The sequence below is a fragment of the Oculina patagonica genome, chromosome 10 (assembly GCF_052425735.1).
Source record: "Oculina patagonica isolate OP01 chromosome 10, crgOcupat, whole genome shotgun sequence".
Taxonomy (NCBI): domain Eukaryota; kingdom Metazoa; phylum Cnidaria; class Anthozoa; order Scleractinia; family Oculinidae; genus Oculina; species Oculina patagonica.
The window spans coordinates 13380148-13452236 of record NC_135767.1 but is presented as its reverse complement, the minus strand read 5'-3'; the positions used below and the strand labels follow the sequence as shown (position 1 = coordinate 13452236).

Sequence of the window (72089 nt, the reverse complement as noted above, 5' to 3'; positions counted from 1 at the left end):
TTGTCTTCCACGCTCTACTAAAATATATATTCTTTGAGTAGTAGAATTGTTTGCTAAACGGACAATAAATTGCACCTCATTTAAGATAAACGGCATGCAATGCATGCAGAGGCGATGACGTTTCCCAAGGGGGTCTTAACTAATTTTCAGGAAATTTGTTAAAAAATTACCGTATACTAAATAAAAGTAGGTGACAACTTCTGTGTCGAATGATTGTTCAACAAAAAATTGCGTTATCTCATAGTGTGACATTCGATATACGATATTCAATAAGTACTTCTCGCGAGCGACACGCAAGGTCAAGCGCTTCCATTGTTTTAGAAAATGTAGAGATGTGATCATGTCTGTCCACTGAATTCAATAAAACGCACAAATACTTGTATCAGTCTTTTCTAACTTTCCAGGAGTATTTTACTTCGTGTTTTTCGCGGCGACTTCTTGTTAACTCATTCGGTTCTATTGAGTCCTATTGATCGGTCGATCGCAACAGAAAGTGGCACAAATTCCGCCCACTGCCTCTGGCATATTAGGCTTGACTGACGTCATGGCCTAATAAATGGGTATAATATTGACAACTAGTCTTGACAACTGTCATGTAACAGTAACTGTCCTTTTTACTGTTTCTGTTACTGTAACTTTTCATTTTATTACATTATTATATACCAAATATAGCATTAAAGGAAAAAATATTAAACTCCAAGTTCCTTCCTAATTTTCCATGTTTCCTACTCTTCCAGCCGATTCCAATTAAAATCAGTTATTATCTTGTTACGTGACAGCAGGTTATTAAATGTTTGTCTTGGTTTCCACGTTGTTGACCTCAAAAATTTAACATTAACATACCCAACCGGAACACTGAGTTAGAAAGTCCTACACTGTGAGCCTAGTTCCCTGTTCAAGTTGTTAACTCGGCCTGTCGCCTTTCTCTGGTATTCTAATTCGTGTGGAATATTGTGGTAGTCTGCCGGAGTAACAGACATGAATTCTTCTAACGCTAGCCAAGGTAAGATCGAGTTCCAATATTTGCTGAAGGAGCAGATTGCATGCCATGGTTTCGGTTCTCTCTCTATCACCAAATGGTTTATTATTAACACGCTTGCACGCGATCTCGCCGTACAAACGCGCGCCTGAAACTGTTTTACAGATGAAACCTGTGATGTTTGACTCTTTAATTTAAGTTTTGTCTCTTCTTTCCATAAATAAATGATCGTGTTAATTATTATTCGAGCATGATCTTGAGAACGTATTAATCTAAAATTAGTTTTGTGTACCAACGATATCGTACAAACTTTAACCCGAACTGACTAGAAAATTACAGTGAAACCCAGAGACCACTTTGTTCTTTTCTACTCTTGTTAAGTGTTGTCTCTTCCACCGTGGAATAAAGCCTTTCATTTATATAATTAACATCACGATCTTGAGAACATAACGTAAACTTATGCCTTGTTAAGGTCGTTAAGTGGCCCATTGCTGCTGTGACAGCACAATTTCACGTTTTATAATCCTCTTAAATTACTAAATTGGTTTGCTTCAAAACGTTGTTCATCGACGAATTCCGATTTGTACGGCTGTCGTCACAATTTAAACGAGCCTCGGTGCGAACAAATCAGTTTGAGAAATAGAAAATGGGCGCTTCTCCTGACGCAAATAGAAGTCAAGAGCGGGCGGTGCTGACAGATTCTCGGATTGCGGAATTTTGCGATAACAGCCGGATTTGCGGATTCCGAAAATACAGTGGATCACGGATCACTGGCGGAATTCTGACTGCCTTTACTAAAGTTCGGATTGTATAATCTAAACGAAGTTCGTATCAAGGATCTTTGCAGCCTTGATCATCACGCCGGTAGTCCATACTAAGATCATTACTAACACGCTAATGCATAGCAAATTCAATTAAATGCTGCCTTTTGGCTGGTAAGTGCGGCTTACAAAGATCAAGCAAAGATCAAGCTGAAAGGAGGACTATACACTTTTGCCTCAAGAGCCCCTGGGTAATGTACCCAGAAGTTGTGCATGGTCCATGATTTTGAGTTAAAGCAGGTTCACGTGCTATATCGACGGTTAAGTATAATTTTAAATGACGTGACACAAGTTGAAGTGGAATGTTAACCCAAGAGGGCGCGGCATGATTATGAAAACAAATTGTCTGCTATAATTACTAGGCCACGTCAAGTTAGGCATATATGTTTACACCAACATATCTCATACCAATATAATCTCTTAAGCGCTTCGCACCACCTTCTTTTATAGAGGACTTACTGTAATTCTACTCCATTTTTATTCAAGTTTACCTTTTTTAAATCTTAAAAGCCCTAATACCCACATACAAATTCTGCTGAATGGTTCTCATACATTTTCTTATAGTTTAAATTGGAAGAATCGTAGCAATTTCTGCTTGGTGACCTTTTTACTAATTCTCATAACCTTTACTCGTGATTAAGTATTGTTATTGGTATTGTGGGCAAGAATATGATGTTGGTCACTCTTGGGACTTACAAATATTTTATGTAAATTTTTCAGTGCCCCAATAAGATTGCAAAACACCGTTATCTTCAGTACTACGTCTTACTACATACCAAGGCTCGTCTAATTGTTACGTTCGCAGTACAAATTGGAATGGGGCGTTGATAAAAAAACATTCCAAGGGCTAAACAAGGGCCCCAGGGCAATTAATGAATTGAACGCGAGTTTTCAACGTTTTCACCGTCAAAATTGCCTGACGATGCGACGAGGACAATTTGAAAATGCAAGTTGAATTAATCCTTAATTGCACGAGCCAGGATACATTGCAATTACTTGTTTATCACATAAAGGGCAAACTTAAGGTCGCGCAGGACCCTTGCTCATTAATATATTCATTAGCCAAATTTCTTGTTGGAGTGCTATCTTGTAAAGCTTTGATTCACTACATTTTGAATATCGATTCTTCTAAAATTTAATAAGGATACTCAGGGATGATGGAATTACATCATGATTGTCCTTTTACTGAGAGATGACCGTTGTTTGTGATGTTACAAGCCCTTAAAAGCTTTACTGAAGATAATGCGATTTTGTTTTTCAGCTAGCACAGCGCACCAAATTAAATGATTATATAGCCTAGTGATAAATCGTAACCTCTTTTGTGTTCCCACTAGAACGAAATTTTCGATTTCAAAAACTGCTGCAAGTTAATGGCTTCTAAGAGAGTAAAAATGTGAAATCTAAACTTTGAAACATGCTATCTTCATTTTGAGAAGGAAATTTAAAAATTCGCTCTAGCCAGAGCACAATAGAGTACACCAAGTTTATGTTCCTCGCGAATCAACTCTTGAAATTCTACATCGGCGGAGAAAACTTGGACACAAAATTGAAGGTTTTGAGGCTTCCGAAGACCTTCCGAGTCAATGTTTACAACAACGTGTGATATATTCAAAGCTGTGAATCTAATTATGATAATTCCCTATGTTCCAGCGCACGTGGCACAAAGCTGTGAACAATTACTAGTAATTACTTGTACAAAAGAGTTTAAAAACAAACATCCTCATGAATATTTCGTTTGTCGGCTTCAGTCGTCTGGCAGTTCGTGCATACTCTTTAAATAAATACATACTAATGATTGCAAGGGTCCTGCGCGACCTTAAACGAGGTCCACCGCTTGGCAAGAGGTAAACGAAGTTAAGGTTAAACGCTTGATAAGTATAGGTAATTACATGATTTCGAGTGCAATTTGGAATAAATAAGCACAAGTAAATTTTTCAAAGTGTAACAAAATTGCACGTAGGGCGAGTGCAATTTGTAATATTTGAAATATTTACTAGTGCTAATTTATCCCAAAATGCACAAGAAAAATCATGTGATTACTTATTAATAATATTCATGAAAAAAAAAAAAATGCGAAAAAAAAAAAAAACAAGCGCAAATCTCGCACAAAAAATATTTATTCAAACTCTGCAAAGATAATCACGCGCTCATTCAAAACAAGGTCAAAGCTCAAACAACGTACACGCCGGGTTTCTAAATGTTTTAAAAGTTTTTTAGCCGAAAAAACACTTAGCTAAACAGTTCAACGAATTACACGGGAAAAAAAGTGTCCGTAACTGGAGCTGGCCGCTTACGAGAATGGTGCAATCACTCATAATAGTCCCTTCACAGATCGTCTTTATTTTACGAGGGTAGCACGTAACAGTCTTGCGACTAACAAACCTGTGGCCTTCAGATTCCCGATCGAATTGGAATTTAGTATTTTTTATTTTTGTGGAGGGAGGAAAACCGGAGAACCCGGAGAAAAACCTTCGGAGCAAGAACGAGAACCAAAACAAACTAAACCGACATATGGCACCGGGCCGGAATTGAACCCGGGTCACATTGGTGGGAGGCGAGCGCTCTCACTACTGCGCCATCCTTGCTCCACCGGAGCATCCTTACTCATAATACCATTCATTAGAGTTTTCATGGTCATCTTGGCTAGCGGCAAAGCGCGCGGGCGCGTGGGCCGCACGACGGAATCGTGCCAGATGGCGGAGATGATCATACTTCGCACGCTTTTTGCGGCTTGCCAAAGCTACACAACCGGTATGTCAGTCTACAGTGCTTAGCTGAAGAAACGGTTTGGAGAATAAATCTAAGCGTTTTAGGAGGAAAAATCTTTTTTTTTTTTCTTTTATGTTTACTCGTTTTGAAGGGACATGAGCATAAAGCTTTTGAAATGAAGCTAAACTAACTATCAATCAAGTCGGCTGAGGTAAAGGAAAAGACGAAAATGAAAGGTAACCAAATTTACCGAATTTCATTATTGCCTAATTTTATAACAAAAGTATTTTTTTTGTTTTCAGGACGAAATTTCGAGAAGTTCTGTTTCGAACTTTGCCGCTTCTATTGTACATGTAAGCTTTAAAAATTATAGTTCTGGCCCTGAAGAAAACTAGCTCTGCTAGTTAAAATTTTGCCCCCCTGCCGTGTTGCCGTAAACGGATTTTCTTTGGTCGTTAGTTAGCCTGTGAACAGGCTTCCCGGTATACAGCAGTGCACTCGGACGGTGTGGAATTCCTTGCCGTGATGTTCTTTATTCGCGAGTTTATTTTACGTTCCTGTCAGTTAGAGCTTTTAGTTAGTTAGAGACTTAGAAATTGTAATTTTCTTACAGTAGATTGAATAGATTATAATAGTGTATTACAGCAAGGCGCCCAAAAGTGTGACCTATTCACATTCTTTCGTGCAGATTTAATCCAATCAGAAGTCAAATGCAAGCTATCTACGGCTTTTGATTGAATTAAATCTGCACGAAAGAATGTGAATAAATTAAAAGTGATCACACTTTTGGGCGCCTTGCTGTAAAGTAAAGTTTTTCGAAGTGTTGAACGACGACAAAACATAAAAGCTTGACCAAAATACATGTTAGCTTAACTTTATTTACGCTAAACTTATTCTGAGAATTACATTATAAACTCAAGTGAAAAATAAATAAATAAGGGGGCTCCGCTTTAAAGCCTGGTTTTACCGGCTAGCGACGCAAGCACAAGTAATAATAATAATAATAATAATAATAATAATAATAATAATAATAATAATAATAATAATAATAATAATAACGGCTTTATTGGAAGAGCTTCCACAGAGTGGCTCTTCGTCTTCCAAATAAACTAAATTTACAAATAGTTATTAAAATATATAAAAGATTATTATTTACAATATTTACAATAAAAAATAAAAACTATGAAATCTGAAACTTCTCATAAAATTCCACGAATACTATAAAAATGGATACTATAAAAAGTGCAAGCATAACAGCTCTTATTTCATACTGATAAAGGCTCCGACGCAAGCGCAAGCACAAGCTAAAGCACAAGCACAAGGATCACAATTTTTCCTTTTCTTGCGCTTGCGCTTGTGCTTGCGTTCGTGTGAAAACGAAACATCGCATAAGCACAAGAAAATTGTTTACGTCTGGCCGTGTCTAGCCAATCAAAGCACTTGTTCCAGCACTTGAACAAAATCGCAGAGGCCACGGCCGATTTTAATAAAATCAAACCGAGTAGGGAAAGAAATGGAGATGAATATTTTCTTTAAAAATATCTATAACCTCAAATGCTTCTTTTTTTCGCGTTTTTTGTAGTCGCTTTCGCTTTTTTCGTCACAAGAGTAGAGGAGACAACAACACTCGACGGCTGAGAGTGTTTGCCGAGAGAACGAAGTCGAGAACGAAGCCTACAAACTTGTGGTATTCTTATGCTAATATGCTTGTGCTTATGTCGACGTTGGTTTTCACATGGCGCAAACTACTTATGCTTGCGCTTGTGTTTGTGCTTGTGCTTGCGTCGCTAATGAAAACCAGGCTCTAGGCTGGCCTAAATCTATATATTACCACTTGCCCATTTACCACTTGGGAAGTCTGAGGTAGACCGGATGGAGTGAAGTTTGAGAGAAGAAGGGTGGGATGTGGTAATGGGGAGGTGGGGAAGGGAAGCGCGCTTGGATAGCGCACTTCAAAATTTAACCCCCGGACGTCTGCATCTGCATCTGCATCTGTATCTGCACCTTCAAGAAGGCGGGGTAGTTGCTTCCCACCCCCACCCGAGGTTTTCTAGCAGTTTTAATCAAAGATCTCTTCGAGATATCGACTTTTTTTGCATGAAGTTAGTATGAGTAGAAGGTTTACCCTGGGCATTGTTGTTCGAACATATCATGGAAGAATTCAAACGTCTTTCAGTTCAAGCATTTTTTTTTATTTTCGCGGAGTAAATGCTGTATTTGTCAGTCGCGACGGCTGGGTGCTTTGCGACTCATATACTTTGGCTTGGTTAAAAAAGGTAAACTTTGACGTTTGCCTAAATAACATGTTTAATCGAAATAGTTCTTTCCTTTCGAGTTAGACAGATTTCTACTCGGCTTAATGCAGAAAAATAACGCCTGATCGCAGGTTAGGTTACGCACGACAGAGTTAGCTTTTGTCTCGTCACGCAATCTTAACCCGCCACATTGAGAAGTAAATTTTCGTTTGGATATTACCAAAAGCCGCTTCTCCTCGCGTTATTCTTTACCTTACGGCTACACATGCCATTTCTAACGACTACATTTCCAGCAAAACAGTTGCTGTTTATTTTTCTAATGGCGATGCATTAACTTCTGAACAGAAGAAACGTTTAACGTTTACTGTTTCCACCGGAAGTAATTTCACAACAGGCTACAAAAACACTTATAAATATCACTTAACACATTTAATGATGTTGCAATTAGCGAAGCGCACTAACGACGTCACAGAATTTGACCCCCGGTGTGAGTCAGATAAAATTCGGACAAACAAACCGCTCTCTGTAAGAGCAATGTATGGTTGGCGGCCACTTTGGAGGCATATTTAGCGATGGTTTCACAAAACCATGGCCAGATTGGCTCGGAATTCGGAAAGCCTTACCTGTGTAACGTAGAAAGCTCAAACCGTGGTTTGAAACAAAAGGTTTGTCAAACAGAGCGATTATTCAATAAATGTGTAAAATATTTTACTCTCAGTTATTGAATGGATTATAAAGGCCCGATTTGCTGCCGGGATTTGCTGAAAGAAAACATTTATTTTTATGAGAAATGCAAAACGTTTGCACTGTTCTTAGTGGCACATTTTGCAACACAACAGAGCTAACCTCAGATTTATGCCACCACAAAATTACACAAAGAAACGCTCGTCCGATCGGTCCCCTTGCTTGACCCGAATATTTAAAGAGGTCAATTTCGTTACACAATTGTCGCGGCAAATACTATTTAATATACACTGATCGAGCTCGGCAGCTGTAGCTGCAGTCTGTAATAGTAATGGGATAAATAACAGCTTTATTAAAATCAAACCCGCCGTCAATTCCATTAGAAAGGCGTTTGAATAGCATAATATTTTCGCCCTCTATCTATCATGTGTCGAAACAGATCGGATGGCCGGCGATCAGTGCCGTCAAATTCGGCAAGAATTCTGAATTTCTTGCAACCGACGATCTTTCTGGGGCCTAAATGAAGCAAACATACAAGTGCTATCCTTCGCAATTATATAATTCGATAGTAATTCGCTATCCGCCGCTTAAATTTCTCGGCAGCCTGAATAATTTTGCAGTGGGAATCAAGGTGTCATTGCCGGATCTTCGACTAATAAATTCAATTTTGGGCCAATTTTTTGGATACCTTCAATCTGTTTTTCAATTACTAAAGCAAAAATGTTTGGAATCTATCATTCTTCGAGCCTTTCGAGAATCTCGGCCTCAAATTGTGCCTTTCTCGCCCTTTTTTTCTTGTGAAGGATGCGTCCCCTCCATACAAAGCCTTTGCCGAAACTAAAATTGTTGTCCGACTCACGCGGAGGGGGGGGGGGGGGGGGGGGGGGTATCATGTGGCGAAATCTATTTTTAGTAATAGTGCGCTTCGCTAGATGATGTTGCAATTCTAAATTGTGCAACTCAGCAGAAATAATCCATTGTCACGAAATGAGTTCCCTTTGGTTAACTATTAGCAACGTTTTAGTGTGTGAAAGACTTGTACGAGTACAAATTTGCGTTGTTAATCGTTTTAGGTTAAATTAATATTAGCGCCTAAAGACTTGTACTAGTAAAAATTGCGTTCTTAATCGTTTTAAACTTCGCTGCCTTCGAGCGCTGAACCCCTTACATTCTTAATTGGTTATGTGACGTAAGATTTGGGCTACTCACGTTTTTGATTCTTATATAACGTTTGTAAATTGACAAGTCACGTTTTTTCTACAAGAACGGAAGTGCTGAGGCACAACTATAGAGTGACACTTTACAAGTCACGCGCTTTGATCACCCACAGCGGAAAGTATTCCCTTGAGAAATTAAAGCAGTCCCTTGAGAGTTAGCAAGAATGCGATCCCTTCCGGTTCAGATTTTAGCCCATGTAAACGCTATTCTCCTACTTTTTGCTTGTAAACAAGCAAAAAAGTCGAAAAAAGGGGATTTACTTTTTGATGCTCACAATTTCAATAGTTGTCCAATTATCTCTCACAGAAACTTTGTGAGAGATAAAGAAGAAAAAAGGAAAATCCAAGATGGCGGATCTAAGACGTTATATGACGTCATATGATGTTTCAACTGTCAAAATTGAGTCATCTTGTTCAAATATTCATCAAAAAAACTTATATGGCAATAAGTATTTCAATTTAAAGCAATTACGTCATTATGATGTCTTAAAGTTCACCATCATGGTTGTCTTTCAAGTGGAATGTATTATTTTTGTCTCTTTTAATAGATGATTTCTTCGTAGAAACATATCAGACCCCCCATAGCAGGCAATTTAACAAATTGACGTCATTTTTATGCGTCTCTTGTTGTTGATTAACTGCGTCATAACATTATCAAATTGTTGTATATCTACAACACAAATTGCGTCATCTTGTACAAATAATCATCAACAACTTTACATGGCAATTAGCATTGCCATTTTTAGCAATGATATGTCTCAAAAGATAAAAATGAAACATTAGGCAGTCATTTTAACTAGTTTAATTTGCTTTAACAGGAGAACTCCCTCCAGGCCACAGTTCTCTTCAATTAACGGTCTTCATTGTGTTATACTGCATAACAATGCTCATGGCCCTAATTGGAAATGTACTGTTAATCTTCATTGTCTCAAGGAAGGCTGACACAAGGACACTAACTGGATTTCTGTTTGTCAACATGGCCGTCGCCGATCTTCTCGTAACATTTACCGTCATGCCCGTTTCAACAGCTTGGCATTACACTAGCGGTTTGAAGTGGCTGCCGATGGGAATTCTAAGTGACGTGACATGCACACTTGTGCATTACATTTTCTATGTCACTCTTGCAGCATCTATCTTAAGTCTCACGTTCATGTCAGTGGATCGGTATTTGGGCGTGGCTTTTCCTCTCCGTCGTTTTCCAAGATTTCGCCGAGCGAACGTCCTCACCGTTGTTATTTGGTTAAGCTCGATGGCTTTTGCTATCCCTGCCGCTGTTTTATGGAAAGTTGATAAGATCGAGCAATGGGGTGTTGTATGCCAAGCTGATTTTACGATGCTTGGAAAATTCGGAATGATGGAGTTCTACATGTATCTTTTCCTACTGATGTACTTGATTCCACTCATTATGATGTCATCGCTGTATGCCCTAACTGGCCGTGCGCTTTGGCTCCGAAATGTTCCTGGACGTCAACTTTCAAATGAAGGCGAACAACGGAACAAAATTACAAAGCGAAAAATTGTACGTAATCTCGCCATAATCACAGCTGTCTTTGCGTTTTGTTGGCTTCCAACACAATGCTACCATCTAATTTTGGCATTTCGCCCTGATATCCACGACACTACTCCTCTATATGTGATGTCCCTTTGCTTTTGGTTGGGGCACGCTAACAGTGCTATTAATCCATGGCTTTACATGATGTTAAGCGACAATTTCCGCAAGTCCCTTTGTGATATGGTGCATAGAAGGAATTCAAGATTTGTGCCGAGACACACTAGAGCCCATGACCAGTCTTCAACAAAGTATCACTCGGTTGTACAAAACAGTTTCGTAGGAGCAAATCATAGTAACATCAAACAAAGAAATGGCTTACTAAACCAAGAGGAAGTTTGTCGAGAAACTGTATTGTAAAAACAACAAAGAGTACAAAATAAGTGTAGCTGTGCTTATGAGCCTGCGCATGCCTAAGAGAACATCTCTCCTGACAGGTTAACTCCCAAAAATGTTAAATTACTATAATAAGAGTGGCAGCCACATCAGTTGTACCTGGTTTTCATTCGGGTCCTCTAATTGGACGAATTGGAATTTGGAAATGTTGGTTTTTCAGAAGGGAGGAAAACCGGAGAACCCAGAGAAAAGCCCTTGGAGCAAGGACGAGAACCAACAACAAACTCAACCCACATATGACACTGGGTCCTGGAATCAACCCCGCGTCACATTGGTGGGAGGTGAGCGCTCTCACCACTGCGCCATCCCGTTGAAGCAGATAGGCTGTTGAAGGATCAGCCGTATTTTGTCTTTGATAACTACTATGACCGGTATTAATCATGGCATTTACTGGAATGTAACGTGAACAATGGAGTTTTGCTTTCAGAGAAGGTAGCAAAAATTTAAACAAGACGTTAATATGTTAAAGGGACCCTGTCACAGATTTTAGCCAAACTTAGGCATAGGAAATCACTTGACGTTTTTAAAAAAGAACTTAAAACATTGCTTTTTAGAGAGACCTTTTTATATTAATCATATTTTATTTTTTAATCCAAAGTAAATTGTAAATTACTTAATGAATATTTTACTTTTTAAAATTATCAAGTCTTACAGAGGCCTTTTTATATTAATCATATTTTATTTTTTTTAAATTCAAAGTAAAGTGTAATTTATTTAATTAATATTTTACTTTTTAACATTGTCAAGCGCCCTTGAACGTATGGAAAGGGCGCTATACAAATGATGATGATGATGATTATTATTATTATTATTATTATTATTATTAGGAAATGACCATCAAATTCCTTTAAATATATAATATAACCTCTTAAAACAGTGAAAAAATATTTAAATAACACACCAAATGCATAAGAAAAAACGGATTGCGATATGGATTTTTTTTAAATAAATAGTATGGTCCGGCGGAAAAGTTTTCAAAGTTAATATTATCTGCTTGTTACTTTGAATGCACCTCCATTCAGTTAAATTTAAAATGGGTAAAATATTGACAACTGTCATGTAACCGAAACTGCACTATTTTTATTGTCACTGTAACGTTTTATTATTATATATTATATTATATACCAAATAAACCATTAAATTATTAAAAAAAAAATTCAAACTCCAAGTTTCTTATTCTTAATTTTCTTTGGTTCCTACTCTTCCACCGGACTCCAACTAAACCTACTAATTATTATCTTGTTACGTGACAGCAGGTTGTCCAATGTTTATTTTGGTTTCCACGTTTTTGACCCCATAAAAATTAACATAACCGTTCATAACACAACCGAAACACGTTCGTGGGTGGGTTAGTGAGTCCTATACAGTTTTCGTTCTCTGTTACAGTTGCCAACTCGGTTTGTCGCCCGTATTTGATATTCTTTTTCGTGTGGAATAGTGTGGTACTCTGCCGGAGTAACAACCATGAATTCTTCGAACCATAGCCAAGGTAAGATCGAGTTCCAATATCTTCTGTTTGAACAGATTACATGCCATGATACGATATTTTCGGTTCTCTTTCACCCATCAAATCGTTTATTATTGACACGCTTGCACGCGATCTTGCCGCACAGCGCGCCCAAAACTGTTGTACAGATGGAACTGTTCTGTTTGAATTGAATTGTTTTGTCTCTGCTTCTACCCTGAAATGAACCCTTTTTGTTACTGATCACGTGAGAGTGATCTTGAGAACAATTAATGTTAATTATATTTACCAACGAAATCTCCAAACTTTCACCCAAACTGACTAGCAAACGCCACTTTGTTCTGTTTGACTCTTGTTAAGTGTTGCCTCTTTCACCGTGGAATAAAGCCTTTCACCTAACATCACGATCTTGAGAACATAACGTAAACTTATGCCTCGTTAAGTGGCCCATTGTTGCTGTGCATAATTTTACAGTGTAATAGGTTGACAGCACAATTTCACGTTCTATAATCCTCTTAAATAACTACATTGTTTTGCTTCAAAACGTTGACCATCGACGAATTCCGACTTGTACGGCTGTCGTCATAATTTAAACGAGCCTTAATGCGAACAAATCAGTTTGAGAAATAGAAAATGGGCGCTTCTCCTGCGGTGATGACAGGTTCTCGGACTGCGGAATTTTGTGATAACAGATTTGCGGATTCCGAAAATACAGTGGATCACGGATCAGTGGCGGAATTCTGACTCTCCCCTCGGATTGTATAATCTAAACGAAGTTCGTATCAAGGATCTTTGCAGCCTTTCTCAGCATACCCGTAGTCCATTCTCAGATCATTACTTACATGCCTAACACACAGAAAATTAAATTAAATGCTGCCTTGTGTCTGGTAAGTGCTTACAAAGGTTAAGCTTAAAGTAGGACTTAACACATGAAACTGCGATAGCTAACCCAAGAACCCCTGTTTAATGTACCCGGAAGTTTCCATGGTCCATGATTTTGAGATAAGTAGGTTCACTATATCGACGGTTAAATATAAGACATAAGACATAATAAGACATAATTTATTTATACACGAAGAGCTTAGGAGCCGTAGCTCGTTAAAACGCTCTCGTGAAATGAAAAAGGTTTAAAAATGACAAATAAAAGACGGTTAAAAAGGTAAAAAGCATATATGTACAAAATTGTGATTATGACATGAATAAATAGACTCTGTTTAATTGAAGCCGGACTTGGAATGCGAGTACCTGGTGGGCCAATTTTTGGTAAGCAGAACTGGCGATGCGGGTTTTTAATTTTTATACATTAAATGACGTGACACAAGTTGAAGTGGAATGTTAACTGGGCAAAATTACTGAACGATGATTGGTTAAAACAGAGGGCATTTTTTTTTTCTTATCACGAGGGCACTTTTCGTCATCAACAGGGCATAATTACTTGACACCGATTGGCTGAGCAGGCGTGGTCTGCACTGAGTTATTTCCCCGCTTGAAACAAGTTATAGAAAAAAGGTTCAGCAACACAGTGCTTTTGGGTTTAATATAGATGGGGTTAATTTATCAAATGTGAAAGAAAATCAGCATGCAGCTAAACAATGGAATGCGTTACCTGACTTTATTAGAACAAGTGACTTTACAGAGTTTAAAAGGAACATTCATAGAATGACTTTTGTGTAGACACATTTACTATTATTTTCACATGCTACATTTAGACTTTTTTATTGTTATTACTTTTATTATAATTCTCGAAGATATTAGCTACAATATAAATATTACAGCAAACCTACTCTAAAATTCGAGAGGAAATAAAGTCTATGTATGTATGTATGCAGAAATTAGTGGTGCCTTGGTGGAATAATCGTTTATCGCAGCCCGAAAGAACTTTTAGTCTGAACGGTTGGCGTTGCACGAAGAGCAGACATTCATGGCGGCTGAGACTGAAAGATAATTTCTTTGTTTTGCTTTGCTTCGCCTTATGAGAAACAGAGGCCACCTATACCGTCCCTTATCCGCTTGGAAAGTGTATAAATTTGGTTGGTACTTAGAGTTTTCGCTGTGGGAAGGAGAATGAAAGGTTCAAGAAGTATTTAAAGCTCGTTCGGACACTTTGTTTATGACTCATAGCGATACAGCATTTCCACGTGGTAGCGAGCCTTGCAAACAAAGTTTTTATCGATGAAGGGACAACTATGAGTGAATTGCACGTGCTGTGTTATGCTCACTTTAACTCTAGGATTTTCTTTTTCTGGACATAAGTTGTTTGTTTATGTGCAATGATCATTTTACAACGAGAGATTATTCTTGCCAAGCGTTTTACCTCGTTTTAAAAAGTCAAGCCTCGTTTACCTCTTGCCAAGCGGTGGACCTCGTTTAAGTTTCCTGTTACACCTAATTGAAGAAACGCTGACCCTGTGAAAAGCATAAACCATGAACGATAAGACCGAATGGCATTCTGGGTAGACCGCCTTTGTAAGCCTAGTAATATTCTTGTATAGATAATCAAGATATTTTTCTTCTTTTGGTGCCTTACGAGCATGCTTCGTACAACCTAGCTTATAATAATGTTTTTTCTGTCACTGATGAGGATTACTTTTGACGACTTCCCAGTAAACATTCCGGTCACATCGCTTATGGTTTATGCTTTTCACGGGTCAGCGTTTCTTCAATCAGGTGTATACAAACGTTTGCCCTTGCAAAATTGTCCTCGTCGCATCGCGACTGGAGCAATTTTGTGAAAACTTTGAAAACTCGCGTTCAATTCATCCTTAAATTCCCTCGGACTCATGCGTTTACATATACATATTGTTTAGCCTTTGAAATGTTGTTTATCAACGCCCCATTCCAATTTGTACGGCTAACGTCACAATTTGGACGAGTCTTGGTATGTAGTAAGAAGCAATAGTAAGACAACGGTGTTAAGCATTTGCAATCTAAGTAACTTAACCCCCGGAAGGCTGTATCTGTATCTGCATCTGCACGTTCAAGGGGTCGGATGGATTCCCTGCACCCACAATCGAAGTTTTCTTGTAGTTTTGAAAAGGGGTTTTAGTTTTTGATGCTGAAACTTTCAGTAGTTGTCCATTCATCGCTTGCGGAAATTTTTGTTTGCCATTTGTGTGTCCACTTTTCTAATAAAATAGTGAAATCCAATATGGCGGATTTTAGACGTTCTATGATGTCATATGATGTTGCAAGAACCAAAAATTGCGCCATCCCGTGCAAATAATCATCAACAACTTTACGTGGGAATCAGCATGTCTATTTGTAGCAATTACGTCATTATCATGTCTAAAAAATTACCATCTTGGTTGTCCTTCAAGTGGAATGTATTACTTTTGTTTCTTTTAATAGACGGTTTCTTTGTAGAAACATTTTAGGTAATTTAACAAATTGTAGTCATTTTTCTTATGCGTCTGTCCTGTCATTGATGATGAATTGCGTCATTGCATTGTCAAAGTGTTGTAGATCCACGAGTGGGCAGATAATCATCAACAACCTTCTATGACACTTGACATTTCCATTTGTCGAAAAATAAAAATAAAAAAGAAACAACGCTAGTAATTTTAATTAATTTAATTTTCTTTAACAGGAGAACTCCCTTCAATTCCTCCGGGCTACAGTTATCTACAAACAACGGTCTTCACTGTGTTATACTGTATAACAATGCTCATGGCCCTAATTGAAAATGTACTGTTAATCTTCATTGTCACAAGAAAGCCTGACACAAGGACTCTAACTGGATTTCTTTTTGTCAACATGGCGGTAGCTGATGTTTTGGTGACATTTATCTCCATGCCTGTTTCCATAGAATGGTTTTACACCAGCGGGTTGAAGTGGCTCCCTGGAATTCTAGGTCACGTTTTATGCCGTTTTGTGCATTACAGCTTTTACGTCACACTAGCTGCATCCATCTTATCTCTCTCGCTTATCTCAGTGGATCGGTACTTGGCCGTGGTTTTTCCTCTCCGTCGTTTTCCAAGATTTCGCCGAGCGATAGTTCTCACCGTCGTCATTTGGCTGAGCTCGATGATTTTTGCGAATCCTGCCGCTATTACATGGACTGTTTATGAGATCGAGCCATTGGGTGTCTTATGCGGACCTGATTTTACGCAGTTTCAAGAATTTGGGAGGGAAGAGTTTTATACGTATCTTTTCCTACTGATGTACTTGTTTCCACTCATTATTATGTCATCGCTGTATGTCCTGACTGGTCGTGCGCTTTGGCTCTGAAATGTTCCTGGACGTGAACTTTTAAATGAAGGCGAGCAACGGAATGAGATGACAAAGCGAAAAGTTGTACGTAATCTCGACATAATCACCGCTGTCTTTGCATTTTGTTGGCTTCCAACACAATGCTACCATCCTATTTTGGCATTTCGCCCTGATATCCACGACACTGCTCCTCTTTCTGTGATGTCGCTTTGCTTTTGGTTGGGGCACGCTAACAGCGCTATTAATCCATGGCTTTACATGATGTTAAGCGACAATTTCCGTAAGTCCCTTTGTGATATGGCGCATAGAAGGCATTCAAGATTGGTGCCGAGGCACATTAGAGTCCATGACCACTCTTCAACAAAGTATCCCTCGGTTGTACAAAACAGTTCCGTAACATCCCATCATGCAAACAGCAAACAAAGAATTGGCCCACAAGATGACGTTGGTCAAGAAACTGTCTTGTAAAAACTACATAGGTTGCAGAATAGTCAGAGCTGTGCTATTGGCCTTTAGAGGACATCTCTACTGAAAGGTTAACTCCCATATAAAAGTTTACCAGTCTTAAGGGGATGGAATGGAGTAGGTTCAGTTGTATTTTGTCTTTAATAATTATTTTTATAACTACTGTGAATGGTATCAGTTATAACATGTAGTGGAATTTTAAATGTAGCAATGGAGTTTGGCCTTTTGGCCTTTACAGAAGAGATAAGCAATTAAAACAAGACGTTCAGATATGAAAGTGATGATACCTTTCGCATTTCACACCTTTCGGGCGTGAGTTTTGCAGTTATGGCACGTTAAGAGGTCAAGCGCACTGCAAGCGGAACGCGCTTCAAACTCTTATGAAACCAAAATGTACCATCGACAAAAATATAACTGATATAACTCGCTAATGTTTTAACGTAATATTCTTAGTAAGAGTGAAACAAGATTTATTAGTAACTGGTGTAAAAAATGCACAAGATGTTTACTAGCTGTTTACCTTTGATCATCCACTGTCTGACAACTGGGCAAGAGAAAAGCTAGGCGTTCATGTGCATGCTACTCTTATGGCAGAAATTCCATTTAAGCTGACCCCGGGGGGGGGGGGGGACTCGAAAAAGTTTTATACGGGGAGGCTTCGCCCGGTGATCCAACCCCTTACCCTTTTATATACCATTTTGATAGAAAAGGTACCCCTTTTGTATACCTTTTATTGCAAAAAGGCACCCCTTTCATGTACCTACACGACATCACATTTACCTAAAACGGGAAGTTTTCTTGTCATTTTTATGTAGCGCTTAATAAATTAAGACGATACAGCCAAAAGTTGCGTCTGCTCGAAATATTTATTGTAAAGGCCTTTTAAAATATCATTATGGCAGATTTCCCTACCCTTTCATATACCTAAATGTGTGAAATCCCTACCCTTTTATATACCTGGAGCCTGAAAAAGGTACCCCTTCCGGGCGGAGCCTCCCCGTATAGGCCATTATAGGGAGTATCCTCCCCCCCCCTCCGGGAAGCTGAGCAGGAAATTGCCATTAAACTGTCAACGAGAATTTGTTCAAGTGACTGTATATAAAATTAATGGAGTTAAAATTAATAGTTGGTGCTCTGCCTGAAGGCAGAAATAATGTTTATCACCCTAAAATCATATTCCTTTCTCTCTTTTGCCCCGTAGCTGCGGTTTTTTCTCAAGTTATCGAGAAACGTAATTTTTTTCTTACTCTCTCACGCACTCCTTTATATGATGTCTATCGTATCGGATCACGAATGTGCCCAGTATAAAAAAATAATAATAAATAAATCACTTTATTTAAGTGTCAAAGTATTTGGCACTGCTGTGCTTTCAGAGAATGGATCAAAATAAATATAAATTAATATATGAAACCATAAATAAGTTAAGCTGGTTAACCTTTTTGGTATTATGCAAACATTTTACGGGAAACCAAATCAAACTTGAAAACGTGAGCGAAACAGCAATTTACATTGCTATTTTCGTCTATTTTTCTTGCACGGTAAATGGTTCCTGTCATTAGTCAAACAGCGTTGTATCTCGTGTCTTGTTGTGTCTCTAAGGGCCTGTTTATACGGAGTAGAGTTGTCCTTGGTAGGAGGGTTACCCTCTCCCCCGCGCTATCTTTTACCGAGCGTTTATATGAGAAAGTTGTCCCTGTTGACCGAGCCAAAACTACCAGGGACAACTATCCTCCATATAAACAGGCCCTAATTCGCTTTCTGATCAATTACGCGTAAACACTTTTAAGCTTTTCGAAAAATTGACTACTTTATTCCTGTGCACTGATACTGATCTACTTTAATAATTAAAAAATATATATGGTTAAAAATATACTCAAGCAAGACAGCCAATAAACAATAAAGCACTTTTCGTCTTATAGCTGTAATATATTTTATAACTTTCGATCATTTCCGTATTGTGGTTTCTGTCATTTGTCAACAACCTTAATGAGTAAGGAAGCACTATCTCTTCATCAAAAAGGTTTTATTGTGGGTAAAATACTATTTTCATTTCCACATTGCAGTATTTATTTTTTTCTGTGGGTAAACTAGCTATTGGATGTATTCAATGTATACGTTCGTAATTGCATGAATGTTGAGCAGCCAGGTGGAACTTTAACTGTCAAAATTTCCTCTCTGAGATTTAAGCTCGGAATTAAGTTTCATAACTGAGTCCCCGCAAAAAAGTGCGCTGATATGGGTCATTGACGAAATAAACACCGACACTTTACGGAACGTTGGTAAAAAAAAAAAAAAAAAAAAAAAAACTTCGAAATCACATAAAAAAGCAAAAAAAAAAAAAAAAAAACCGGCGAATAGCACAAGATATGCCACATATATGTTTAGTGCGACAGTAATGACTTTGGACAGCAGAAATACGCAGAAACGCACACGCAATACGCAATGATGTCGCAATACTTGCTACATTTTATGTGACGAGCAATGTACACGAGCAATTTTTCGTATGTGACAACTTTTATTTGTCACATAAAAGCTAACACGCCAGCGTCGACGTTTCAGCAAATATATCTGTCACATAGAAAAATTACACGTGTAAATTGGCCTTTACAATCGGAACATGCACAGAATAAGTGAAGCTCAGATTAAAATAAAACAGTTACAGTTTTTACAACTTCTAAAGAACGGTATTCTAATAGTTTCTTATAACGACTCTGGTCTCCTTTTGTTAGATAGTGCGACAGTAATTCCAACCAGAATCTCTCAAGTCGATCAATATGGCATTGGCTTAGTACGCGACAATTTAAAACTAATGCATGAAAGTAATTCAGGGTACTAAAAATAGATTAAGAAATGGTCGAGACAGCAGCAAAAATGTAGAAATTTTCAAAAATAATACGACTTTTTTAATTTTCACAAACATGTTTCGATGGTACATCCGTCATCGTCAGTGTGACGGTTATGAAAGTTTACAGTGATTTAAAACGTGCCTGATGCAAATCATACGTTACATTGCGTTGAAAAGCAATACGCTAGATAAATTTCGAAGTTAACGGAATTAAAAAGAAGCGCGCGCGCGTGCAGCTATAGGGAAAGCGTCAAATTGATGTGTTTGACCTGTTGATTAAGGTCCGGCTTTTCTTTTTTTAAGAAATACGTTTAACGTGGAACATAGTTCCCTTGTTTAATGGTCTCCTAGTAAATTAACCGTGAGTTTTAAAACGCATTTGCTTACATTTAACAAACTATTTTGAGTCTTCTGCAATGACATTTCAGTGACTTAATAATCTCCACGTGGATATGAATAAATAAATGCAATACATTTTCGACTGCGATCAAATTGACTGTATGCAAACTGAACATGACGTGTTCTGAATTTGTCATTTGAGAGTGGGCACAAAAAGAAACGAAAAAAAAGCAATGTCGCTTTTCTGCAACTGAAATAAATAATGTTTTTTTTTTTCTATTATTTCTTGCGTGGGCTTTAAAAACATACAACTGTTAATGTACATGTCACACGCAAAAAGCACAGAAGCTTGTTCATAAATTAAAAACTTCAGAAAAATTAATGAAAAACAATTCTGATTAGTGTTTTCACAGGGCAACAGGTGAAAAATTACAATATATCCAACAGATCGGTTCTAATGCATTACACAGCGTTTATAGAGGGCCTTTTGAGTAAAAAACTACTTAAAGTTTCGACGTTTATTTCGGTTTTTGGTTCTCGTTGTCACAAAGGGTATGATTAAGATCTGCAACAGAATATAGAGGATGAAAATTTCGTTTTGTCTAGAAGAAAAGAGAGGACCAAACACGATTTTCTGTTAAACATTTTTGGCAATTTGTGACGCTCTTTTCAAATGAAATGAAATGAAAGACTTTATTTAAGTGTCAATGGTATTAAGCGTAAAAATAAATTGAGGAACCCTATCTATATATTACAATTTATCTTAGCTACATAAAGTTAAAATTATTTACAAGACAGGAAGCGAGAACAATTTAAGAGCGACATTACTGTATGTTTACATACGTATAGCTCAAAAAACTGTTGTAAAAACGTGGCGAATTTAAGTCAAATAGAACAAATGTTTAACTTTTATTCAAGCGGTAGCGCCGATAACTCCTGAATTTTGTATTTTGAACATATTTAAACAGGTTGTAGGCATTGTGAGTCAAGTGCTTTTGATAATGTGTTTTTATATTAATACATACAGTTAAGCTCACTGTAACGTCAGCTTTAGGGCAGAATTTGCCGGCCTCTGTAGGGAGCAAGGAGTATAGAATAACGTCACGGTATTGTCAGGACGAAAAATTGCCGCCGTTATCCAGAGGTTTAGCCATTAGTACCGTTTCGACTGTGTAAACAAAGATTTCAAAAGCGATGGAAAACTCAACAAGGTAAGTAAAATAGAAAGATATTGCCCCGAGCGTCTCTTCAAAAAGAAAATTAAAAAGCATTTCAGCTTTTATAAAATAAAGACCAAAAGTTAAAATAGTATTCAGAAGGCGCTTTTGGGGGAAGGGTAAATGTATAAATATAAAATCGCTTTGTTTTATTTCAGGCAACGCAATAATCAGAATACACTTTACGCACGTAGAAATGACATGCGCAAACAATTGAACGAACCGAGCAAGCGGGTACATTTATATTTTCATTATAATGGTTCAAAGATAAGTACACATTTGCATTTTTAAGGCACGTCCTGAGACATTCAACATTCAACAAAACTCCCCTCCGTGCACAACTGTGAAAAAAAAAAAAGTTTCTCTTTACGTCATTTTGTTTTGTAGAATGTAGATTTTGTTAAAAACATAATAGGTCAGAGAACCTGATTTGTGCACGACTTGCAAAACCTACGGACCATTCGGGAGCCAATCAGAATTCTTCTTCTCATCTTGCGCAAGAATTTATTTAACTCGAAGTAGAACATGACGATAGCGGGAAAATCCCTCCAAGCAATCAGTACGTGAAGCTATTTAGACAGAGCCACATAAAGTTAACTACGTCAGATAGTTGGGACATTTTCAAGAATTGGAGGCAAAGAGTGAACTGATTCCACACAAACAGATCAAAACAAAATTTTGAGGCGGAAGCAATTTTAGTTCTGACAGGTTTGTACGCTGCTCAGTGCTTATTTCCTACACTTTAGTTAAAGAATGCACATGCATTGTTCGGAAAGAGTAGGGGGTGACGCAGGAAGCCCGAGCTCTTGAGAGTCGTGATCGTTTAGCAAATGCACCGAAACTAAATTTATTCTCGACGACGTGAAACTTTTGACTTAATTACCAGTGGGTTTTGGACATAAATAAAGAAATATATTACACTAAGAACAGAACTAGCTGCATACAACAAAGGAAATACGGGGCTGATATAAACGAAGGATACGACATATATCTGACGATAAGGATACGCGGCGAAAACGGAGGTACAGCATAAACGAACGTAGCTTCGTTAATTAAACGTGAACGAACTTCTCTTCACAGTTAAACAATTTACATAAAACGAGTGAAAAATTAGACTTTATAAACATGATCGCGGTAGACTGGGCCGAGAGCCCACCGCCGATAAGGGATTGGTTCTTACAATCGTTAACATAAAACTACATTGCGTAACAGCCTAAACATATTAAAACAGTGAAACAAAAACTCGCTGGTATCGCTTTGCAACGGCTCCAAAACGCCACGGAAACACAAGTAACACACACGGAAATAGGCGTAAGCCGTTGTTATTGAATTTATTTTTTCCATATTTCAAATTCCTGTGTACGATCGTTACATATCCGCAAAACCCTTATGTGTAGGCTGTTATGCAATGTCATTTAATGTTAACGGCGACGTTCACGGCTCTTAAGGAGCTTGGTTGAGCATGTACCCAAGTCTTGTAAACAAGGATGGTGTTGTTTCGACTTCGTCGTAACTACGATAGCTCTAGCGATATCATGTTCAAATCACGAACGCATCGCAATGAAATCGCAGTTGATTTACACGCACGCTTTGGATTTGGAACCCTATCGGCGCAACCGATTGAAATTCGCAGTAGAAATCGCGACGAAACTTGCATCAAAAATCAACTTTGACAAATGTAAACGGGCCCATAGATAAAAAAACGCTGTAGAGGTTAAAGTGCATATGAAGTAAAAAAAGCTGCTTCATTTGAAGGCTTTTTTTAAAGCAGTGACGGTTTCCGTTTTGAAATGTCTTTTTGAGTTTTAGAGATATTTACGTTTTTTGTATTATGAAAATGAGGAAAGTGATGACGTCATTAATCGTTTCACAAAAAGATAAAACACTGAATCAAGAGTTTCTCTAGAAATATTAGAGCAATGTTCTTCAAACTTGGTACCAAAGAGCAAAGAATGTCCTACACTAGGAAAAATTGCAGAAAGATTCCAAACACTAAAGAAAACTTTTAAAAGCGGCGGTAGATGAAACGAAAGAGCCCGGTGAAACATTCGTGACGTTTATTTCAAAGTGAGTGCATTTATCAGGCCGCGAAACAGTATAACGCAATTTTAAATGGTGTTTACCGTATTTACTCGAATAAGCGCCGCGGCGCTTATTAAATTTCTCCCACCTCAAGTGCGGCGCTTATTCGGGGGCGGCGCTTATTTGAGGGCGGCGCTTATTTAAAATTTGGACTCCACAAAGAGTCTTTTATTTTACAGTTATCGAAAGTAGCATCTTCTGATTGTCAGTATTCGTCTCTTCTGAAGAGAGTAGTGGCGCTAGCTGTCCTAGCAAAGTTTGCGGCCTTCACATTTACGTATTGTAAGAATGTAGAAAACAAATAGGCGAGCAGTAAAACCATCACTGTAAACTGCAAAACATCGCTTTTAATGAAACGAAATGTCCAGTTTGCATTAGAGTTGCTTTGTAGTGCAGTTTTTAGCAAAACAGATTTCCTCGAATTAGCGCCGCATCGGGACTGCGGCGCTTATTCGGGGGCGGCGCTTATTAACTTTTTTGTCCGAAATGCGGCGCTTATTCGAGGATTAGTCTAGATATCACAAATGAAAACCGAATATCTTTTTTTAATTGTACACCGTTATGAATTTTTAAAAAAAGACATGATTAGCATAACATGCATTCAGTTAATTGAAAATTAATTTGGTCCGACACATCTAATGGAAACTCGAGCTATGTTCTTCCACCGTTCATTTTCTTGTTTAGAGTTCTCCAGCTGCTTGGGTAGATATTTTCGTATATATTTCCGCATCTTTTATAATCCAGTTTCTTTATATATTTTATGGTTGCATATGCGATACTCCGACATATTAATAACACCTGCAGGTGTGTATGATATACAGAATTATTGTATACTCATCTTCGGTTACCGCATTTATAGCGTTCCGATTGGTTCATGCACACCGTTTTTCGGCAATTAAACAAACCCGCTTTTTACCAAAAATGGTAAATAGGCGAGCGTTGTGTTTTAAGCTTTGTTTTGTTGTAATTTACAGAATTTTTACAAAGAAGGCATTAAATGTAAAACAGTCACACTGGCGGATGGAAAGATGAGGGGTGATCTTTGAGAATTCTTCTTTGGTGTAACGTCACGAACACTTCACGAATTGGCTGTTTTTGCAAATCTTTCTTGGAGATAGTTATTTTGCTGATTGTGAAAGCCTATCTCAGAGTCTGCCGGAATTAACGAACCACTTCGAACTAAAAGGGTAAGAAGCTTTATTGAAAAGATCGAGCTTATATTAATGGTGTTAAAGATGTTTTTACTTTTTGAAAAAGCGTCTTAGTCTGCTTGCTGCCTGAGTCCACGAAGCTCCCTTAGTCGGTTTTGTTATGAATTTCACTTTATACTTAATTCGAAACGTTGTGCGTAATTTAACTTGTTGGCTTAAGTTATGAATTTCTCGTTGTTTATTTATAGGAAAAATGCTTTCTATTGATAGTTTTCTTTTTTTTCTACTTCTTCTTCTTTCTTCTACCTTTTTTTTTTAATTAAGTGAGCTCAGTTTCACATAGTTATTATAACACAATTTACAATTCCGCATGAGCGGCGGCACGGAATACGTAAGATTTGCCGGACGAACACAATGTTTAAGTAAGATAAATACGTGTGCTTTGAGAAAAAAAAACATTTCGCTGTCTTTAAGATAACAATGAAAAGAAAGCTATAGGAAATAGCTTTCATCCTTTTGCTTTATAGTATAAAGACAAGGAAGCAATGCTTCAATTTCGCTGGCTCCATTTACGTCACATCTTTACGCCTCCAGTAGAGCTCATGCGCAAGTGTCAATGGGTATCCATAAATCACTTATTTCGATAAAAAAAAATAGAGATAAAATAAATGGATAAATAAATCAAGGTGGAGTAATCTAAACCGCCTGTTTTCGTCCCTCCCACGCTTACGACCGAGATAGATTTAAAGATTTAAAAATGGGTTTTTGTTTGCTTTTATACATTTAATGTTTGCCTCCCTTTCCAACTTTGTTATTATGAAAAAAAGTCCAGGTTGTTGAAACGTAAATTTGTCGTTATCTCGAACTTTTAATTAACATTGGTTAATGATGTTGTTTTTAACCTCCCGGATAGAATGACTTCAAAGAACGTAATGCAATTCAAAATGAAATGACAGAAATGAATAAATGGCCTTTTTAAGTTGTTGCAGTTAGGAGAAATTTATACTTTCCAATGAATTGTATTTTCTTATAAATGCCATTCTAGAATAAGCGCCGTATCCATCTATATATTTTCTAAGGCCTGAGCTTTACAAAGAGCGGCGCTTTTTCGAAGATTGTGAGTGTAAAAATGGCGGTGATTAAACATTTTCATGCGAGTGTAGAAAATTGTTATTTGAAACTAAATTTTTTTTGATGTAATGAGATGTTATCTCTATTGGAAAAAGTAGTTGTGTTTATTTGAGGATGATGTTATAAATGTTTGTCATAAGCCTCCCTTCCCCCCAAAAAACGCCGGCTTCTATCAAAAAGTCGACAAATATATTTTTTTCTCAAGTGAATATAACACCATTGAGAGTTTTACCTTTTCGATCAATATTAATTTCTCATCTTCGATCAAATTGTTTTTATCCTTTTCTTCCTGCAATCACAATCTTTTATTTCCATCCTCAATTCTGATTAAATTTTGCACAATCTCGACAACAGTTAAACATCAGTGGCTTCAACTTTTGATTAATTGGTAAAAAAAAGTCAAACAATAAAATTATCTTATTGTATTTTTTTATTATTAAAATGAATCGCGTTATAATCGGCAACTATTTAATTAAAGTCATGCAAACTGTCTTGACACGGATGTCATTTGTTTATCTCACAATCCGTTTGACGCAAATTAAAGTTTAACGAGTCATTTATCGCGAATTCGCAAAAGAATATTAAATTGAAACTCTTATATTGTTGCAAATGAGAGCAAGAACACAGACCACGGTTTTCTTTGCAAGTGTCAGCATGGATGCTTTCTAGCTTAACAAAACGTCGTAAGTAAACACTTCTTTCGCTGTAAAACTTGCTGGGGTAGATATATTTAATAGCTTGAACCTCGCAAAAATGACTTAGACAAATAGCTAAATTCAGATCTCATTACGCGATTTGATAATGTTGGCCCTTGGTAAAGCTATGTCTAAGAACTGATGGCCTTGCAACGAAAACAAGGCTATGAATACAGCTTACCGTGCTTTGGAATATAACGGAGATGAAGCGGTTTCAAAACCCGTCATCCAACATTGCCATTTCATGCCAAAAGCAATGTTTCAAGCTTTAATTTCATATAACAACGTCGCTAAATTTCCTCCAAAAACAACGATCAGCTTAATAAGCTATTGCAAGAAAAAAGGCAAAACTGTATTTAAAGAGCTGTATTTCAAATTTTTACTCAGTCACAGCTTTGGTTCATTTAGCATAGGTAAAAAAAAAATATACTTCCTTTCTTTCTTTCTTTCCTTCTTCTTCCTGTCCATTAATTTGACAGATCTTTTTTAGACATTAATAAGAATTAAAAAATCAAACGTCGCAGACACTTTTTATTGATATTATTTTTTTAAAAGTAATTACACTGTAAAGATAAATGCCAGCCAGAAAACGGCTGACAAAAGCGGGAATTTTTAAGCAATGAACGAAGCTTACATTGAACGCACGCCGGAGTAAATTCGCTTTTTAACAACCGTAAACAGGTTATGATATCTGCATGTAACTTCTTAAAATACTTTAGTCAATAAGTCTAAAATATATAAAAAAAAAAACATTATCGATAATTTCTCGTATGCGAAATCCGTCTTCTTTAGATATTCTTAAAACCCTTTATTCTTTGGCGCCCTGTTGATTCTTTCTTATCTTCCACATTTTAGTCCATACATATTTCCATATTTCGTGGTTAAAAATGCATGATATCTAGATTTATTTTATTAATCAATCTCAGCTGTTACATTTAAAAGTGAATAGAACGAGCTTAAATTAATAGAACAGTGTGAAAAAATGGTTTCATTTTCAGCTTTAAATTTTATATTAATCAGGCTGCAAATGGCTTTCCCTGTCAATTGAAGCCGTCAATAGCTGGTTAAATTTACATCGCTTACTTATAAAGGAGCAGATTTTGTTTTTACTAGCAATAGACAACTATCGAATTCACAGTGCAAATTTTCGATCTTCACCTAAAAATAAGTGCCTTTTCACCTAGTTTTGATAAATATGGAACGCCTAATACCCCACTTCATGCATTAAATTAAATTAAGTTATTATGTGCGGTTTTTTTTTTCGATGAGAACCCATAAGAGTTCAGAATTTATGACTTATCATTACGCTAGGCGTGGAAATTGGGTATTTTTTTTTTTCATTTAATTTGTGGTGGGTTCCATGCTGAAGATCCCGCTGATACGATCTTCTAATAGAACCCGACGAGTTTATTAAATTGTCTGTATCTCATCGTGACTGAAGTTAATTTATCGAACCTAATTACTTTTTTATCCTCTATAAAATTCCCTTTTTTACTCTTTGTCTGAAAAGAACTTTATAAACTTTGGTAGCAAGGTACGGCTTAACATATAGCCTATGAAGATTACCTTTGGTTCGTCATCACTCCTTTTGAAGCAAAAATATACACCCGGATATAAAAATTGGACTGTCGTCTGTAGACGTTATCTCTTCCAAAAAAGTGATCAGTTTCCACAGTTTCTGCATGCAGGCTTTCATGTACAGTAATATTTCAAAAACGTGTTCGAGTGTTTCATCTAGCTTGCGAACAGGCTTTCAGGAGAGCGCTCGGCCGGCGGGGCAAAAATGGAGGGGAAAGCCTGCACGCATCTCTGAGAATCGCAAATGCCGCCCACGAACACCCCGCAGATTGATGAGCTTGTCAATTGTCACATTTAAACAAAAGCATTTAAACCGCACGCCGGAAATCAAATTAAAACTAAGGTAAACAAATAATGGTCGGTCGCCCTCGAGCTAAAAATTTTATACAGAAAGTTTCTTCTGACAGCCAACGGCCAAGTTCCAGTTCACAGACTCAGAGTCGGAGCCAGTGCTCGAAAATCACTGGGAATGCAATTTCAAGGACCTCAAGCACCGGCCGTCGCGATTCACGAGAATGAAGACGCACTTCCGAATATTGAGGATATTATCGACCCTGATCTGCGATCGACCCGAGTAAAAATTCTGATCTTGTGGCCCAGTGGAAGAACAAATGCTTGAACACCAGATGTAAGAGAAAATATCCTTCTCGTGAAGAATATCGCCTCGAAAAATTGGCAAGCATTCGCTAACGCCGTTCTCAAGAACGAGCAATTGCCAACCAGACACGTTCTATTTTGATTTTTGTCTCTACCGGAAATGAAAAACATCGACAACGTCACAAATAATTAAAATCCACCAATCAGCACATTGCGCTCTTCGGACGGCCTCGTGCTTTCATTGTTTTCGAGTGTTGGGAAACCCCGATGAAACACGAAGCACGAGTTTTTGAAATAGCTTCTTAATCGGCGCCTAATTGCAAACAAAATATATTATTCACGAAAACTTAATTTTTTATTTCCTTTGTTTAATTAGCGTATAGTTTGCAATCGTGGCCTTATTGCAAACAAGAGATATTATTCACGAAAACATTGAATTGTTGCTATCTTTTGTTTAATTAGCGCATAGTTTGTGACGATTATGGGCGCTTTCCATTCGACCAAAAATTCGGGAAATTTCGGAACAAGGACGAATGGTACAGAAATTTGCTCCGGCGGAAAGTTTCCAGAAAATCCGGAAAGTGTCGACTTTCCGAAATGCGAACCATTCAACCGAAAACCCCAGAAATTCCAGAAGCAAAATCAAATGGAACTGAAAGTTCCTGGAAATTGTTTCCGAAAATTTGGGGGCGCTTTCCATTCGACCAAAAATTCTGGTTTGAGTTTCCGGTAACTTCCAGTGGCAAATGGAACAGCATTTTCCAACTTTTCCGGTTGACTGCACGGAAGGCAAAACAAAATTTGCATATGGTCAGGAAGTCCGTCTAATATGGAAATTTCTACGGTGCATTAAAATAATGCGCTGTTGCCGGTTTCCTGCACATATAACTCGATATTTTTGCAAATAAAAAGTATTCCGAGCACTAAAAATAAACGCCATGAATGACATCGTGGCTAAAAATACAGGGACCTTTCAAAAGGCACACTACAAGCAACGAAAACGTCGCCAACCCAAAAAGTTTAAATGAGCAAAACAGTGGCGTAGCCTGCACGCGCGTTATAAATATTTGTACATTTCTTTGCTGCCGCCTGCAAAACAACAACGAAAAACAACCGAGTTCACCAAAAAAAAAATTATTTGGAGTTTCAAGAATGCTTCCTTTCAGCTGCACAAATCGCTAAATTTTCTGCCGAAGGAACTCAGGCTGAGTGTAAAATGGTAGCTTTTTCCAAAATTTCCGGAAAAGAGGACAACCTCGCAAGGTAGACCCAGATTTTTGAAAACAATTTCCGGGAACTTTCAGTTCCATTTGATTTTGCTTCTGGAATTTCCGGGGTTTTCGGTTGAATGGTTCGCATTTCGGAAAGTCAACACTTTCCGGATTTTCTGGAAACTTTCCGAAAAAATTTATGTACCATTCGTCCTTGTTCCGAAATTTCCGGAATGTTTGGTTGAATGGAAAGCGCCCTGGGTCTACCTTGCAAGGTTGTCCTCTTTTCCGGAAATTTTGGGAAAAGCTACCATTTTACACTCAGCCTGAGTTCCTTCGGCAGAAAATTTAGCGATTTGTGCAGCTGAAAGCAACTACATGTGTTAAGGAAGCATTCTTGAATTGAAACTCCAAATAACAAGTTTTGGTGAACTCGGTACGTTGTTTTTCGTTGTTGTTTTGCAGGCGGCAGCAAAGAAATGTACAAATATTTATAACGCGCGTGCAGGCTACGCCATTGTTTTGCTCATTACACTTTTTGGGTTGGCGACGTTTTCGTTGCTTGTAGTGTGCCTTTTGAAAGGTTCCTGTATTTGTATTTGTGGCTTTTTTTTTCAGTGCTCGGAATGCTTTTTAGGGCCTCTTTACATGAAAGCCGAGTTGAGTTTCATCCCGGGATGAATTTCGTCCCGGGATGAAAAAAATTTCATTTTACATGAGCGTGTTCATCCCGGGATGCTGGGACGTAAGTCGTCCCGCCCGAGTTGAATTCATCTCGCCCGTGTTAACATTACTTTATATTTCATCCCGGAAAGACTGTTTACATGACGTTTCTCGTCACGTTTCATCCCGGGATGACATTTCAACTCGGTGTTTCATCCCGGGATGAAATCGTCCCGGGATGAGTTCATCCCGGGACGAAATCATGTATCATCATGTAAACAGCAACAAGAAAATGACCAGACACCGAGATGAATTTATCCCGGGACGAAAGTCATCCCGGGACGAAAACTCTCATGTAAAGAGGCCCTTATTTGCAAAAATATCGAGTTATATGTGCAGGAATCCGGCAATAGTGCATTCAGTTTTAATGCACCGTAGAAATTTCCATATTAGACGCACTACCTGACCATATGCAAATTTTGTTTTGCCTTCCGTGCAGTCAACCTGAAAAGTTGGAAAACGCTGTTCTATTTGTCACTGAAATTTTCCGGAAACACAAACCAGAATTTTTAGTCGAATGGAAAGCGCCCTACGTAAGATCCGTGTTTTTCACAACTAAGCTTGTTTACTTTAAGCCGCCACAATTTGCATGCAGTGGCGTCCTGCTAGTTTTGAAACGTGGACGGGTTAGCTGAGGATGAATATCGCCGGTTTCGGCCGCCCAAAAATGTGCAAGAAAATTTATTGCTTGCACCGTCAAAGCATAGTGGAAAAGTGAGCCGCTGAGGTTTTGAGAATCGAACTTGCCAAACAGCGCGCGAGCAAAAATCCCTTTAAGCTTCTTTACTTGACCTGGGAAGTGTGTTCAAGGATTATGATGTTAACCGCGTGCAAAGTCTTGAAGAGAAGTTGGAGGACCTGGATGGTCTGTCTTTAAAATATTGGCTCACAAAATTCGTTCACCAAAAACTCGGTTAGGAATAAGAACGCCGGGTCGATCGCTACGAGATGTTGAGGAATGTTTCTGAATTGCACTAGCACTGTAAACGTAAATTTTAGTGTGATTCTACTTAACTCGTGAAACAGAAGCTTGTCTATTCAGTCGGTGTTTGTGTCATTAATATTTAAATTAGGATAACCCCGCATCACAAGGGTTTGACGTTTTATCAAACTCTAGAGTTTGATATTTCATCAAACTATCGTGGAAAGGCCTCTGTCCAGTGCTTCGTCGGGTTTTCAAACCACACGCACCTGACCAAATTGGCGTATCCTGATTGGCTTGTCAATTCATGAATTATTAATGAGTTCGAGAAGAACAGATATTGTCCAAGGTCAAATGTCCGTGCATCGAAAAAGAAGCTGACTCCAAGCTGAGCGTGTTTATTATTGAATGTTTTCATGCTGACCCTTTTTGTTTGTGGCGAAGCTGTCAAATGTTCAAACAGCATCTGTTGGGGTACAAAAATCAGGTTAGCCGTTTGCAAAATTCAGCTATATTTAACTGATCACTTTAATACGGAAGCCGATAAGGGTCACTAGTTGTCGCTTCCAATTTGTCGCTTCCAAGTTGTCGCTTTCATTCCTGGAGGGGCTTTATCTATTACAATGTGATAGGGAGGGGTGGGGGTGTCGGGTGAAAGTATAAGAACTTTCAGAAGTTTGTTTGTTAGTTAGTTCGCTGGTTTTTATCCCCCCCCCCCCCCCGTTATATATTTTCCAAGTTGTCGCTTCCAAGTTGTCGCTTCCCAGTTGTCGCTTCTCAGTTGTCGCTTCCAAGTTGTCGCTTCTCAGTTGTCGCTTCCAAGTTGTCGCTTCTCAGTTGTCGCTTCCAAGTTGTCGCTTCTCAGTTGTCGCTTCCAAGTTGTCGCTTCTCAGTTGTCGCTTCCAAGTTGTCGCTTCTCAGTTGTCGCTTGTGCTAATCTAATGAGACAGGCCAAACACGACTCCGGTGGTTGCTAAATGTTAGCCTTCAGTCTGCTAACGGAGGATTTAATTATTGTTCTCTAGAGCCGTTTCAGTGATGATCTTTATGCCATTGTGTTTGCTAGCTCTGTGGCACATTTCGTCAGGTTTATTGGCTCATGTTTGTTGAAAGATTCTTAATAGCCTTTAATGGAATGTTGTAGTCTATCGTGTGTATCGGATCAGTGGATTTCTAACCGTAGACTCGTATATCTGAAGTGGCGGTTAGTTCGTAGGATAACGTTTCGTTATGACGGTTGTGAGGGTCTAAGAACGTACGAACGAACGTGAATGTGCAAACGTAAAAAGCAAATTCTGAAGTTCCAAGTTCAGCGCCTTCGCATGACCTGCTTGGCCCAATCGCGCGCATGAAAAATATTTCAGAGATTATAACAATAGACACAAATAAGCACGTGTACACGGTCTCCTCGTGTGCACTAGTTCTTTGTATTTCTTTATTTGTTTCGCTATTTATTTGTCAAGTTATTTATTTATTTTTATAAATATTATCTTTTATTCGAACAAATTACAATAATAACTTTGAAATGCAAGAGTCACGGGAAGGGGGTATTGTGTGACAAGTTCTGACTCTCTTGCGCCATCGGTTCGCAATTCGAGTGCCAGACTATGCACAAAGGACTGGTCCCAAAAGCCTGGTTTTCACTTGCGACGCAGTCCGACGCAAGCACAAGCGCAAGCACAAACGCAACCAGAAGTAGTTCGTGCCAAGTGAAAACGAACGTCGACATAAGCACAAGCACATTAGCATAATATAATGTTTACAAGTTAGAAGGCTCCGTTCTCGACTCCGTTCTCTCGGCAAATATTGCGGCAGAAACACTCAGACATCGAGTGTTGTTGTCTCCTCTACTCTTGTGACGAAGAAAGCGAAAGATCGTAATTAAGGAGAAAAACCAAACATTTAGGGTTATAGATATTTTTAAAGAAAGCATTCATCTCCGTTTCTTTCGCTTCTCGAATCCGCGCTTGCGCCTTTTTTTTTTTTTTTTTTTGTCTACACTCGTCCGAACAATCTCGAACAAGCAGCTATTTCAAAAAGAAATAGTGTTTCGTTTCCAGATTGCGGAAGGGTGAGAATAGTGTAACACTAAGGAGAGATGGGTTTGTGGTTTACTTTAATTTGGAGAAGGTCCTAGTGTACGTTGAATTTGCCGAATTTATGCACGAGTGAAGAATGAAAAGAAGAACTTCATATTCAGTTTAATACCTACTGTCCATTTTATGTAAAGGAGACATAAACTACGTCCTGATGCAGTTTGGCTTTCAAGAGTTCAAGTAGCACACAAATATTTCTCTTTATAGAAATAGCATATGTCTTTCTCTCCAAATTAAGTTAAGCGAAAGGAGCTTGTCTTATATCGTTTTTACTCATCCAGTGAAAATTAAAATGATTTTTTTTTATTTCTGCAGAACACTTTTTGCTTAAAAATGGCACCTGATAGCATAACTTTGAATGTTACATGAATGGAAAAATAACTTACAGAAAATATTTAAATATATTCCTATCAATGTGGGGAATGGTTTATTTTTAAAACAAACAATCCTAAAACAAATCAGTTCCATAAATAAAGTGTTTTGTGACTACTGATCTCTGATAAAATGCAAAACAACACTTTAATCGTAGATTAAATTGTTACCTTTTGACAAAAAGCTTGAGGTATATACTTCTCTGAGTTGATCACATGCTCAAATCAAATAAATGCCAAATTCAAGACAAACCATAACCCCGGTCGACAAGAACAGAGATAAGCACACTGTTTCGAAGCCATTTCTTCAAAATCAAATGCCTGTTGTCACTTTACAAAGACACGTAAACAACCAGGGCAAATTAATGTAAAAAAGCTACCATACACAGATTTTAACCGGGATTTTTAATTAAGCAAAATTCAAGTTTAAAGAAAGTTTTATGTTATATGTTTTATGTAGTCATACCAGGATTGTATTTTGGTCGATCCGCGCTGCACGCTCTCCCGGCAAATATAAAATTATTTCCACAGAATAAGAGCTAAAAAGACACAGCCAAGTTGCTTCTGTTGTCAGTGTAACACTGATAATAACGATTGGCATTTTTGGCGATACTGTGAAGTTTCGTCCAGACCGCGATGGCTTTGAATAATAATAATAATAATAATAATAATAATAATAATAATAATAATAATAATAATAATAATAATAATAATAATAATAATAATAATAATGACACATCGGGCAGTATATCCACAGAGTGGCTCTTCGCCTGCCCGATATAATGTTTATATCAATAATTTAATCTCAGAAATCTGCTCCAGCAGTTGCAACGGTAGTTAATGTTGAGCGTTACATCAACTAAGGAGACGAATTTAGTTCGACACGGCAGTTGCACACCTTGCTATACGATACTGTCCATACAAAATTTAAACTTTGAACAGAACTTGACTGTCTTCTTTTTCGTTCTCAACTTTCCGTGCAGACTCGAATGTTTTTGCGACGCACGTGACACTGATCACGCAATTCCGGGTACATCCACGCGAGAACCCACGCAATTTTACGTGTATTCGCGCTGTTTGTGACGTCGACGATGCCGTGAATTTTCCTGTACAAATAGAATAGGGCAATTTCCCACATTTATACATTCCTCTGTTACATGAAGTGAAATTAACTTTGTAACTCGCCTGTAAATATGCACTTCTCTTTGTAGTGCACTTAAGCTCTACCGTGCGAGCAAACACGAGATACGCCAAGTCATCCCGTTTTTCTTTGCGCTTGCAAACACTGGTTGGTGGAAATTTACTTCCGTTTCAGAATAATATTAAACGCTACGAGAGCTTTCTCAAGTTTTCTTACAATACATCGCTTTAATCAAACTTAAAACAATTTCAGTCGTTAGATATTTCTGTTTGCAACGAATCTCAATATTTTTGGTCATGCTGAGGAATATATTTCCGATATTTGAAGAACATGTTTTTACGAAATTAATTGCCATCGGTCATACGTATTTACTTTGTGGTTACGACCGTTCTTGTGATTGGATAGCAGCCACCCGTGCGAGCAAACACGACAAGTCATCCCGTTTTTGTTTGCGCTTTCAAACACTGATTGGTGGAAATTTACTTCCGTTTCAGAAAATCGCTAGAATGTTTACTTAACAATTAAACGCTACGAGAGCTTTCTCTAGTTTTCTTACAATACATCGCTTTAATCAAACTTAAAACCATTGCAGTCGCCAGATATTTCTGTTTGCAACGAATCTCAATATTTTTTGATCATGCTGAGGAATATCTTTCCGATATTTGAAGAACATGTTTTTACGAAATTAATTGCCATCGGTCAAACGTATTTACTTTGTGGTTACGACCGTTCTTCTGATTGGATAGTAGCCCCCACTGTGTAAATAGTTCACATCGAAGCCAAAATAATACCGTATCGTTTCTGAGGAAACGAAACAAAAACGTCTGTCAAATCAACCGCGGCATCTGCGACGGCATGCTGGAACGAGTGCTGTAATTGGCTAGACAACGGCAGACGTAAACAATTTAATTGTGCTTATGCGATGTTTAGTTTTCATACGAACACAAGCGCAAGCACAAGCACAAGAAAAGGAAAAATTTTGATCCTTGTGCTTGTGCTTGTGCTTGTGCTTGTGCATATATGCTTGCGTCAAAGCCGTTTTCACGATGAAATAAGAGCTGTTATGCTTGCGCTTGTGCTTGCGTCGCTAGTGAAAACCAGGCTAAAACGATCATGTCCTTCTTAGCGATTCTTAGCGACTAAGAGACTTCCGAAACGATCGTCCTTCGATTCTAGGACCGTTTGAAAACGATGCACTATTTCAAATAAAAAAGGCACAATCTTTACCGTATAAGATTTGAAAACATGCCCTTTGGCAAAGCATATACTCTTATGTTTTGTTTAGGGTGCCAACACTGGTTATTAAGAGTCAAAATACTCTACTGTAAACCAATGATAGCAATCTATAAACAAATTTATTTACTTAGAAGATAATCTAATCTTTGAACCTACATTGACTTAAGATATCTATTTCCTTTGTCTGTTGACTCAGTAGTTTACAGCTCATTCCGATCCGGTTTCAAAGAGATCAATGCCCTCGACAACGGCGAAACGATTAACCAATCAGATTAAGCGTTTTATCAAGTACATTTTCGGTCGCCTTATGACCGTGACGCTCCCTTGTGCCTTAGAGTACACATGCTTCCAGAAGACTCGATCGTCAATTGTTGAAAAGAAGCTCTTGCTTTGGACTAGTTCTTCAACAAATGCACTCCGTGAGAAGTTGTGAACAACGATTCCTATAAGTACCTACTCTGACTTACATGTAATCTGTTTACTGTGATCGGACGCTGCGAGAAACAAGGTAACTTCATAGGTCGTACCAGTAACACAATCACTTTTGTCCTAGCCTCCTACGCAGCGCAGACGCTCTTTGGGCTCGTCACGCGTTTCTCCCCACGAACGTCTGCTCAACCGAGCTGCCATGCCACTTCCGTTCGCCGGTAGTTAGCCAATCATGGCTCGTCTTCCAATGTCTGGAAAGTGGGACTTTGACCTTAACGCTCCAAAAGCTGAACCACGCTTAAGTGACAAAACGCTCGATCAAAATAGTGCAGGAAACATAAGCTTTACGCGTTATACAGCACAGAAATCTCAAACAAACCTGTAGCTTTCTCGAAGTAAAGCTTGCGTCAGGCGAAGTCGGACTGACCAAAATAAATATGTCACAGATATTCATCCGTGATAAGATGTAACGCATCTGACGCCGTCACAGATATTTAAATGCAAGTAATCAATAGCTCACGCAAAGTTTCAGACCTTGCCCTTCCAGAACGAAAATTTTGAGTGCTTCAAACATTTCTTTTAAACGGAAATGAGCCAAAACAAACTGCTCAGGCAAAACACAAAGCAAATTACAGATTGGCAAAATCTACAAACAGGTAACAAGCAGACCCGAGGCCACAGACTTGCGGCTCTATTCAACTTCAAACGCCTGCTAGAAATACAGCATATAGTGCCTTTCAAAAACAAGTAATAATTAAGTAAAATAAGTCGGAAAACTATAGAGAACGGCAAATGTACAAATGTCGCGAATGTTTATAGTCGTGTAAGCTTTCGACGTGAATCGTTTTGCGGAAATTTCCCCGCGGGTGAGCCGCGTATGTCGAGTTCGATAGACCGATGCTGATTGGTTTCTTCAAAACAAAGGCAAACCTCCGGCGAACGGAAGTGGCAGCTCGGTTGAGCAGACGTTCGTGGGGGAGAAACGCATGACGAACGCATGACGAGAACGTCTGCGTAGGAGGCTACTTTTGTCCTTGATTGCAGCTGCAATTGGCTTCAAAATCTTTGAGCGTATCCGTTAAAGCAAGCTACAGTATCACTGACTACCAAACTGCTTGTTCAACCAAGTGAATATCAAAAGCAGGTGAGAAAGCACAGTCAAATAGAATGAATAGATAGTAAAACCATGTCAGTATTTTTAGATATTATTTTAGAATGTCACGGTAAGTTCCGCATGATTTGGTTCTTTGTCTATTCTCAGTATTATTACAGGTGATTAAGGGATTTAGGGTTAGCTTTCTGTTTACGATCTGCCTTTTGCGCAAAAGATCCAAATACTGTACTTGGGATTGCAGAGCCATAAAGTAATTTATTCTAATCACACTAAAGTTAGTATGATCCGAATGGAGTGAACAGCAATTTACTGCCACTCAAAAATGATCACAATTAATTTTGACAAAAATTTATTTCATTTTTTTGGAAATTCCCACATCGATAACCTTTAAGTATAAGTGAGCTTATCTCCAAATGTAAATTTTTTGCCCCAGGATTTAATAGATAGAGATGCCCAATTTATAAGGATGGAGGTAGAAGTCCAAAACGTTTGTAATTTGACATAGGGTCATTAAGCAACGTAGTGAAAGTTGTTACAACAGCAATTCCACAAGAGCAGCATGCGTCGCGAAGGAACGGTAGAATTACATCTACATCTACATTTATTAAGTTGATAACATCGTTTAAGACATCACATCAACTATAAGAAATAGATACAAAATAATAAAATAATAAAAACAAAATGTACATGCATAAATAAGATATAAAAATACTTAGTTACAATTTACTTGTTTACATGCTTCCCTAAATTTAATTTAAAATTCGATAAGGACTTGCAGTTCACTAAGTCAGCAGGCAGTAAGTTCCATTCTGTTATTGATCTAGGAAAAAAAGAAAACTTAAAAACGTCCTTAGAAACTTTTGGCATCCTATACTTAAAAGCATAGCTATTGCGTGTCCTTTTGTTTGGTATTAAGTGATTTTCTGTAGTTATGTCTACTAGGTTATGACTAAGTTTGTACATTAGAGTCGGTCTGTTTTTCTTTCGTCTTGTCTCTAGCGTGTCCCATTTCAAATCAGATAACATGTCTGTCACGCTAGCTGTTTTGTTGAAGTTTTGAAGGGAAAAACGGGCAGCTTTTCTTTGAACTCTCTCCAGGGTTGAAATATCTTTTTTGTGATTACGTTTGTTTTCATGGTTGAGCAAAACAAAATTTCGTCTAGCGTCCAACGTCTAGTCTAGCATCAAAAGTGGAAGCCTTTTTCAATTTCAGTCCACCAATTGACGTTTTCCTCTCGGTTTTAGGTTACTATTCTTGGACATTTGAAAATCCATTTTGAGTAAGATTATGACGCCATCAGACACGTGACCACCATATTTTAAAAGAACCTCAAGGTATTACGGGCGCAAAATGTCATTTACTTTGAAATATTGGTAATTAACAGCGGTGAGAAAACAAGCAGCGGGTATTACCACCGCAAATCTTACAATTTTCATTTACAGTTGAACCCCGCTATTTCGAACCATTTGGGGAAACCAGTTCGAAACAGCGGGAGTTCGAAATAGCCGATAGTAAGCCGATAGCGGGGTTCAACTGTACTTTGAAAAAAAAAATATATACCTGTCATCATTTGATTGATGTTTTTCTGGTGGCTTCACATTTGTCAAACACTGATCGACACTTAACCATATCCTTCTGGCAGCCTTTCTCAATTTCAGTTCACACAATAATTTAATATTTCTGTATGTTATAAAAATCTTCAGTGAAGTCTCGCTTAGTTTTTCCTATATACTCATTTTCCTTTTTTCTTTTTTTTTTTTTTAAAAAAAGGAATGTTAAGGCCTAAATTTTTAGAGCGCGCTACAAACAAACCGAAGGCTGAAACTTGGGTAAGAAATAGTATTTTGTTTGTTCACATTTCTTGTGAAAATGACAGATAATGATAAAAAGTATAAATTAACCTCTGTTCGCAGCTATTGAACTTGGAATCAACATTATCCGGCATGATCTGACCGCGGCAATAACGCGCACATTTAGAAGGCTGTCATACCCCTAGAAAGTTCCAACATGAGCGAGCGACGAGAAATGGTAATGTCAACAACACTTTTCTCAACACAATCGACTTGCTCACCGCAGAATCGACTGGGACTGTGCTGGATGCCTAACCTATAGAGCAAAATATTTTCAACGACTGACTCTAGAAAGCTGATATGTATATCGTACATCTTATTAACCAAGCGCGAGGGCCACACCAGGAGATTATTGCTATGTCGCACATGATGGTCTGCGGTTTTGTTACAATTATGCGCACGCATGCCATGTGCGCCTGTCGTTGAATTGAACCGCCATGTTTGATTAAACCTTGTTGTGTTGTACCAGTTTGACTTATTCAATTCCGCGAGATACAACAATTATCGGCCCGAGGTCTTGACAGTATGGACCGAGCGCAGCGAGGACCGTACTGGAAAAAAACAAGGGCCAATATTTTCCTAGTACTGACCCGAGCAAGCTTGGTTAATAAGAGATCATACGACTGAAAAAGATTAATGATAGATATGAGCGGAAGGTGGAAAGGATAAAAAGAACGGGATAATCTGACCGAGGACCCAACGGATGTTTCGGTCGGAAAAAAAATATTCTAACGTTGTTTTACAAACTAAGGAAAAGTACGAGAGCGTTTTTTCATCCGAATCAAATTTATCCTTTTTTATACTGGACGGGCGCGGGATCATTGGACGGGCAATGGAGCAATTTGATTGGTTGTCTTTAGTTGTTAGCCCTCTGACTGTCTCAGTCGTGCAATGATGTTGTTTCATGATTGTAAGACTTGTGTGAAGTTTGTCAACCGTAATTTTTCAGTTTCGATCCACTGATCTATATTGTTGTTCTGTTTGAGGCCCGTTCTGCTTATGTCGTGAAAAAGTCGTTTGTAAGCACCGGTAGTTGTTATTTTAGTATCATCGATTGACAAAAACTTTGCACTTGACTCTGACTTCCCCTTAGGTTTTCGAAACGTCAGTCACTAATTATAACAACAGTTTTTTTTTCTAAACTACTCACACCAGGACGATCACACTATACGAACTATGAATAGATACTTCTAGGCCCATTAACTGTGAAAACTAAAATGAGTAGGGACATTTACAGCAAGGCGCCCAAAAGTGTGACCACTTTTAATTTATTCACATTCTTTCGTGCAGATTTAATCCAATCAAAAGCCGTGGATAGCTTGCAGTTGACTTCTGATTGGATAAAATCTGCACGAAAGAATGTGAATAAATTAAAAGTGGTCACACGTTTGGGCGCCTTGCTGTAAAAACATCTTGCCATTTCAAATTCTACAAAACTTAAAAATGTTCACCCTCAGCCCTAAACATCGACGTTTTTATACGTATAAAAGAGTACTTCCTAATTGGACAGACGCTTTGCGAAGGTTGGTTTGAAGTGTCAATAGATGATTCATGCTGGCAAGACAAAAACTTTTTTTTTGTTAACAGCTGCAACTTGCCTCCATAAAAGAGTTTCATGATAGGAGAGCAGCCGTTTTACTATAACTACATCTTCTGTCGAGCTCGAGAGAATAACTACATTGGCATCGAAAATAGGTGAGCCCGACATTATAATTATTTACTGATAACAAAGAAAACAATTTCGTTATTACACCGAATTTTCGCGACATCAACATAATTTTCGCGTTTTTCGCACTGTTTTTTGGTTGAAATATAAACATATGTCGCCAAGGGTGCGTACAAAATATTCAAACTTCGGTTGAATTTCTTAACACTACAACCAAATATTCGGGTTTCGGTAGTTTCAACGATAGAATTTTTAGCAGAATTTTTAGCAGAATTTTTAGCAGAATTTTACAAGGGGTAATTTTACAAGGGGTACACGTTTATGAGGAAGGACTACGGCAAAGACTGTGCGACGTTATGGCTAATCGTGCTCGTCTCAGCGAAAACTGAATTGAACAACAAAGCGATGTTTCTTCTTACAGAGCCAAAATTCATACTCGGTTTTAACGGAATGAAAAATTAATGTTCTAACAAGGTAGAGGGGTTTTGGATGTTCACTGAAAACAACAATGTTTGGTCGTGAACCATGGCAATCTGACCAGCCTTGGAATCGGATTGAAAAGGCAGTAGAGTTTAATTTTCTTCGCCTCGTTCAGTTTTCCTTTGGCTTCAAGTAGTTTTCATTACCACTGAGGGTTCAAGACATCTGCAGTTGCTGCTTAAGTGCTTGAATTCATTAGTTACACAGGCTGACCCTGTCCTCCAGATATCTCCAGGTTTGTCTTAAACACATCAGCCGAATTTTCTTTGTCAGGATATAAAAGTTACGCACCAGAATTTTAAACTCAACCAGGGATACCTTTATGTCCGAGTAAGCGTTTTTTTTTTTACATCATTTATTGTTTGTTGCCTCGAAAAAAACTGATGCACTCCTTTGACGAGTTTGAACATGTTTCCTTTTAAATTTCAGCGCTTGTAAACTACATTTATTAGTTTCTAGATGTCGAACAGTCTTCTCTTTCGGAATGATCTTCACTATTGCTCATTTTAAATCCAAAACTGTACATGGTCAGATGGTTTCGAAATCCATCTCGTGGCAGTCGCGAGGCCGTACGGTTTTCTAGTAGGGCCGGCCGTATGAACTTTTTAGTGAGCAAACGCCTTGAAAACTGCTGCAAACGGTTTTCCCCCTGGGGAGGCCGCCCTGTCAGATATGACGGCAAATATAGACGGCAAATATAGACCGCAAATATAGACGGAAAACTGATCCTGACGGCTAAAGCGGTCAAAAATAAACAGAGTGTATAAACAGGAAAAAACTAGAATATGTTGAAAAATTTTTTGCCCTATATTTCGGTTTGCAAAACAAACCTTCCTCAGGGGCTGGGCGGAAAATAAAAAGTGAGAAAAGTAAAAGGATCCTTTTACGATCCTTTTACTTTTCTCACTTTTTGAAATATAAGGCAAAGTTTTATTTCAATATATTCTAGTTTTTTTTTACTGTTTATCCACTCTGCTTATTTTTGACCGCTTTAGCCGTCAGGATCAGTTTACCGTCTATATTTTCCGTTTTAACCTAGTTACCGATCCAGGTCTTCAATAGATCCGGCACCACTCATCGGTTTGTCGCTGTGATATTGCAGTTTTTTTATTATATCTGTCAGAAATACGTTATGTAGTTTTCCAAGTGCGCGCGGGGCTGTACGGGTCAAATGACAAAGTGGTTTATTCAATTAAGGAAATGTTTAACGGAAAAGACTCCAGAACTCGCTAAGGTTGTGCCGTGCTCTGTGCTTATTAGACCTTCTGCAACCGACCAAAAGATTTTTAAACTTTGAAGTCAATTTATTTATGGTCTGCTTCTCTACAAAAAAGTTGTATGTTGAGGTGGGGTCTCCACCGCGGTCAAACGACAGAAATATGCAAAAAATAAGAAAAGTACTGCAAAGATAAGGTTTTAATTTTTACAGTTCAAAGTTCGATACATAACCGATATCCTAAGGGTTTACTAAGTTTTTTTTGGAGCTTTACTAAAAAAAGTTCTACGTGTTTGAAAATAGCGATATGCGGACTTGTCGGCACCATTTGTCAAAGCACCTTTGGTTCGGATGCGAAACATTTAAAAAGTATAACACTGGTTTACCTGAGGGAATGGGATTATGCTTTCACTCGGCAACTATTTTTATCTATCCTTGCTCGTAATAACACTTCAATTTGAACAAAAAACGGCGAAATGGAAAGAAAACCTGCCTGAGACGTTTGACCGCGGTGAACATACGTGTAGATTTTGAGAAAAACGCCATTTAAACTACTAGCGCTTAGTCCCCTCTTAAGCACATTTTGGCTGTTTATAGCATTTTTATTGTTCAAATGTGGAATATCATGTTTGTACGCTGTAACAAGCAGTATTAAGAGAAAGATTTAAAATTTCTTAACATTTTACAAAAGAGTTCATAGTTTGCTCATTTAACCCCCCATACACCAATAAAGATCTAATCTTTACAAAAGAAACGCCTGGAACAGGTTATGTAAGACCGGGCAGTGTTTTATCTTCCTTAAACCTACGGCGGGCTCCGAAAAGATGGTAAAACTGATTTCTGGGAGTTAGCAAGGCGTGTGCAGGCAAGAGGTGATCATTGCTGTTGTAGTGTCACAGAACAAGCGATTTTTGTGAATGTGTGAAATTCTTCATAAACGTTCTAGATCAGTGCAGTTTTGAATCCCCTTTTGATTTATCAGATCTTCGTTTTAATTTTTGTTTTTCCTCTTTAGCAAGGACGAATAACTGTACGTCTACTCCATTGTCACCATGTCGTCCCAATTACCAGGAAACGGTAAGCGAATCAAAATCACTGACACCTTATAATTCCTCAACCGTTAATGTTGTGGAATAACTCTAAGAAATTAGTTTTTACACTATACACTAGGCTTTACAAATTTATAATCTCACTTTTCCATCAAAATTCGTTGCTATAGAAACGTCAAGAAGTCAAAGGTACCCTATTTTTTACTTTTCGGGTTTTGTTTTTACTTCATTTTTTGTCTTATCGGCGTAAGAAATTAAACATTTTTACAAATCTTGAAAAATTGTCGGCAGTTTTCAGTTGTTATTTTTACGTAAATGTTTACGTACATTGCTCTGATCCCTTAACCCTGACTTTTTTTAATTTATAAAAAATGCTTGTTTTGCCGATTTGACAAAAAAACGTCATAAAAACTTCAACTAACCAATTTTACGGCTTTTAGCTGAAATCGTTTCCATGGTAACGAATTTTGACGTAATTTGGAACGGACTGAGCCACCTTAAGGTTTAAGGATGAAAGCCCAGTGTGACCATTCAAATGAAAGCTATTGAGCAGTTCTTTTATGAGACTGTTATTATGCTGTTTAAGGTGGCTGTCTTTTGAGCGTGTGTGTGAAACCCTCCCCCTCTTTTAGGGTGCTATCATGACCATTCCAGACAAAAAAAGCTATCAAGCAGTACTTTCTATGTGGTGCTGTTAATTATGTCGTGCAAGGTGGTCCTAACGTTTAAGTCTCTGAGTGAAACCCTAGCAGTACTTTTATGCGAAACGTCTGATTGAGAATAAACCGTTAATGTTCGATTATCCACTTTTTAGTTTCTTCAGCACCGCCGCCACCAGGGTTATACCCAACAGGTGTCAAGATATCCTCCGCTATCCTACACACCACGATCATTCTTCTGGCCCTTGTCGGAAACATTTTAGTAATATACATTCTGTACAAGAGGCCAGAAACGAGACGATTAACTAGCTTCATGTACGTGAACCTAGCTGTGGCCGACCTACTGGTAACCGTTGTTGTGCTGCCACAGTCGATGCAGACGATTCAAATGGACGGCAGATGGCTTGATGGAGGATTTGGCATCTTCCTTGCCAAGCTAATTATATTTGTATTCTTCGTTGCTCTAACAGCGTCCATCTTCTCATTAACAGCAGTGACATTTGATTTCTTCTTCGCTATTGTCCTACCCATGCACAGGTTCCCTCGCTTTAGGAACAAAAAAATTCTGGTACCGACAATCTGGATCAGCTCAATGTGCCTAATGATTCCATGGCTGGTCATCGTTAACGCCAAAGGCTCGCGTATACAGTATGAATTTACGCAGTTCGGTCCTTTACAATCATCCATACGGGGCGTTTATCTCTATATCGTCATCACCATCTATGTATTCCCTCTAGCTACAATGTGCATTCTCTACGGTTGCGTTTGTCAAAAACTACGCTCGCACACATTGCCCGGAATTACCGTCAATAACCGCGCGACATACCGCGCCAACGCCAATAAACGTCAAATCATCCGCATGTCAATCACAATTGCTGTAGCGTTCGCACTTTGTTGGCTTCCCGCACATGTGTATCACGTGATTTTGGCAATCGATTGGGAAATGGGTTTGTCGCTACCTTCCTACGTCATGTTTGCGTGCTTCTGGTGCGGGCACGCGAACAGTGCTGTCAACCCGTGGCTCCTGATATATTTCAAGAAGAGATTTCGCGCCGTATTTCGAAGGATGATAACGTATCCACTATCTCGCATGTCGTTTGCTAGCAAAACGAATGAAAGCGTGAAGAAAACATCAGTGGAGCCCAACCTTTCAGCCACAGAGATTTATCAATTTACAAGTAGCGTGTAAAATAGTTATTCACTAAGAGTCTTATTACCCACCGGCGCAAGAAAGAAGGTATTTTATAAGGAGCTACGCCACGGGCATTTCGCAAATTTTTGGACGTAACTGTCTTGAAATTAGTGGTAGGCAACTTAAGCATAGAAAATACCGTCTTTGAACATCTAACGAAAGATAAAACCTTAATTTGCGGATAAAAATCAAACTTTTGGCTAAAGATATCGATTTTTTAAGACCCGCGGAAACAACTTGAAAAGTTATCCTTAATTTTTCAAGTTGCGATCCATTTCCATCCTAGCCTTCTGCAGCCAAATACGCTTGTTAACAGTTTTTAGTGCTCTAATATAGCCATTTTTAATAACAGTGGATCATTATTTTTAGGTTTTCTAACTATGAATTTTGGCTGTTCAAAAATCTGTTAAAATCCGTGACAAAGCCGCTTTAAGCCTTCGCGACCCCGGTTAGAAAAACCTTCACAGGGAAACCGTATTTATATACTGTCAGATAAAAAGATACTGTGTAACAAAGGTTAATAACTACTAGTGGTAACCACAGGTTAAAAAGTGCGGGCCTTGACGTACTTAGAAAAGCTACTGGTACGAGAGTGCGTAATTTTAGATGGCAGTATCGATAAATAAATGATAAAATAGACAAAAGACAATAACCGTATTTATTCGATTAAGCGCCCTGGGCGCTTATTAAATTTTTGGTCCTTGGGAGTGGGCGCTTATTCGAGGTGGGCGCTAATTCGAGGCTGGGCGCTAATTAAATTTTCACGATTTTCAGCAAATATTAAGTTTATTTTTGTAGCAAAACAATGAATAACAATGGTAATAATAAAAGGGAAGACGTACCAAAGCAGAATTTTAACTGTTCATTGAAAGATTCTGTAAAATACTAAGAAAACTCGATCATGGGGGAAGTCTTCTTAGTAGTACATAGTCAATTTCAATAATCAATACTCCTCTTATGGTTTACAGGGGGTTTTTGTGGGGTGGGGGTGGGCGCTTATTCGAGGCTGGGCGCTTATTAACTTTTCCTACCTTCAGGGTGGGCGCTTATTCGAGGTGGGCGCTAATTCGAGGTTGGGCGCTTAATCGAATAAATACGGTATTCCGAGGAACGCGTCACGCAAGGAATGTATGTTTTTATCGTTTTGGGAAGTGTAATCGAGCACGCGGTGTGAATTGAGATGTGATTTTTCTCAGTCGGTAAACTCGCTATGTTGTGCTCGCCTTTTATTAACGTGGCGCGATTTATGATAAATCACTGGACAGAAGACAATTATTCCGAGTTACGCGTCACGCTTATATAATTGCCGCTAACCGGCCGCGAACCAGTCAGAGTTGTTTTTTTGATTGACAGTTTTGTGAAGTGTAGTCGAGCACGCGGTGTGAATTGAAATGTGATTTTCCTCGGTCGATAAACTTTCTATGTTGTCAGTGTTATGACGAATTTCTCGCGAATAACCGTTGTTGGAATCATTTGCTTTGCCGTGGTTTATGCATGTGTAATACAATCGGAGCAAATTTTCTCAAAAGCAACACCTGTAAAACAAGTCTGCAAATTTTAATGTTTGCAATCTTCCATGTGACAGAAGCCTAGATCTTATGTGAAAATCGTTCTTGTTCTTCTTAGTGGAAGAACAAAATTTACAACTTCCGTTTTGGATTTGCCTTTTATTAACGTGGCGCGTACGCGTAAAACGCAATCCGCTGGTCACTGTCAAGATTAGGGTTGCGGGCCTCTCTTGGGCCCGCAATTGCACAAATAATACACGTGACGACCTTAAACATAAGGTACAAAGGCAAAGTAGTCATTACACGTGTGTGGCACGACACATTGGAATTGTGACCTCTCTGCTACAAATCCAGTTATATTAAGAGGTTAAGTAACTATAACAGATTTATAATAGTTATAAACGTCAATATCAATGTCTATATTGATTTTAATATAAGTATGTGTATAACAATAACATTAATATTAATCATTATTGATTACAGTGCGGACACTCGAACCGTGAACACCAAGGCCTTTTTTCCCGCTTTTTTGCCATCATCCAATCACGAAGTGACTTCATAACGAGGCTCGTACATTTATTGAGAGTGAAACATACCGATCATGGCTGACAAGAGTGAAATTTATAAGTGGCTCAAATCATTATCTCCAAGCATGAAATTAGAAAGACTTTCGCTCCAGTTCGAAAACAGAGGGTTCCGCTCACGAAGGTCACTGGCTTTAATACATGAAATCTGAGGATTTGGACTCGTTCTTCCGTCTCCTGATAAGCTATTACTTGCGGAAAGACGCGTATTAGAGGCCGAACTGAACAACATCAAAAAGAAAAGCCCGTGTAATGATTTCAACTCTTGTAGGCTAAAGGAAAAAACACCCAGAATTGATTATCGATATTCGCACCGTACAGCGTGAACTAAAGGAAGTTGAATAATAGTATAGAGTATACGAAAGCAAAGAGCGACTACGACGTATTTAGCGCTTCCCGCCAACGAACTAAATCAAGGTTCTTTGCTATTTATGCGACCACGTCAATCTAAAGAAACAGAACCCAGCGAAATATTTGGATCGTTCTGCCTTGGATAGAGAACCTGTTAGAGACTTGATGATTCTTCAGCGACGGGTTCAGCGAGCGCTGCGAAATAAACTTCTATTAGAGGAAAATTATGACTGGAGATTGCCAAGTGTTATCGAAGAGTATAAACATGGAATTGTTGACCCTCTCCGAGTGCAGTGAGCGGAAAAAAGGAATGCATGCAAATGGTAAAATTGTACTGTACTCATGTTATGCTGCAGTAAACTGCGTTTGATATGTTCCCTGTTGTGTTTTTATTTTTGCGTGTTTTCATTTCGGCTTCAAATAATGTGCCGGTACACTGTAATTAGTTCAGACATTCAGTTCATGCATCTCCGGTTGTGATTGTGCTGTACAAAAATAAAGTTTGACTTTTAGACTACTAGAACGTGACACTAAGGTTGAATCAGAACAGAATCTATTTAATAAAGTTTAGTTTGTAACATACATTCTGTGTCTTATTGCGCTTGTAGGAAACTTACGTTTGTGTAGCAACAAGAGCGAGTTTATTTGTTCCCACGGATAAGATAAAAATAGCAACAGAATCAGACATATCCGTGTTTCCTAAAGTATGCTATTTGCTGGACTTATTTTGAATCAGAACAATTTCTATTCTATTCAATAAAGTTTTGTTCTATCTTGTCTAATCTGCGCCTGCATTTGAAGAAAATCTACGTTGTTTAGCCATGTTAGCGGCAAGAGTGAGTTTATTTGTTTTCATGTGTTAGGGCCTGTTTACATGATTCCGGAATGACTTTCATTCCGGAACGAAACTCGTTCCGGAATGAAGTTCGTTCTGCATTTACATGACAGAGTCGACCGGTTCAACCAAAGGCATTTTCACGTGCGCGGTTTCCGCGCGAGATCAAAACAAGGTGGCGCATGTTTCGCGCGAGATCAAAACAGGATGGCGCATGTTTCGCGCAAACATGTTTTTGTGCCCATTATTTGCCGTATCTGCAATTTTAACGAGTAATTTGACCATAGAGCTGCTTCTTTGGGCTAAACAGTATATGCTATTACTTTTTTCACTCTGAATTCAAATTGTGGAGTCCGTATGCGGTTTAATGAGTTGCGATTTCATCTTGGAACGAAATTCGTTCTGTGTTTACATGATACCAGAATGAAATGTCATTCCAGAACGAAACTTTCATTCCGGAATGAAAACCGGAATGAACTCATTCCGGAATGACTTGACTTTCGTCTCGGTATCATGTTAACAGATACAGAGAAATGTATGGGGATGGAATGAATTCGTTCCGGAATGAAAGTCATTCCGGAATCATGTAAACAGGCCCTAAGATAAAAATCTGAGTTGTCAGTCACGTAGCCGCATTTTCTGAAGTATGCGATTGAATTTGCTGGACTTACTTTGGAAACAGCTTCGCTAATCTAACAACAACCGCTGTTGAATCTCACTTGTATACACGCTAGGTTTACATAATTTCTCTGATACCACATATTCGACAACATCTGTTGACATTTTATTTTAAACCGGTGTTTTTCGCGGCCCAGCCAGAGATGAGTTGCTGTCTTCGTAAGATTGAACAACTTTATTTACACATCCGACGCTAACTCGCATATTTTGTGAAATTTGTCTTTGCGAAAACCCTTGATGATGTAGATCAAGCATTCTTTCCCGATAAACTTGAGGCAGAGCTTTACCATTGTCGTAGCGGTAGATCCCTTGCTGTCGATGAACACCGAGTTTGCATTCACCTTTGCCGAAAGGAATAAAAAAGTCTCCGACGGTGGCGATAAAATCTTGAAAGATAACTTGATTCTAGCGAAAAATATGTACTTTCCAGCGTAGTTAGCAGGCGCGTAGGCCATTTAACATTCGAAATATTGCCGAGTCGCTGACATAAAAATAACTCACATTATATTTTCCCGCAATCGCTGTGATTGGACGGCGCTTAAAAAATGTTAATCCTTTTGTTTATAAGAAGAGCTCTCATTGGCTAACCGTCAAAAAAGGCCCAAAAAAATGTCCAAGTGTTCATGGTTCGAGTGTCCGCACTGTAATATCGTACTGCAATAACTAATATTAAGACCACTGTACTAACAGTAATATTAATGTTTCCAAAAGGTCTTGAGAACAGCAGACACGTAAAGATTTTAAGAAAAACGACAATTTTTTTAAGTTTCAAAGACATGTTTCGACAGAGCATCTGTCATCTTCAGTTGAATGGTTTACAAAGCACAGTGAGTTGAATAATAAGTAGAAAAAAATGCTAATTAAGACAAGTAGTGACAACAGAACGTGAAAATGTGTGAATTAGAAGGATAATTTAGATTTACATGGTGTAATTGCTGATTGAGGCAAGGTAGTTCCTTTTGAATATGGATAGCCTCCTTTATCTTATAAAGTTGAAAGCTGGTAGAGGCGTGATCGAAAATATGAAAGCAATCTATTGAACACAAGGAGCGACAACGTTCAGAATTCTGAAGGTGTTTGAAAATGTGGGAGGCCTTATCACTGGCTAAGTGCTCACGCACGCGTGTGGCAAAATGTCGGGTGGTTTCGCCGACATAACAGGCATTACAGCCCGCACATGCAAACTTATAGACCACACGTGAACGGAGACCGCCGGGGACAGGGTCTTTCACTCCAAAAAGGTTACCGATCTTAAAAGAAGAAAAAACTAGTTTGATATCTAAATCATTACAATAGCGCTTTATTAAGTGTCTAATCTTTTTTTGAGTGACGACAGAAAAATAGCCTACGTACGGCAGCTTAAAGTAAAATATGGGCAAAGTAGTAGGAAGGGAAACCCGGGGACAATGGTTGCTATGGATACCAGTGATGTAACGGTTAACTACTTTTTCAATTAAATGGGCAGGGAAAAGGTTCTTTTTTAGAATTTCAGTAAGCTTGGTTAAGTCCTCGTGTAACCCCAACCAGGTATTATTGATCTTGTAGGCCCGGTCGACAAGAGTTCTAATGAGACCTACTTTGTACGAGTACGAGGTGAAGCTAAAATAATTAGTTAATAGCCCAGTAAAGGTTTTCTTGCGGTAAACTCTAGTAAGGAAAGAATTAGGGTCATTATTATCAATAAGAACATCAAGAAAGGGTAATTGGCGATTGAGTTCTTTTTCCATTGTAAACCTTATGTTAGGGTGCCTAGAGTTAATGTAGTTAAAAAATACAACAGCATCGTGCTCCGAGTGAAATAAACAAAAAGTGTCGTCAGCATACCTGCGATAAAATAAAATTTCAGAGCCTTGAAAATTTTCCAACCATAGTTTTTCATGATGCCCTATAAAAAGATTGGCTAATACGGGAGCTAGGGGAGACCCCATGGCCACGCCGTCAATTTGGTCATAGAAAGAACCGTTAACCACACAGTGGAGAGCGTGACGACGGCTGACAACGGCTGTGGAGATCGCCTTTTCGAATGTGTTTGGTATTTGCTCAACCAGCCGAGAAGCGTTACTTGTTATGTTTGGACATGTATGGTAAGCTGCTGCTGGTGGTATAGTATCTTTTGCTTTATAGCCAAGAGTGTTTTTTTTTATTGTTATTGTTAAACAGGAAATCAACAGACATTCAGACAGACATCTAATTCCAGTTCTTGCAGTTCTTGGTAAACATGTACATGTATCAGTTCTGGCGTATAATATCAAGTCGAGGACCCGCACTCTTAAAAGGAAAATATACAAGCAGTTGAACACAGTTACTTCATTTTTCGATGTTCTCCTATAGATACGCTTGTCGATAAGATCATCATCTTGTTTATGAACACATACTGTATTTGCAAAATTCATGTTGTTGACACACAGACTGAGCCCTGGGACTGAGGTATTCGAAAAACTTTACAGAATCGATACAGCCGGAACTAAAAATAACTTTTACCAGTGTTAAATAGTTAGTAATTTAATGAAACAGAACCACCAGGATAAAATATGACACGCTTCGAGACTACTTTGTGAAGACATTTCGCTTTGAATTGTTTTATTTCTTTCACAGTGCGAGTTACACAGTGTGAGCGGCAAAGTCGGTAAATATGACACGAAACTTGACCTTTGTATTTTTGCGTTCAGATCAATTATCCCATCCTCTAAAATTAATTTTTATATGAATACAAAACAGTAAATTATACATAAGATAGGTAGACTTTTTCGAGCATAAACTGTAGCCAAAGTGAGCAAAACTAAAACACATTGAATAAATCAGATCGAAATGTGTTTACTAGTGTTGCGTGACCGTGACAATTTTTGTAGTCCATACATGAAATATTCACTATGCGTTTACTTCTCTCAACGGGTGGTTTTTCAATTGCCCAGGCTGGATTTTTTATATGTTACAGTACCATAATAGTACTTGACGCCGATCTATTTTCCAAATTTCGATGTACCAGGACACGATTTTTGCCACCAAAGTTACCCTTGTTTCAAGTGTTTACCAAAGTGCTCAAAATACCAATTTTTGGGCTTTCAAAAAGATCTGTTTAATGCACCAGTCAATATAAACCCCCGCACCCCCCCCCCGGCCGGGACATAGCGGGGCATTAGCGGGGAATTTGAAGTGATTTGACGACACTGAGAGGCACGGCTACCGGGGCTTTTGAAAGCTTTTGAACTTCGTACTAAATCAGCCGGGGCATGGAGCGGGGCATTTTCCTCTGACAGCGGAAAGACTGGCACGATAATTTTCAGAGAAGACTGGGTCGAGATATTGGACCTTGGTGGCAATGGCGTTGTCGCAGTGATCTTGGTATCCCCCAATTTTAGGTACCCCCGTACCAAGATCCCTAGTGATCTTGGTATCCCCTCAGGGGATACCAAGATCACTAACAGCGTCGAATACAGCAGACTGGGGCAAGTGAAGCAAACCAAAATTCCACTCAAACACCATTTTGCTTTATCACAAAGCTTTGTTCGTAAATTTAATCGTTCTTAGCAAACAATATTAGCGTCTTTGCAGATATTGGCAAAGGAAAACAAACCGCTTGTCGGTTTGATTCTAGTCCGCGCAATTATTCTTAAAGCCGAACCACGCGCCGGAATCCTTTATACTATAAACACGCACATGGTGCTTATCGATAAACTTTTCAAGGCAGGTTAATATTTCAAACATAAACGATAGTAAGAGATTCCAATTTGCTCGGTGGATGAAAATTTCACATGCGAAAATGCTTGATCAAGAAACCGACAAAGGACTGTCACGCAATAGAAACTCGATATGAATGCAATCACCAGGCTGTGAAAATTGACCTCTCGAGTCTGTCAAAGATTTAAATAACCTTAGACCAAAGATTTTTTTTTTGATTTTTTTATTAAATGCTCATTTATTCCATGTGAACTAATCCCTTTTATTTGTATCGTTATTAACAATATAGTTAAGTGACAAATAAAACAGTTATGTGTAAACAAAGAAGACGTAGTCTGATTGGGATAACGTAATGACCTTTACTCCTGCACATAGTGATTTATAGGTATTTGATCATCGTCCAAAGAGTACAACAAACAGCACAACAAAGATGAATAAAGAAAATCTCGAACGTTGAAAACGTGGTAAGGACAAGACATATTAAAACGTCAGGAGAGAGAGATATATTGGGGATCAGGGGATACCGAAATCCCTAGTGATATGGGTATCCCGTCCTACTACAATGTCTCTGATGAGTATGATGAAGAGAGAATTTACCAATACTAGAAATGAAAAGTAGGTTAAATAGACGAAAAACGTTCAAACGGTAAAAAAAAGGTAAGGAGAGAGAATTTGGGGGGATACCTAAATCCCTAGTGATATGGGTATCCCCTTCCAATATGTCAGTTATCGATACCCTTTTGTAGAAAATCGAACGCCGTACAGACAAAAAATGTAGGGTAGACAAATAAAAAATTCTCACAAAGAACGAACTACTATACCTGTAATGAAAATAGAATTACCTATACTATACATGTAACTGAACAAGTAAGCACAGTAAATCGTTCCGTGATATAGGTATTCCCTCCTTGAGTATTCTGAGGTACAGATTCGACCATGTTACATAGACTATAGCTAGCAACAAGCATTCAAACCAGGAAAGCACGCGGAAAGGGCTAAAAGAATAATAATATATAGCCTAGACCCAAGGTAAAAGAAGAGAGATAAACATGCAAATCGTCGACGGAAATCATTCAATCGAGGAAAAGACTTAACATGTTAACAAGCAATGCCTTCACCTATCCCCTGGCGCCAAGTTGGCGCATAGGGCTAACAAGTAATGCAGTGGAATAATTTTTTGGAATAAACATATTTCTAGTGATGTTAAACGGGGTTGGGTATCAGGGTCACACAAGCAAAGCAAGGCCTGAAACTCGGCTGGTGTTTGGGAAAATCTGGAAAATAAAGGCTGGTAAACTTGTTTGCAGGAAAAAGTTTTTTAAAATTGGGATTTTTTCCCACTCCCCTCCCCCACCTTCAAGACACTCTTACTGTGTTTATTGCTCGAAGGAGAAAAGAAAAAAAATGATAATAGTAATTAAAGAAATCACTAAGTCAAACGCCGCAAAATTTCACCCGTAACGTAAGTAATACGGTTTGCAATTGTTCTTGCTGTTGGCCCTCCAGATGGCTCTCTGTTCCATCCCAAGTGTGATGGATAGCGACGTTGCAGCTCTTCTTCCAACGCACTTGATAACTCTTCGGGGCCATTTTACCTGGCATTCAAACTTGTGCGAAAGCTTGCCCCTTGATGGTCTTCCCCAGGTTTCTCTTTTGTGGCATTTGTGAATGCCATAAATCAACGTCCTTTTCATTTTTGTTTGACGTCTTGTTATTTCTATATATAATTAAGTTAACCGATAATGTATATTTCATAATGGAAGGGGGTACGCATATCGCTAGGGATTTTGGTATCCCCCTAGCTAAATTCCTCTCTCCTTACCTTTTCTACAGGTTAGAACGCTTTTCGTCTAGGTAACACACCTTTTTATCTTTAGTGTTGGTTACTTTTCTATTCAGAATTCTAAAAAATGGGATACAGAATGGGACACGGAAATCACTAGGGATTTCGGTATCCCCCAAAATTCCTTTTGTACCCGTTTGAAAGCCTTTCGTCTAGGTAACTGCTTTTGATAGGTTAATTCTCAGAATACTCATCAGAGATAATATAGTAGGAAGGGATACGCATATCACTAGGGATTTCGGTATCCCCAATAAATCACTCTCCTTAGATGTCTTGTCCTTTCAACGTTTTCAACGTTTTAAAGTTTTTTTATTTTTTCTAATGGTAAATGTTCTAACCTTGGGTCGATGCTCGAATACCTATATCGACTAAACCGAAATCACAAGGTAAAAGTCATTAAGTTAACCCAGTATTTACTTACCCTTACCTGCAATAAAACCTTTTGCTGATAACAATACAAACAAAAGAGATAAGTTCACAGACTCGAGAGGTCAGTTTTCACGCCTGGCGATCGCATTCATATCGAGTTGCAATATTGCGTGACAGTCCTTTGTCAGTTTCTTGATCATGTTCGCATTTTTTCTTAAATGTTCATTCACCGAGCAAGTTGGAAGCTCTTACAATGCGCTTTTTATGTTTGAAATATTAAAGGTTAGCCGGTATAAGGGATTTCGGCGCGTGGTTCGGTGTTAACAGGTTTTAAGAATAATTACGCGGACTTGAATCAAACGGTTGTTTAGCTTTGCGAATATTTGCGAAGTCGTCAATATTGTTTGCTAAGAACGATTAAATTTACGAACAAAGCTTTGTGATAAAGCAAAATGGTGTTTGAGTGGAATTTTGGTTTGCTTCACTTGCCCCAGTCTGCTGTATTCGACGCTGTTAGTGATCTTGGTATCCCCTGAGGGGATACCAAGATCACTAGGGATCTTGGTACGGGGGTACCTAAAATTGGGGGATACCAAGATCACTGCGACAGCGTCAATGGCGGATTGCGAAGAGAGAAAGGTTAGTATCCTCGCTAATTTGTAACGTAAAAAGGCCATCCGAAGTATCTTGTTCGTGATTGTTGTTCGAAAATGAGTTTTCTATTTCTATTTCTCATTTATTATAACTGAAATATTGGTCGTTGTTGTCTAAATTGCTGCATTTGGTTAGCCATGTGTATCGCATTAGAATGACAATGCTTTTAATTGACATTCCCTATTTAGATTCTTGTTCAGTTTGGGGAAAGAAAAAAAATAGTGCTTTGGAAGTTTCCCCAAGAAGATATCGTTAAAAGATTAAAAGAGTGCTTCTCGATTGAAGAAAGTACGGATGTGTTTCTTCAGAAGTTTGACCGTGAGTTCAACGAGTTCATCGATGTGGACCGGTTGGAGGAAATATCTGGGGGAGATAAGATTAAAGTTTGTATCGCGCAGCGGCTCGTTGCTCCCGAGAATGTCGATCTGTATCACCATTTTTACTATTTTTAATAAACGTTCTTGTTGTGTACAGTATCTTTGTTTGTTTTTTTATTTTTTTAAATCCATTGGCTATAAATTATTAAGCTGACGCTATTTCCGAAAGGACCGGGGCACTTGGGCGGGGGTATTTATTCCCATTAGAACATAAAAACTGCCACAGGGTGCGGGGCGTTAAACAACTTTTGATGTAAGTTCCTGTCAAATGCCCCGCTATGTCCCGGCCGGGGGGGTGCGGGGGTTTATATTGACTGGTGCATAATTGCATCGTTTTGCAATATTTTTAGGTTTCTGTGTAGTATATTGGATGCCCCGCATACCTGCCAAAGATAAATTTCATATGTTCAACCTTCTTTCCGTACGAGTATTTTGAATACCCACAAAAATTCGACAAAATTTTATGGCAGCGGGGACACGAAAACGGCATTTCACCTTTTGCCGATTTTCTCAAATATAAAAACCCTTTGAAAATTTTAAATGTCATTTTCGTAAATACCTTTCACCAAAGGGTTTCTTTTGACTGAATATGAAGAAATGCGAATTAGCAGTTTTGAAATTTTGTTCTCGAAAATTACAGTCGGTAGCACTTAATTAAGCGCTATTGTAATGATTTAGATATCAAACTAGTTTTTTTCTTCTTTTAAGATCGGTAACCTTTTTGGAGTGAAAGACCCTGTCCCCGGCGGTCTCCGTTCACGTGTGGTCTATATATAAGTTTGCATTTGCGGGCTGTAATGCCTGTTATGTCGGCGAAATTTCCCTTTCGTAAACGGTCGTTGCCATTTGAAACGGTCGATGCCATTTATCAGAACGGTCGTTGCCATTTGAAACGGTCGATGCCATTTATACTTTGAACCAAATCGCATGAAAGGATCTTTCAAACTTCTTGAGAGTATCAGATGTTTGTTTAGAAATGTCAAGCGATTCTAAAAATTATTTTGGTTTTCTAGTTGACGAAATATCCGAGCTTCGGTATACCATAAGATCGCTATGTTCTCGACACTTGTAAAAAATTGGCTCAGCCCGGAAGTAAGAAATATTGAAACAGAAAACTGCAGAAAACCTCACGTAAACGAATGAATGGATGAATATCTCCATTTACTTTAGTAACCTAATGAGAATATTCTATGCCTGTTTAGAAATGCCAAGCGGTTCTTAAAATTATTTTGGTTTCGAAGTGGACGAATTCTTCGAGCTTGTACATACTATTAATAAATCGCTACGTTCTCGACATTCGGCATGCCGGTATGCACAAGCTCGAAGAATTCGCCCTGAATTCGTCCACTTCGAAACCAAAATAATTTTAAGAACCGCTTGGCATTTCTAAACAGGCATAGAATATTCTCATTAGGTTACTAAAGTAAATGGAGATATTCATCCATTCATTTGTTTGCGTGAGGTTTTCTGCAGTTTTCTGTTTCAACATTTCTTACTTCCGGGCTGAGCCATATTTTTTACAAGTGTCGAGAACATAGCAATCTTATGGTATACCGAAGCTCCGGATATTTCGTCAACTTGAAAACCAAAATAATTTTTGGAATCGCTTGACATTTCTCAACAAACATCTAGTACTCTCAAGAAGTTTGAAAGATCCTTTCATGCGATTTGGTCCAAAGTATAAATGGCATCGACCGTTTCAAATGGCAACGACCGTTCTGATCTTCACATGAGCCCGGTTTACGAGCTGTCTCAGTTACCAGGACGGATTTTGACCTCTGTTCATATGGAAAATTTTAGCCCGGTTGACGGGGATAAAATTCAAGAAACGAAGGCAAAATGGCGACACGTTAAGTTGCATCTTTCGCGACTATCGTAGCTTTATTGACCCATGTAACTTTATTTATAAAGCTAATTCGCATATTTCTGAAGTGGAAATAGATACAAGGCAAAATTAAGCCATTTTGTCCACCCAGTTACGAAAGGGAAGCTATTTTCTCAAAAAAAGTTGCGTCCCGGCGACCGGGCTGGAGCGTTCATATGGGAAAATATTCTTCCCGGTTGTCGAGATCTCGGTTGCAGAAACCGAGATATCGGTAACCGGGCTGGCCCACCTTCTCATATGAACGCATCCAAAATTTTACAAGAAAATAGGAGTGAGCCGAGATCTCGGTAACTGGGCCAGCCCGGTCAACCGGGATCATATGAAGAGGCCCTGATGAGAAATGGCATCGACCGTTTCAAATGGCAACGACCGTTTACGAAAGGGAAATTGGCGAAACCACCCGACATTTTGCCACACGCGTACGTGAGCACTTAGCCAGTGATAAGGCCCCCACATTTTCAAACACCTTCAGAATTCTGAACGTTGTCGCTTCTTGTGTTCAATAGATTGCTTTCATATTTTAGATCACGCCTCTACCAGCTTTTCAACTTAAGATAAAGGAGGCTATCCATATTCAAAAGGAACTACCTTGCCTCAATCAGCAATTACACCATGTAAATCTAAAATTATCCTTCTAATTCACACATTTTCACGTTCTGTTGTTACTACTTGTCTTAATTAGCATTTTTTTCTACTTATTATTCAACTCACTGTGCTTTGTAAACCATTCAACTGAAGACGACAGATGCTCTGTCGAAACATGTCTTTGAAACTTAAAAAAATTGTCGTTTTTCTTAAAATATTAATGTTAATTTAACAACGGCGACATGTCTTACACTTGCCCCTCTACCCGATAGAACTCTCATCCACAGACGAATTGTTGTAGAGTTATATGGTTGCAAAATACCAGATAACATCGGTGAATGCCATACATAACTTTACAACCGGAAAGACAATATGTTAGTGTCTTGTAAGTAAAGATCATCCTCATCTCCTTCCTTCGTCTTTGGGCCGCCGGCATGAACATTGACATGGTGGCATGAACATTGACTTAAAATTCTAAATTCACATTTGTATTCTCAGACTAATATTCTGATGTTCATTAAAATTTTTGTCATGTGCGCTGAGCGCGCGCGTAATCTCGCGTTCTGTTTATTTTTAAACGACGCGCACGCAAGACATTTAACGTACGATCAAGCGTTCCTTTTAAGACATCACATTTACACTGATGAAGGGGTTTCCCCGAAACGTCTGTTTTTAAAAAAACTATTTTGCACTCCAAGAACACTTATTGAACACTTATTGTAACAATTGAGTGCTACGCAGCAAAACTCTTTTTATGTGACATTTAAGACAATATGTTGTTTATCAGAGCATAAGAAACAGGGATGACGTAATCAAGTAAGCTAGGCTATGGTACGTCATCTCGGACGAAAAGTGACATGATATCGTTATAATTTTTTTTAGTACAATATTATTTATTTGATAATTTTTAGTGTTGTTGATACATTTTTTATACATCTATAGCTAACTAAGAGAAGTTGTTTGAACATGTCGCGTACATGTGCTGACATTGTGAAGAAAAGTAAATGTTGGTCACTTTTCAGTAACCTTAGTGTGTTATGATTTTCAGTCATTTGTTTTGAACGTGGAATCTGAGATGTCAAGATGTCACGTTTGCCATTCCCTGTTCAAAGCTCTGCTCTTAGACTAATTGCAGGGAGTCCGAAGGCTAATATGTAAGAAAACTTGGGTGTCCAGCTCTAAAAAGCTCTTATGATAGATCTGCTGTTACGTTTGTCGTACTTTTGTCGCTGGTTCTTACGAAGCACTCTTTTACACCTTTAAACGTTACAGGAGGATTTGTCATCTCCTGAATGAGCATGGAAAATACAATGTCTTTGGCTCGCGTCACGCAAAGCTTCTCCCTTGAAAACACTGCGTGACGACCAAATGACAGCTTTGATAATGTTGCGGATATTTTTTGGTCTTTATAGTTTAGGTTCTGCGAGTTCATTAAACTGCTATTTTGTGCGTGTTTTATCCTTTGATGACGGCGATTGGTCTCAGTTTAATCGCCTTTTTACTGATTCCTGCATCATGACCTAGGAAAGAAAAGTTGAAATTTGGTAACACGGATCAATACGTGAGAATTGTTAAATATAGTCTTTAAATAATAAACTAGAGATATTCTGAAAACAGATTTATGAAATGAAACAACATGTGAGAGCAGTGAAGTACAAAGGAGAAGAAAGTTATCGACTGGAAACTGTTAAGTGTAAAGGTACTTAAATCTCAGAGGAAATCTCTCCCACATAAAGTTGGTCCTTCGAACCGGATAGGAAACGCCTATTAGGCAGAGACACAAGATCAGTCTTTAACATCTCAGTCGTTGCACACGACGAACATCTTATTCTTTGACGTGCAACTAAGAGTCCTTTTCTGTAAACGGCTAGTTTTTATGACGCGTCTCGTCTTGGTCTTGATCTCGTCATGTCCTTGAAATGGTGCAAATATAAACTTATCACAATTACATAGTTATCTCACTGAAGACAAAGAGATATTCATTACTCACAAGTATTGACTACATCGGTGACGTTCTTGTAAGACTCAGGAGCCTGAAAAAAGAGAAGGTTCGAAATAAAGTACCTTATTACATGAAATTTTCGCAATTAATGGATGTTGCCGTCAATTGACTCAAGAACAATAACTCATGCACGTACAAGCATAACCTACTTGTAGACATTAACCGCTCTGTAGTAGCTGTTGCCGAGATTTAGTCCCACCCTTGCTTTTTTGTTAATTCTGACGTTATTTTTTCATTAAAGAAGTCGTTTTTACTGATTTAATTCAAGGGCATGTAAAATAATATTGCCAAGGAAATTTAAATTGTGTCTTACTCAAAAACGCGAAATTAAAGTGATTCAAAAAACAAAATTTTCGCAAAATCGCGAAATTTAAGTCTTGCAAAATATGCGAACCTCAAAATCGCGAAATTAACGTGACGCGATAATTTAATGTAATAAGGTACAAATTATCATGCATGCATGACAGGGCCTTGGAGTTGTTAAAAGAGACCACAGCTGTAAGAACGAAATATACTTTACTGAGTGTAACAGTGAGTTTGAAGAGTTTTTCGAGGAATTGCACCATCTGGAAAGGGGGGGGGGGGGGGGGGGGGCAACCTATCTGGACGGGGGGGATTGATAAAAAAAAAAATAAAACAGGAGAGGAAATGTAAATGGGATTGTGAGATCTACAATCGACTGAGGGATAATAATAGAAGTGCACAAATAGAGTTGGAACAAGCGGGATTTCGAGATGCTTACAAAGATATCTTGATCACAGTGAACGCAACGGCAATGATTTCATTTTTTGAAAAAGCACTCGAAAATTGACAGGATCTGATTAGGAAGTGAGGATGGCTTACAATAGCGAAGATGGGAGTGGATTCACAAACTTGACAGCGTGAGGTTCGCGTTTTCGCGTTTGTCAGGCTACCTTTAGTTAAAGAAGCAGTGTCACTATATTTTAAGCCATTTTTCTGATTACTTCCAAATTGAAGGAAACTTAGTCTTCTAACATAAGAAAACATCAAAGGAGTTCTATAAACGCTAAAATGACCAAGGATGGTTTCAACGGACGAAGATTAAGACAGATTGCGGACAACAAACTTGAAAAAAAAAAAAAAAAAAAAAAAAAAAACTAGCCAGTTTTTTCAAGATGAGTTCTCCGTGATGTAGCTCCTTTAATACAACCAAACACGGCATGGCTGTGATAGGGAAATCACTATTTACCTCTTCCATGACTAGCTTAGGGGAAGCTACTCTGATAGAGATTCCCTTGGATTTAAGACTATCGAGCACATCTTGATAGTCCAGATTTCGCCTGAAAACAAAATAGATAAAATTGCCCGTGTATATTATTAACAGAATGAGACTTGGCGGTGATAGCCTTCTTAAATAACAATTGTGGTTTACAAGAGAGGCGACTTCTTTAAAACATCCCCCTTCCCCCGAACTCCCGAGAGAGGAGATGGCAGAAATTCGGGCTTGCTTCTCTTCTCTTCTCAGTCGATACGTTTAACAAAAATAAGTACATAGAAGAACAGAATAAATTGTCAAAACACTGTCACATACCGTGCCTTTGATCTGGATAATGCTCTGCCCTACAAAAACAACAGAAAACATACGCTCTACAAACAGTGCACAACCTATTATATATTAATGTTAATAAAACTCTAAAATAGCTGTCGGTCAGTCCTATTGGTATTTCTCGGATAATCAGTCAGTCAGGAGTCCAATAAACTAGCGTAACTTTTCACATTAACCCTACCGTTTGACTTGTCTTTCAAAAGTATCGACTGAACATGACCCCTAACTTCTTTCAGTTGCCTCATCTTATTCTAAACGTCAGTCAGGGGAAGGATTCACTCTCTTACATAAGCTATATAGGTATGTGCGGCGCCAAAGGATATAGTTTTCGAGCCGTTTTGGTCTGAAATAGGGTCAGCAAATAGGTATATTGTTTTGGTAGAAACCTTTTTTTTAATGGTTGCTATTATTCATCCCTGAAGAAGTGTAAATTGTATCCCATCTTTAATGTTTACGCAAACCAAAGCAATTCCTGTGTAGGGTCTGATCAGAAATATGTATCGATATTGGGAACAGGTCTAAAATAGGGAAGAGAAAATCGTATCTTTTGTCTGGAATAGTGAAAGGGGTTTTCAGGAAGCGCACCTCGCATTTCCCCCAGGCCTAAATGGTGAATTTTCGTGAAAGTAATCTAAAGAGTTCCGATTGTTAGTATTCAATCAAGTTATAGAATAAGGGGCTGGTGTGTTCTGTAAAATTTGTCACAACAGCATGACGCAATGAAGAAATGCTTTGCTGCTTATGCAATTTGTATTTTTTTGAGCTGTGATTGTACACAGAAACAGTATTGGTGATGGACGCACGGCATTAAAAACGTTCTTCAATCTATGGTTCCTTATCCAATACAAAGCTGAGTAGATCACTTACCGCCCCGTGACAAGTTGTGCCAAACGTCTGTCTCATTCCTTTCTCCGTTCCTGTCAGAACATAACTGAAAATGGCAAGAAAGGTAAGTACATGAATCATGGGCAAGCACAAGCACAAGGGTCAAAAATTGTCCTTTTTTGCGTGATCGCGCTTGTGCTTGCGCTTGTGCTTGCGTCGCTAGCGAAAACCAGGCTTAACAAGCAGGAGGGCATTTTGCGTGCGCATGCGTCGATATGGGCTAGTGCGCACGACAGAGAAGTTCTGCTATCGATTGTTTACATATTTTTCAGTCACAATTTATGGCCTAATTTTCAGCTCAAAATGAAAGGTGTTTTAAGTTTTATTTGCTGCATACGATACTAAGAGTCCTTGCTTTATCTTCTGACAACAACAAGCATACTTTGGTGTCGGCGTGCCGTTTATCTGATCGACTTTGGCTATGTGTATTAAACATTGCGCGTGGACAAAATGGCGACCCAATGTCGAGAACCTAAATACCTTGCCCATGTTTTTAATAGCTAGGAGATCTAAACGGACAAAGCGCTACGGCTACTTAGTATTAAAATATAAAACAGCAGTTTTAACTATACGATGTTATAATCAAGTATCCCGGGTTTGAGCGAGTGGTCATGATTTTGTTCAGATTTTTCATAAAACTGCAATTTCATCGTTCTCACGATGCAAAAATCTCAAAATCTAACCTTGATCTCCAGCGTCTACCGATGATATATGGAGCCTGAAGTACTTGAACTATCGTCTAATGCTGCGAAGGTAGCGTTAAAAAATAGTCTATTGTGGTAATTTTTAGCTTTCTTTAACGTACGTTCTCGCTGGTTTATTCTAACAGAGAAACTATCGTTTGTGATTATTTCCTTAAACTTCAGCATTGGTCAAAATAACTTCACATTTCGATGTACCACAATTATTCCGTCGAACAAGAAAAGAGTTACTGAGATCGGTCTAAATTTTAAAGTGTTATGGTAATTCTTTGCTGGTAGACTATTTGTTTACATTTTACTATGTTAATTAGTACATTTTTGGCTCCTTTATCAAAATCTAGCCTTGATCACCAGTCAAAAAATAGCATGAAACGAACAAGCGATATATATATTTTTCAGAAACGTTCTAATAACTGCTGCATAAAATGTCTTAAGAAATAATTTTTAACTATAAACAATGTTATTTTCAAATTTTCATTCAACGTTTGTTTCTTTAAGATTGATGTTCGTTCTGTTACAACGACTGTTTTACTTCTGTGTCGCCTAAATGTGATTTAAAGAACTGCAGTTCTTGTTCCAGGAAACCCTGTTTGCCAGTCGAGGGCAAGTTGGCTTTGCTTTGGAGTCATCAGTGAGCTGTATTATCATGTGCAGAACACCCAAACATGTCTTTCCCCTCAGGGAAAACCCTTTTCTTTGGTGGCCGTCCCTTTAGGAAAAAAATCTCCCGACAAGCTATAATATTGCTCGCACTCTGCCTGTATTACAGCAATTGATTTGATGTGAAGTTTTGATCCTAATATATCACACTCCAGCACACGAATAAATGTTTTCCTCTTTTTACGGCCTGTTTGATTTTTGTCGGTGAAGGCTTTCCTACCTGTCCCACATATTTTCCCATTATTTGCAACAACGATCCCGAAGCAGGCCAGAAAATCTGCTTTATAAGAGCCTTGCCACACACAAAACACTTTTTCTAAGCGAAATTTACGTCTATATTAAAATATGTGACGATAAACAGTACAAAAATCAAAGTTTGAATCTTCCGCGCCATTTTTATTCCCAAGATCACGCGGTCTTTGTACAGCGGTTGCACGCATGCGCCCGCAAAATGCCCTCCTGCTGGCTTAACAGGTTTTAGGTTCTTATACGCGGGTTATAACTGCATCAAAGAGGACATACATATTTTATTCACGCGTGTGTTATTTAAAACTACCTTATGAATAATTATGGCAATTTAGTCACGAGATATTATGCTACAAGTGTTTAACTGCGTTACCATTGCGTTACACTGTTGCTAATCTGTGACTTTATAGTTTTCATGCGCAATGAACCGAAACGAAGCGTGCCTCAGCTCATGGTTAAGCGTCGGCGGTGATCTAGTTTCTCGATAGCACTTCTACTCTAGCCTTTTCCGCTGTTTTTACGGACGTCGTTTGCTCCAGAAACGGGTACGTAGTAATTTCTGTATATTAGTTTTTATCGCTTCTTGTCGATTCGTTAACGTGTCGATCGCTTATTTGCCTAGAAAAAGGCTTGTAATTTGACAGACGATCGATTTCCGTTGTTATGTGAAATGTTAATGAGTATTTTTCATTCAGTGTAAAACGGTTATTGCGTATCTTTATCTCAGCCTTAACGTTACACGTAAAGTCAACAGCAACTACAGAATTCGTCGCGGCATTAATTTTGATACAATCCGTGTACCTTAGTGCCAACCGATTTTCAATTACGTAGGAAAATAAAATTCAAATGTATTTTCGTTTTTCGTTTTTCTTCCGCGCTGTAAAAATGGAATTAAAGTCCTATTTTCAAAATCCGTTTTTTTTTCCTCCATGAAAAAAGACATCCGACTTTCCTTTTCGCTTTTCAATTTTCTTTGCCTGGAGGAAAACGGAATTCGAATTCACTTCATGCTTTTCGTTTTTCGTTTTTCTTTAGCTCTTAAAAAAACGGATTTGAATTTTCGTTTTTGTTTTCTTATGTAATTTGGAAAAAAATCTTTTCAAATTTGTTTTTCGTTTTTCCTTTTCGGCCAAACGCATTGAAACTGACAATCTTTGTTTTGGCGGTGCTGTTCCAAACTTTCATCAATACTAATGTGGGTATAACTACAATTTACTTCCTCTTATGACAGTTTACCTTTTTGAGTTGCAAACATTTTCTGTGCGCCGTGAACAGCTTCGTCGCTTTGTTTTCGCTTTGTTATACCCATACAAGTATTCATGACTGTTATTCTAAATTTGGAACACAATCTTACCTTTGTACGGCGGCTCGAACTGCGATGTCGAGCACTCCATCCGCGACCGGGCATTCTTTTTTCTGATTCCTTGGTGATTAGTGACAAGCTCTTCGAAAGTATGTTTCTGTTCGATAAGAAACCGGCGGACAAAGTCTTCATCAAGAACAGCTTCTAACGCCGACATTTTGTTTCTTAAATATTCCCGCCAAAACAAAGATTGTCAGTTTCAATGCTTTCGGCCGAAAAGGAAAAACGGAAAACGAATATTAAATAAATCCAGTTTGTTTTCCAAATTTCATCCGAAAACTAGAAAAGAAACGGAAAATTCAAATCCGTTTTTTTAGATATAGAGAAACGAAAAACAAAAATCATAAAGTAAATTCGAATTTCGTATTCCTCTATGTATAAAGAAACATTTTTAAAAAAACGAAAATGAAAGTCGGATGTCATTTTTCATGGGTGAAAAAAAAAACGGATTTTGAAAATAGGACTTAAATTCCATTTTACAGCGCGGAAGAAAAACAAAAAAACGAAAATACATTTGAATTTTATTTTCCTACGTATTTGAAAATCGGTTGGCACTAAGGTACACGGATTCTAATGCCCAATTCAGTCCTTATAACCAAAGGTTAAGTAATACATAAGCACAAAAAAGTCAACGATAAAATCGAGCTACGTTATTCAGAGTCACCATGACATTATTTTCAACTTTCAAATGAGGAGAATAAATTGTCAGAAATAGTTCGTCGAAGACTAACATAATAAATAATTAATTATGTAATGTCACGCAAATGGTTTAGCTCGAAATTGAGTCCTATTGGACAGATGGTGTCAGTTCTCTATCAGCAACATTCCATGCACTAAACAATCGAACTTCTTGCACTTCTTAAGGACGAGAGACTGTTTGTCGAGATCTTCCGGGACAATACAGTGTTTTTTTTCTTTTGTGCAGTCAACTCCAAAAAAAACCTATTGCCGCTGTTACAAGCCCTTTTTAACATATACACAACTGAAATATTCTTGAATAAAGGAAACTTCAAAATAATAGTGGAAGCAGGATAGAAGTTTTGAACAAATTTCAACATATGTCGACAGCTTTTTTAAAGCCTTCCAAAAATAATTACCTGACGTGTGTTTTCGCAGACGAAAATTGTACCAGTTTCAAACCAAAAGTAGCTATACTTTCTCATTTTACAGCTCTATTCAGAGGGAATTTAGAATTGCGTTGTTAGGGAAGGTAACTGAATGACGTAGGGAACAGTAATTTTGGTAAAAGTATACTCAAAATATTTATACTAAAATATAAATATACCTCACACTTGTACTAATATACTTATGCTAAAAATCAACATTTTCAAATTACAATTCGACCGGGATAGACGACCCGCATAAAAATCAGCTAGAGCTTATGTGACTTCCTCTCTAAATATAGTAATTTATTTATTGAAAAATGAAGGATGATTTTACGCACGCACGAAGAAAAGAGTGTCACATACAAGATGTTTCAATCGATAATTTGATCTGATGTTTATGGACAGCTGCGAGCTATTGCCTTAAATATTCTGTTGCCTTAATTACAAAGTTCTGCCAAGTAGCTAAACAAATGCAAAGAAGAATAACTACACTGCAGTTGTAAATGTCTGTTAACGGAAACTTCGAAAAGAAAATTGGTACGTAAATGAAGACTAAAATCGAATCGTTTGTTTCAAAGTTGAAAGCTTTTATTGAACTACAGACAATTTTTTGGTAGAATTATGGATAGTTACATTCTGTATAAGAGCAGCAAGCGAATATTAATCATGTTATGACTGGCTAACAGAAATTTGAATTGTATGCATGACAGGTCACGTTCAAATAAATTGGCTTTTGGCAGAAGCTAGCTAATAAGCATAACATTTAGGGCAGTTAATTGTGTAGCCTTCACTCACAGAAGACATATGTTAAAATTCAAATGTGGCATTTAATAACTGGGGAACAACTCCCATAAACACAGTCTGTTTCTCTTCAGAGGAAAAACCAGAGTGAGACAGAATTTCTTCTTCCGAACGTCTTTAAGGTAAGAATTTTTTTACTACCATTCGACTTGCGTATTTCTACTACAGGCGATGATTATTTTTTGCAAGGCCATACGCTTTGCCAGTATGACCCGCATTCAGTTTTTATATAAACATGTACTGCACGTTTGGGCGGTGAATATAAAGTCGTATTTCATCGGAGATGAGAAACATCGGGGAGAACCGTCGAAACGAGCCTGCTTGCACTAACGGGTGTACATACATTCACATATTATGTGAATGTTTTATTCTATATACAGTCCTTTTTGAATGCGAATTTCACAATATGTAAAATTTAACTTATTAAATAAATTATATTTCACTTATATACAGAAGTTGTTCAACGGCGAGCTAAGTCTGTCTGTATAAAGAAGAACATCAAAAACTCGCCGTTGATCAACGGCGAGGTAAGTCTGTCTGTATAAAGAAGGCAACGAGAAATTCGCCGGGGATCAACGGCGAGCTAAGTCTGTCTGTATAAAGAAGGAAACGAAAAATTCGCCGGGGAGCAACGGCGAGGTAATTCTGTTTGTATAAAGAAAGGCACCAGGCGCGTTCGCGTGCCGCGCTCCGCGCGAAAAAAAAGATAAAAAAAAGCAAATCAGAATAAACTGTCCGTTCAAATAAAAAGTGAAATAAAAAACCTCTCTAACACAAGTGCACCTATATCAATGGCTGATTTTGCATTTCTGCATCAATATTTTCTTATCGCGTTGATCTGATAAGCAAGTTTGATTACATAATATTATTGTCCCATATCCCGACATAAACAGTGATAAAGTTGCATGCCAGGATGTCTGGCCATTTACGCTACTGTGATCAGGGTGGTTGGCATGAAACTTGTCCGTCGTTAATCGACTTTTATGATGCGAAAAACGTGTGAATAATTTTGTAAGCAATCAGGCTGCTGCCATTATTTATTGAACAGAGAGCAACCTATTCCCTCGTTTCATTAATCTCAAGACGAAGATAAATTTTTAGCTCTTGCTGCAGACCAACATCGGAGCTTGGCCTCGGCACAAAAAAAAAATTAGTTATCCTACGATTCGAGTTGTCATGCTAAAAAAGCGAAAGCTTGGCTAGCGAAAGCTAAGAAATAAATTTGTTCCTCAGTGCTGTGTACGCGAGGCTATTGCTGCCTCGTCTGGCTTTTCTTTAATTGATTGACGTTTCGACGAAAGAAAAACAAGATTTTGTTATTTTAAGGCCATTTGACTAGATATGAACTGCTTTGAGGCAGGAAGTCGGCACAGTTGGCATGTTAAAATTTTGTACATTGTTTAGCCACATTTTATTTTTTTTTTTTCGCCCATCACATAAGCTCGGCATTTAGGTTTTTTTCCTCCTTGGTTAATAAATTAAATAAATTTATATTTAACCCAAAAGGGCTGGTGCGGAAGGGACCACAAGGACCGATGTGGGGCTTAGCTCGCCGTTGTTTATCGGCGAGTTTTGCAATTCCTTCTTTATAGAGACAAACTTAGCTCGCCGTTGATCAACGGCGAGTTTTGCAATTCCTTCTTTATAGAGACAAACTTAGCTCGCCGTTGATCAACGGCGAGTTTTTCATGTTCTTCTTTATACAGACAGACTTAGCTCGCCGTTGTTCATCGGCGAGTTTTTTTTTTCCTTCTTTATACAGACAGACTTAGCTCGCCGTTGTTCACCGGCGAGTTTTTGATGTTCTTCTTTATACAGACAGACTTAGCTCGCCGTTGTTCATCGGCGAGTTTTTCTTTTCCTTTTTTATACAGACAGACTTAGCTCGCCGTTGTTCACCGGCGAGTTTTTGATGTTCTTCTTTATACAGATATACTTAGCTCGCCGTTGTTCATCGGCGAGTTTTTCTTTTCCTTCTTTATACAGACAGACTTAGCTCGCCGTTGTTCACCGGCGAGTTTTTCGTTTCCTTATTTATACAGATAGAGTTAGCTCGCCGTTGATCATCGGCGAGTTATTGGTGCCTTTTTATACCGACAGAGATAGCTCGCCGTTGATCAGCGGCGAGCTTCCCGTTCTATATAAGGATGATAATTTATTATTACATATTGTAAAGTTGGCGTAATTTTTCTCGTTCTATATATTCCAACTGTTACATATTATGCGTTTGTCTGATCACCGGCACTAACTAAAGGACCTCCTAACCCCTCTGTAACTCTGATACAGAAGTAGGTTCAGTTTGGGGATGAAACTATTTGTTTCTTCCAGCCATGCAGATGCTATTTACAGCCAAAACGATCACAAATAAAATTGTCTTAGTTGAAAGAAGCAGCAAGCGATCACCGTAGATAAACAAAAATTCCCTGAATGAATTTGCTTCAGACTGCTTTATGCGACTAAAGTTAAGAGTTGTAAACAAACAACAAAAGCGCAAGTGACTGATAATCTTCATGTGTCTGACTGTTGTACTTGAATTAAGATTCTGTGCCAGACTTATAGACCCTAGGAGTGCCCAAAGTAAGACAAAAATATATAAGGAATATCATATCCTTCCATCAAAATGGACCGGTTTGTTTTGGCGTCATTTCTAAATTGTGCTATACATGAAAATGTTTTCAGTCTTCGGAAAACTATCGAAAGTCATATAAAAATTCTCCAAGAGGTTTGTTTGCTCAACCTTACGATGTTTCGGCTGTCGTGTCGCTTGTACAAGACTTCAAGAGAGATAACGGATGCGATCCATTCGACCAAAAAATCCGCTTCGAATTCTCGAATTTTCTATTGTCGAATGGGAATTTTTCTGTTTGACTGCACTGGTCTCGTCAAAATGGCAAGTTTGGGGTGCGACTCTACAGATTTTATTACGCATCTAAGTGTGTAGTATCACTGCATCATTTTTACGAATCTTGCAGTATTTTGGCAAGGGCGAGTCAAAATACAAATGACGAATAAAACCTAGAGCAATACTACACAAAAAAAATTCTAAGGGCCTCTTTACATGAGAGTTTTCGTCCCGGGATGACTTTCGTCCCGGGATGAATTCATCTCGGTGTCTGGTCATTTTCTTGTTGCTGTTTACATGATGATACATGATTTCGTCCCGGGATGAACTCATCCCGGGACGATTTCATCCCGGGATGAAACACCGAGTTGAAGTGTCATCCCGGGATGAAACGTGACGAGAAACGTCATGTAAACAGACTTTCCGGGATGAAATATAAAGTAATGTAAGCACGGGCGAGATGAATTCAACTCGGGCGGGACGACTTACGTCCCAGCATCCTGGGATGAACACGCTCATGTAAAATGAATTTTTTTTCATCCTGGGATGAAACTCAACTCGGCTTTCATGTAAAGAGGCCCTAAGAGATGTATTATTCAACGTTTTTCTTCCCCCCATATCCCGACTTCCTACAGCTTTTTGCGCAGTCAGGAGGAAAAAGATGACCACACGGAGCCTGTTAAACCGGTCTTGTGGGTTAAAAATATCGTGACGTATTTTGTTCTCGTTTCGCGCGTTACAGTTGAATCCCGAAACTCAAACCTTCAAAGGAAATCGAAAAAGGTTCGAATGTTGGGGGTTCGAGTTATCGAGGGTAAAATTAGAAAGA

The 72089-nt window shown here is 38.3% G+C and overlaps 4 protein-coding genes across 6 annotated transcripts in view; 3 read left to right on the top strand and 1 right to left on the bottom strand.

Moving 5' to 3' along the window:
- Positions 1 to 853: 853 nt before the first annotated feature.
- Positions 854 to 11324, top strand: LOC144628185 (kappa-type opioid receptor-like). Its single transcript, XM_078486248.1, has 2 exons — positions 854 to 1003; positions 9484 to 11324. The coding sequence occupies exons 1-2, from the start codon at positions 979 to 981 to the stop codon at positions 10572 to 10574; spliced, it is 1116 nt and encodes a 371-aa protein (XP_078342374.1). The 5' UTR covers positions 854 to 978; the 3' UTR covers positions 10575 to 11324.
- A 12980-nt stretch (positions 11325 to 24304) lies between these two features.
- Positions 24305 to 46386, top strand: LOC144629098 (neuromedin-K receptor-like). 3 transcript variants are annotated; one of them, XM_078487284.1, is made up of 5 exons: positions 32291 to 33243; positions 35655 to 36592; positions 37558 to 37657; positions 43856 to 43917; positions 44704 to 46386. In XM_078487284.1, exons 4-5 carry the CDS (start codon positions 43893 to 43895, stop codon positions 45735 to 45737), a joined length of 1059 nt encoding a protein of 352 aa, XP_078343410.1. In that variant the 5' UTR covers positions 32291 to 33243; positions 35655 to 36592; positions 37558 to 37657; positions 43856 to 43892; the 3' UTR covers positions 45738 to 46386. The 3 variants fall into 3 exon arrangements, with proteins under 3 accessions (XP_078343412.1, XP_078343411.1, XP_078343410.1); XM_078487286.1 differs by lacking the exons at positions 32291 to 33243; positions 35655 to 36592; positions 37558 to 37657 and adding an exon at positions 24305 to 24419; XM_078487285.1 differs by lacking the exons at positions 32291 to 33243; positions 35655 to 36592; positions 37558 to 37657 and adding an exon at positions 31609 to 31727.
- Positions 46387 to 59780: 13394 nt separating this feature from the next.
- The window catches only part of LOC144629040 (RNA-splicing ligase RtcB homolog), a 35323-nt gene continuing 23014 nt past the window's right edge, over positions 59781 to 72089 (bottom strand). The window contains exons 16-20 of the mRNA XM_078487203.1: positions 63524 to 63587; positions 62642 to 62670; positions 62300 to 62390; positions 61078 to 61120; positions 59781 to 60607 (exon numbers count right to left, since the gene is read on the bottom strand). Of these exons, the coding sequence (XP_078343329.1) occupies positions 60543 to 60607; positions 61078 to 61120; positions 62300 to 62390; positions 62642 to 62670; positions 63524 to 63587 (292 nt within the window). The 3' untranslated portion in view covers positions 59781 to 60542. The remainder of the gene's footprint in view (positions 60608 to 61077; positions 61121 to 62299; positions 62391 to 62641; positions 62671 to 63523; positions 63588 to 72089) is intronic.
- Positions 68055 to 72089, top strand: part of LOC144629108 (G-protein coupled receptor 83-like) — a 14194-nt gene continuing 10159 nt past the window's right edge. Inside the window, exon 1 of the mRNA XM_078487301.1 lies at positions 68055 to 68540. The gene's annotated coding sequence lies outside the window, so the exon portion shown is untranslated. The remainder of the gene's footprint in view (positions 68541 to 72089) is intronic.

Coding starts and splice junctions, on each gene's coding strand:
- LOC144628185 (XM_078486248.1), top strand. CDS start 979: ATGAATTCTTCTAACGCTAGCCAAG. Junction 1,004..9,483: donor TTCTTCTAACGCTAGCCAAG/GTAAGATCGAGT, acceptor TTGCTTTAACAG/GAGAACTCCCTCCAGGCCAC.
- LOC144629098 (XM_078487286.1), top strand. CDS start 43,893: ATGTCGTCCCAATTACCAGGAAACG. Junction 43,918..44,703: donor GTCCCAATTACCAGGAAACG/GTAAGCGAATCA, acceptor TCCACTTTTTAG/TTTCTTCAGCACCGCCGCCA.